The sequence below is a fragment of the Cupressus sempervirens genome, chromosome 3 (genome assembly GCF_028749045.1).
Source record: "Cupressus sempervirens isolate cs-2001-9-10 chromosome 3, ASM2874904v1, whole genome shotgun sequence".
Classification (NCBI taxonomy): Eukaryota; Viridiplantae; Streptophyta; class Pinopsida; order Cupressales; family Cupressaceae; genus Cupressus; species Cupressus sempervirens.
The window spans coordinates 179,944,598-180,016,686 of record NC_143120.1 but is presented as its reverse complement, the minus strand read 5'-3'; the positions used below and the strand labels follow the sequence as shown (position 1 = coordinate 180,016,686).

At 35.9% G+C, this 72,089-nt stretch overlaps 1 protein-coding gene across 1 annotated transcript; it reads left to right on the top strand.

Moving 5' to 3' along the window:
- The first annotated feature begins 38,307 nt into the window (after positions 1-38,307).
- Positions 38,308-64,760, top strand: LOC149565368 (uncharacterized protein At5g01610-like). Its single transcript, XM_089818884.1, has 4 exons — positions 38,308-38,632; positions 38,740-38,885; positions 55,211-55,265; positions 64,230-64,760. The coding sequence occupies exons 2-4, from the start codon at positions 38,799-38,801 to the stop codon at positions 64,607-64,609; spliced, it is 522 nt and encodes a 173-aa protein (XP_089675010.1). The 5' UTR covers positions 38,308-38,632; positions 38,740-38,798; the 3' UTR covers positions 64,610-64,760.
- The last annotated feature ends 7,329 nt before the right edge of the window (positions 64,761-72,089 follow it).

The following is a 72,089-nucleotide window of genomic DNA, read 5'->3' as shown; positions in this document are numbered from 1 at the left end:
TATGGATTTATGTGTTTAGGAGAGGTTGTCTAGGTACATGACTATGGGAGTGGCTTGCATAGGGGTCCGGGGCCCAAAGTGGTCAGTACCAGGGTAACCTAATGCAAGTTATGTAATAAGTGATAATCTAGTAATTAAAATTTATGGGGGGAAACACACTAAAAATATAAGTTAGAGATATTTAAACCACCCATGCCTTGAGTGCTTGTATAGACTAAGGATGGGAGAAATGCCTCGTCTTCTTGAGAGGGCTTCTTGGTTTCCACATGTGCCACGTTGAGGGTTCGGGGTTCAGATTAACTAGTCCAGGGTAACTCAACGCTTGAGGGTTCGGGGTCTAATGAGAGACCAGTCCAGGGTAACTCAAGCAGCCATGTGATGACACTCCCTAGTATGTAGCCTGAGTCTCCTCTATAGATTTTGTGTACCTTTGGTGGTGTACTTTATTGTTGTGCCTCTAGGATTAGATGTCAGATTTTGTGATTGGAACCTTTGAGTTAGTATACTTTTAGGATTCCTGGAGTTATAGAGATTTGTGCTATGTGATTTTGATAGCCTTTTGGGACTTGAGATTATCTCCTCAGCATGGTGGGAGTTGACCACTTAGGTTCCACACGGTTGGGTGGTAGTGTATTTCCACTCTTATCATTTGAGATTCGTCCATAGACACCGTGGCTGGAGTATTCTTGGTTGGTATTTATCTTCATTCTGTTCTTGGAGCATTATGATTGATAATCTACCTTATGATGTATGTATTTACTGGTATGTTTCTTATATTGATGATTTGCATATGTTAGATGATGTTATCTTATGTTTTACTTTGCATGCTAGATTACTTTCTACATATAATGTAGGATGTTTTAGGAGTGACATTCCTACTATGTTAATATCGATGATCTCTTCGGTGCTTTGGAATGTTACGCACAAAGGGATGGCTAGGATCCATGATGGTCTAATGATGCTATTTACGGTTGGGAGGAACTGTGCACTTAGTTATTTATGTTTGTGATATATGGTTTCATTTACTTTAATTGCATCATGGATTAATATTGGATGCTGATGTACCTCATTTATAGTGGATAATTGAGCTAAACTAAAATGTAATCACTTAAAGGACACTTGTATATTGTTTAAGAACATTGGATGTATCATTATTATTTTATAAGGATGTGATGTTAGATGAATAGTTAGTTTAGATGTAATTCAACGTTAAGGGATCTTTAAAGAACATAATCTATTATGTATGTTATGTTTACTTTCAGTTGGATTGTTTCTATTGCTTTCGCAAGTGTTGTGAATGGTTTATATTTCATGTTTAAAAAAAAAAAAAATTGTTTAGCAAATTTAGTGAAATTCTTTGGATCCCTTGGCGGGGCATTACATCTCAAGTCTCCAATGATTTACTAGAGAAGATAAAACCAAGATGGGATTTTGCTATGTAAACAGTCAAAGACATATATCCACAAACCCTGAGATAGTTACTATCGAGCATATTAGATACTGAGGTGAAAGATTCATTAAAGAAAAATGAAGAAAAACTAACTTTAAGGTTTAATACTTGTTTTGTTTTGATTAAAGACATAGAGCATGTTGTTAGAAATGCTACAAACACTTGGAAAAATATTTATCATCTTCATAAACCAAGTGAATTCCTAGTTGAAATAAAGGATGAAGAAGAAGAAGAAGAAGATAAGGAGAAAGATGAGAAAGAAAATGTTGAAGAAGTGACTCATTTTGATAATGAAGAAGATGAAGAGGATCAAGGTCCAAAAGCTATTGAGGAAGAAAAGTAATATGATGAGGAGACTGATCCTGTCAAAATAGTTGTTACAGTCATTGGCTCACTTCCTCACTCCCTAAGCAAACCATTGACTACATCAAGTGTGGAGATAGCTTCAAAAAGTTTGGTTGTGACTACTACTGGTACATCAAATGTCCAATCACTCCTTTCCCCAACTCAACTCAATATATCATTGACAGAAGTGACTTCCACTTCATCCACCGAGCTATAGACTCCTTCATCTACCGAGTTGATTTCATCAGTCTTCACTTCTCCAATTTTGAATTCTTCAGTTTTGAGTACATCCGTGGTAAGCTCTCCAATTTTGTCTACTTCAGTTTTGGATTCTACAATTTTGACATCATCAATTTTGGACTCTTCAAGTATTTCTATAAGTATTCCATTAGTCAGTACAATATCAGTTTTTACTGCAAGGCCACGTATGTCTACTATTGTTTCCATTCCAGGTACAAAAGCAATAAGTGCAAGGATAGTTGAGCCTAAGGCTCAATTGAGTACAAAATTTTTGGGAAAAGGAAAGGAGATAGAGGAAAACATAAATTGAAATGAGGAAATAGTAATTCCCAAATGGGATATCTACAATCTTTCTATAGACCAAATGGACATATTTGGTGAACTCCTCCAGAAAAAGGCCAAACAACAAAGATTAAGAGAGGAACGAGACAAAGAGTATAAGATAATAGATGATGCCAAGAATATCTTGACCAAGGAAATAGGAATTGAGGTTAATTCTTCTCAACCTATTTTGTATTAGCTAGGAGAGGCAGTCCAAAAATTCAACGAGGACACCAATGGTCAAGAAAAGCTGGTTGAAAAAGATGAAAAGAAATTTAACAATAAAGTGTTGGAGCACATTGCTCAGCAAATAACCATTTATCAAGTTGAGCTTTCAACAATCTTGGTCAATATTGAGGTGTCCTGTTCAAATGTGTCATCACTTTTTGGGAAACTATGTGATGTTCCAAAGTATCCTAGTTCAAGCTCTGCACATTTCAAGAAGATCACATTTTTGACAGACATGCAAGCTGAATTGTTAAGAGAAGAAGCAAGGATCCACTCAACATTGATTGACATACAAAATATGATCCTTCCAATCATGGATGCTATGCAGAAACATATTATATATTCAAAGACTCTGATCCATGATAACAAATTCTCTATTGCGGATCACATGATTAAACTATCAGCAGAGGTACAAATCACAATTCATACATGCAAGGTCTTGCAAGAAAATTGGGATAAAACCTTGGAAATCACCCTCAAGGTATACTCTGAATTCTTATCTCATTTTGGTGTCTCTATGTAAATATATTAGAATAAATCTTTGGTATTATTGTCAAAAAGGGGGAGAAAAATTACATTGGAGAAATGATAATGTATATGGGAGAAAAGTTATATTGAAGAAAAGCAAGACACGTACATAGAGAGACACATATTATGGGGGAAAAATATGCTATGGTGGAGAACTTGTATCAATAAGACATGGTGTATATAGCAAAAGATGTATAGTATATTGAATATACTGACAAAGATCAATTTTGAAAAATCTAAAAAATGTAGTATACTTTATCGAGCTAGTATCACGTGGTGATGAATACAAGGTATTCAATTTTGGGCTAATAAGTGTTTTTGTCACTAATGCCAAAGGGGGAGATTATTGACATATCAGTCAAGTTTGTTATTAGTGACACACACTTATTCAAATTTTGTATAGCTACGAAGCTCATCGAATAGTTTACTGTGTTTATCATGTAATTCAGTAGCCACCAAGTTCCTCAGTTGCTACCAAGTCTTTTAGACTAATCCCAGTGGTTATTGAGCAATTTCAGTCAATGTGAAGTCCAGTAGTTCAAACTGCGCATTTTAGTGTATACCAATTTTATCAATGGTTACCGAGTTCGTAGTTCATGTGATGTGAAGCCAGTGTTAATCGAGCTACTTTATGCTAACCAAGTGATTCAGTGTTTGCCGACTTGTACAATATCTGTCAAGTCACCAGTGTAGACCAAGTTCAAGACTACTTAAAAGTGATCAGTATGGACCAAGCTTCTACATTTACTGAGTGCATTACAATGCCAAGTATTAGAACCTCACTGAGTCAGTCTTCAAAATTGAAGTATCTTCATGTGGGCCAACTTTGTAATATTTGTGTTAACTTGTATCATGGTCGACTTTGTAATTTTGTAATTTGGATTGGTATATATATGTAATGTATTGTATCATATCAAAGGAAGAAGAATGTGAACGTGTGAGTATATGTATTGTAATGTGAGTGTGGATGCGAAATGTTCAAGTTATGAATGCAGTAGATAAAGAGTGAATTGTGAAGGCCATAACTATATAAGGAGTAACAGAGACATATCTATCACAGAAAGGTGATCAGTACACTAAGGAATCTCTATTAGCAAACTTAGTTGCAAATCAAATATATACTGCTTCATCCTAATAGGTGAACCAGTCAAAATCCTTTAACAAGGTAGACCTAACAATCTTTCGTAAATCTCTTTATCGAGTGCATACTTAATTGTATGTTTGTAAATCCTCTTACAAGGTGGACTTAGCAGTCCTATTTGCTCCTAATAGAGCAGATCATCAGAAGTGATCAATGTAAGCCTTAACAGGCCAACTTTATGCTACAGTACTAAAGTTTGTGGGTATCATCCCCGCCCTAGTTTTACTTTCTATTTGGAAGGTTTCTGGGTCACCAAATCTTTATGTTCAAGTGTTATGGATGCTTTCATGTTTTCAATTTCTCATGCATGCACCTAGATCAGATGTGATGAATTAAGTGCTAATTGATTTATTAGATTAAGAATTGAAATTGTTAAAGTTTTAGAAGTTATTGATTCACCCCTCCCCTGTCAATAACTTAGCATAGTCTTGAATATTTCCAACACCATGGACATTTTCTTTATGTGTGTTTGTGGGGTATACACACCAAGTTGTGGTGCCAAAAAAGTGAAAACTCTTTTCTTTTTTTTCTTTTTTCAATAACGCGTACGCGCTTTTAAAAAAGTGAATTTTTATCATCATTTTCATCTCTCTTTTTTCGCATTCCTACACCAGTAGCACGTACGTGGGTTCAAGAAACAAAGGTTTTCACCATCCTAGTTGCCAATATGCCTCCTCGCTGGCAAAATCCAAGATCACAAGCACACCAATGTTGACGTCGTATGTGATCTTAACTTTATTTTTCATTGTTTGATATGCTTTTCATATTGTTTTTTAGGTTTTTTATATTGTTTTGTAGGGTTTTTACAATTTTTATTTAAATTTGTTTATTTATTTGGATTTCAATTGATTTTTTATCAAGAAATGTCCATAATCAACTAGAAAATCCACAAGAACCTCAAAACCCTCAAAACCAAAACCCTCCCCAAGAAGAACAACAAATTCCACAACCTAAACCAATTGCAAGACCTCTTCCAGGCACACTAAAAATATAATAAATGAAATAGAGAGATGCAAAACTGAATTAGAAGGACTGATTGCTTGGTTGAAAGAATCTGGACAAACCAATCCAATGAGGGCTCAATTGACATCATCCCTCGAATCCATTAAAACCCAAATAGCCTCAGTTAGTGGTCAGTTAGATATTTGGTGGGTTAAGAGGGATGAACAAAAAAGGTTTTATGCAAATAAATTGTCATATAAAGATGTTAAAAAAAAAGAAATACCAAAAGGTAAGATGTGTGCATTATTTAGAAAACCCAATGAGCAAAATACTATTAGAGAGGGTACTAAATGATTCCCCATCCATTGGTGCATACACGATGCTATTAGAAATAATTTTTGGGATAGATGGTGGATGGTTTTTAATGTCCCTCCTTGCAACAATCACGAGGTCCCCATGTATTTTTTGAAGAAATTATATTGTGAGTTTGTCCTTGGGGAGATCCCCAATTATTTTGATATATTAGACTCCCAGGGAAAAGGTGGGGGGTCATCATTTGAGAGGTCGGGAGCACCTCATGACCCTAATGTAGTTAGGGCACCTGTGGTCAAGCCACAGTACAAGCATGTGACTATTCCTTCACTTGTGAAGGAACATGTAGAGGCCAGCGCTCTAGGGACCATTAATGCTTTGACGTAGACCCTCATCCATTCCACGAACCCATTAGTTGAGGGGGAGCCTTCTGTGCATCATGGTCACATGTGCACTTTATGTGGATCCCTATGCACATTTGGCACTCATGTTGGAGATGGTGCAGATGATGGGCTCATCACTGATCAGTTCCTGAATGACACATTTGGCATTGACACACAGGTAAATTATAATTATAATTTACTAATTTGACCACATTTCATATGTATAGTGAATGATTAATTAATTAGCATCTATTGACATTGTTCAAAATTCAGGGTCAAAGTGTTGTCGAGCCTAGCAGCAATCCTCCAGGCCCATTTTTTGTCCCCTCCACGAGTCTAGAGGTATGTATCGATTTAATCATTTTAATTAATACATATATTTATTAAGTAATCATATTAAGGATTGACAAAAAAAAGTATGCATGTGCATCAGTTCTCTATAGGACCCTCAACCTTTACTACGGACTTGGAGCATAGACATCATACGAGCTTCGTACAGGTACAGTTGTTTCACGTTGATTTAATTCATTTGATTATATGTGTTTCATGTTTCATATTACATGTAACGTGTATTGTATGACATGCAACTCATGACGTCGGACACCCCTCCTCATCTCCGACAATCTGTTGATCATGAAGTGGCCGCAGCTATGGCTAGCTCACAGCTATTGACTAAGGTATGAAAGAATTTTCTTCATTTTAGTTGTTGTTTATAATAGTTAGTCTCAAAATTTCTAATGTTATTTATAAGTGATTATATTTATTGAATTATTGTAGGGTCTCATCATGCCTAATCATCCACAAGCCTTCAAGGTGGACTTACAGAGTGACTATTTGATGGCAGTAAGAAAATAATTGATTTTGTGTGTACATATATTTGATTTCAATCTATAATAAATATTGATTCATATCTACTTTGTTTGTATTAGCTCGAGTTAGAGAAGAGCCTCAACAAGAGGACGAGCGAGCATGTCAAGAGGACCCCATCATCTCCACTGTCTCCCTCCACATGACAGCAGAAGACATCAAGAGATTTTTTTCCTTCCCCTTGTGGGAAGGAAAAGCTATTGTTGATCTAGACATGTATATATATAGGCATCAGTGGACATATTCGATACACATTTGATGTATATGACCTTTTATATTTGATGTATGACATTTATTTGATGTATGAAATTATTTGACTTATGACATTATTGGTTAATATATGATATGTTTGTTCATATACAACATTATTGGTTATCATAATATGTTATGTGTTTGTTAATGTACATGACATTATTGGTTATCATTTTATATTATATGTTTGTTCATGTATGACATTAAATTAGATATGTTCGTGTATGACATTAAATTAGATATGTGCATGTATGACATTAAATTAGAAATGTTTATGTATGACATTAAATTCAATACCTAATATGTTTGAAACTTTGATAGAATATTGATTAACAATAAACTTTATCACTGTTTCAGCATAAGTTAATCATTTGCAATATGTCATCATCATATGATTTATGATCTTGTTCATGTTTAAAGTTTTCCTTCTCTATCATTTGTTTATCAAGTTTAATTCAATACCTAATTAGTTTAAATTTTTTATAGAATATTGATTGGCAATAAACTTTATCAGTTAAGATCGATTAGGACCTCCTAGCAATAAACTTTATCAGGAAATATTTGTGGACCTCCTGTAAATTGGTCACCTAAATGAGAACCTTGAGATTTATTAGGAACTCCATGAAAGAAATCAATAGCTTGAGAAGCTCTCCATTTGTTAGCTGAATTAAAACCTTGGATTGTAGACGACTAGCCTTCATTGTACAAACCAATTTTATAGATATATAATCAAATAAATAATGTATTCATCTAAGCATAGAAATATTGTTACATAAGAAGAAGATCAAGTTTTGAAATTGCTAATAATCATTAATGTATGCACATACACTTAAACCTAAAAGGATGACCTAAAAAAGACAAATTAAGTATGAAGTCGATACAAAATCAATAAGAGAGTTCTAGCATGATATCTTCAATATTTTTTGAATTAGAGAAAACTAAGTATTAATATGATGATCTCTATGAATCTATATCACCATCTAGATGTCTCTCTGAGTCTCCCTAACTCTCTCTATTTTATCTCACATTCATCCTCTTCTTATATCTCTATTCATTTACCACTATGTTTTTATTTCTTTTAATCTTCATGTCTATCTACACCTTCTTTTGTTTCCCTCTATCTCTATGCATCTTCTTTATGTTCAACAAGCATTGGAGTTATAGGGATAGTGTTAAGAAACATGCTTATGTTGCAAAGAGAGGCGAGAAGGTGAAAATAAGGGTGTACTGTAAGTTGGAAGCTGAGGATGATTTAATGGTTGATAAGTGGGTGTTTTATTATGATGATCCTAATGATTAGCACATTTGCATGGAGGTTGTCCAAGGTAGAGCTCATTGTTGTCTTACGCTATATGACAATCCATATGCAGATGCTATTTTGAATAAGTCTATTTGTGTCCCTTGATTGCAATATTGGCTCCATGATGTTTTGATTTGGGAGGTGGTTAGATGGAACTATGAATATCTTTTAAGTAATAAATTGTATTGATTTTGAATTAATTTATTATTATAGATTTTAATAGATACAACTTTGCTCTAAATATTTCTTCATTATAGGCTTAGTTATAACATTTTTACAATATGAATCTTCATGGTCACTTGTGGCTCTTCTCTAGTACTTATTTTTATAATATTTATAAATAATAAATAATTTAGTTATAATAGAGTTTTAGTCTTTTATGAAAATAATTTTTTGATGGAAGATTTTTCATTTAAAATTTTGTCTTGCATTTAGTAAAATTGATATTTGCTGGACACTTAAAGAGATTTCAACTTCATCAATAGATCAATGGCCTATTGACAATTATATTTGTTTGAAATTACTCTATCCAAAAAAATTAGATCAAAAGTTCTCTAAACATTTATGTTTAAAATAAGATAAAAATTTGATCACAAGTGTCAAAAAGTTTGTGTAGAAGAAAAAATCATTGTTACAAAAAGAATATAGACAAGAAGAAAAAACACAATTAGCTTGTTGAGCTTCAATACATAACCACCATTCTTTATCATCAATTTAAAAATGTCAGAGATAGTAGAGAAAAGATGGATTATTTGCAAAAAAAGTCATTTTAAAAATCATAAATGTAACATAATCACTGATAGTTTTATGTGTTTTCATACATTAATGATTGTAACATAATCACTAGTTGATTGGAATGTGTTGTTATTATTCTATAGTAACTAGATTAAGGTAAAAATAAAAGTTTAATAAATAGTTGTGATGTATAGGAAAGAGAGATATCTCACATGAGAGGGGGGAGAATCTAAGATGACACATAAGATACTTGTAAAAGGGAGCTATACTTGTTAACAAATTTACAATGCATGTTATGGAAAATCATAGAGCACCTTTAAAAGGAAATAAAAGAGTATGACAAGTGGAAGGAACATGTTATTTTGTAGACTAGTATTCAAATTTGGGTGTCGATTTTCTAATGAAGGATTCAAGCACTACAATTTGGTAGTTTTGGCTCATGTTATCCTTGTATCTCACTCTATCCTTGTATCCCACTCTCTCTTATTCCCTCCCTCTTTATATTTCTATTTTTTCCATATCTATTTTTTTTCCATATCTATGTAGCCATCTATCATCTTTATCTCCCCCTCACTAATGTAGAGATGTTGAGCAAGAAGTGAGGTTTAAGCACTTTCTTCTTCCTAATGTACCAAACTAAACTTGTGGCCTTCCTAATATCTTACTCCTTTAGGATATCATTTTTGTGGCCTGTCTAAAGTGATAGAGTCATTTGTGAACTCCTCCAAGGTGAGTACTTCTCCAATCAAGATCTTGCACCTTTTTGTTTTAGGGACACTAGCCCTATTCCAAGCCAATAACTGTAACTCTTCACCAATGGCTTCACCAACCCCAAGTTTCTATTGGGACACCTTCCTTATGTTTAACTAATTGAGAATCAACTCTTGGTTTAACCCTCCAATTGTCATACAGTACAAAATGTTGACTATCATAGAATTCCTTGTAGGTCTCCTACTTTGATTTTCTGGACTTAAATTCCTCTTAGGTTGAAATCTAACTATTCTATGGGTAGATTTAGGCACCCTTTTGGAATTTACCTGACCACCTAGAGCTAACGGAGCAGACAGTTCGATCCCACGACGAAAGGTGAGAGAGATTTGGAAGTTGGCAACTTTGTACTGGCCAACACTACAAATTTTAGCATCATCCGAGATGGCATTATAAAATAAAAACGAAGTGTGATCTCCAAAAAGTGAAAGAGGTTATTGTAGACCTTCACAACATGGTCATGTAGGAACTAGAATCGCATCCATACCTCACACGAGCTCTGAGATATGCCCCATCAAAGATCGCAGCCTTATGGCATTTAGTGACCCTTAGGAACATTCCAATTCGGCGTGCCCAAGAACGTTTGATTGTTGAAGGGGACAGGACGAGGTTGGAGATACGGTTTACTTGGTCACTTAGAGCTAACAGAGCAGACAATTCGATCCCATGACTAAAGGTGAGAGAGATTTGGTAGTTGGCAACTTTGTACTGGCCAACACTGCAAGTTTCAGCATCACCCAAGATGGTATCGTAAAATGAAAATGGAGTATGATCTCCAAAAAATGAGAGAGTTTATTGTAGGCCTCCACAACACAATCCTATAGGAGCTAGAATCACATCCATACCTCACACAAGCTCCAAGATATGCCTCGTCAAAGATCACAACCCTATAGCATTTAATGACCCTTAGGGACATTTTGGTTCGGCATGCTCAAGAACATTTGAGCACTGAAGGGGATAGGACAAGGTTGGGGATAGGGTTTACCTGGCCACCCAGAGCTAACAGATTAGGCAGTTCAATCCCATGACGAAAGGTGAGAGAGATTTAGCAGTTGGCAACTTTGTACTGGCCAACACTACAAGTTTTAGCATCACCCGAGATGGCATCATAAAATAAAAATAGAGTGTGATCTCCAAAAAGAGAGAGAGGTTATTGTAGGTGTCTACAACACGGTCCTATAGGAACTAGAATAGCATCCATACCTCACATGAGCTCCAAGATATGCCACGTCAAAGATTGTAGCCCTATAACATTTAGTGACCCTTAGGGACATTCCAGTTCAGCATGCCCTAGAACGTTTGAGCGCTGAAGGGAACAGGATGAGGTTGGGGATAGGGTTTACTCAGCCACCTAGAGCTAACAGAGCAGACAGTTCGATCCCCTAATGAAAGGTGAGAGAGATTTGGCAATTGGCAACTTTGTATTGGCCAACACTGCAAGTTTCAACATCACCCAAGATGGCGTCCTAAAAATGAAAATGAAGTGTGATATCCAAAAAGTGAGAGAGGTTATTGTAGGTCTCTACAACATGGTCCTGTAGGAATTGGAATCACATCCATACCTCACACAAACTCTAAGATATGCCCCATCAAAGATCGCAGCTCTATGGCATTTAGTGACCCTTAGGGACATTTCGGTTCGGTGTGCCCGAGAATGTTTGAGTTTTGAAGGGGACAAGATGAGGTTGGGGAGAGGATTTACCCAGCCACTCAGAGCTAACAGTATAGACAATTCAATCCCACGATGAAAGGTGAGAGATATTTGATAGTTGGTAACTTTGTGCTGGAACAGAGTTGGAGTTTGATCTTTTGGAATCTCTAAGAAGTGAAAAAGCATCTTTTCTAATGAGTGACACTAGATTTGAGGTTGTTCTTGATCTATTACAAAGGGAATACCAGGGAAGGAATCAAAAGAGATTGAAATATTCCTTATAATATATAGTAGAATGGAGTTGTTGAGATTGAAATATTCCTTTTATATATATATATATATAAGGTAGAAAGTGTTATATGCTACATGGCCAGGACATGCCTTGTCACCTATGGGAAGAGACATGTAGTACAATAGTATACACATACAAAAAATCTCCACACAAGATGCTTGGGAAGATGACACCATAGGAAGCTTTCATAGGGAAGATGCTAGATGTTAATCGCTTCAATATATTTGGAAGTTTGATATATTTTCATATTCCAAGTGATACACATGTACTAAGTAAGATCTAACTATAGATATGGGGTACTTTGTTTGGTATAGATATTTTCGTTCAAGGCTGAATACCAACTACTTCCCCCTTGTACCAACCAAAATCTCATTCACTCAACCTTAACATAATGTGACATTAGCAACTGCAACCTCCCCTACATCAATAGAGACATAAAACCATCCAACACAATCCAAACTATAAAAAAATGGTTAGATTTACTATTATTATTCATAGACCAGTAATGCAACAATTGGAATTGTTCTTCACACAAAGTGACAAGAATGAGATTTTGGAACTTCAAGATTCCCCACACACTTAAAGATGGTTTAAAGCAACTTTAAAATGACCAAAACAAGGTGTATCAATGGTTGGAACCTTAGTATGCAGCATCTAATGAAAACTGACACCATAGATACCATAGTTTCAAAACTCCACTCCACTCCAGCATACACTAATCGTACCTTACACACATGCCTAATTAGCAAGTTTAGGCGTGGTTTACAAAGAAAAGACCAAGAAATGGGTGCATGGACTTCATTCTTCAACTCTAGAACATTCTTCTAGGTTAGATGAGGGTGTTTTCCCGATTTGACAAGTCCTCAACTCCTATTCTTTTCATTACTTAACCAAAACATCAAATCTAGGTCTAATACATGGGTCTTATTAGACCTAGGGCTTGCTCCCATTTATTCCCAATTCAACCCCATGTTCCAAAACCATAACAATATGAAAATGCATAGCCCTAGCCTACCCCATGCAACTTTCAAAGAAATTCCAACCGTGGGAACTCAAACTAGGGCCATTTCTTTGGCCAAACCCTAGGTTCAAGGGTTCCACAGGCAGTGAGGAAGGGAAAATGTATAACTTGCAAATGGAAACTGATCTCTCCTTCAAACCACCTCCAAAATTCTTCAAATTAGATACACTAACTGATCAATGCAAAAATCACCCTTTCAATATGAAAAATTTGTACTATACGGCCAAAAACAGTCATAAAATGCTCGAACAATGGGTTTTTTATTAGATTCTTGGAAGAAAAACATATCAAACTCCTTCTATGCCTCTCATTTGAGTGAAAAGGGCCTATAAAGGTATTTACAAATAGTTTCAACTGTCCAAAGACAGTTTTATGGTTATTTCCTAAAAGTTGCTAAATTGTTGCAAAAGTTGCTAATGCAACTTTGCACTTTTTGGAATTTCAACTAGCCACCAACCAAAATGAGTCCTAATCATTCTAAATGATTATTATAGGACTCAAAACCACTAAAACAACTTGAAAAAGTGAAAAAAATTGCAAAAAAGTGCAAAAAATTGCAAAATGCAAAAAGTTGCTAAAGAGCAATTTTTGCAAATAATAGTTGTCAAATTGAAAATGAGGTGGTATGGTGTTCCAACCATCCAAATGGAAGTTATAACTTTTTGAAGGCATGTACTTAAGATCCCCACACATGGGAAAGGTCATTGTACAGAGGGTGGACAACATTGGTGAATAAAAAACTCAGATTTTATGTCTTTGTTACTATTTTTCAATTCTGTATAGCCTGTATGGATTGGTAGTGGTACAAGTATTATATGGTTGGATAGAGGGTTGAGTCAGGATTCCATTTCAATTGGTTTGAGGTCTTTATCTTGTATACAACAAAAGTTATATAAATGTTAGTGCAAATAGGTTAGATTTACTCCAAATTTGAGAGTTTCAGCAAGATGGAATCCTAACTTGCAAACCCACCATGGGATTTCAATGCCACTTTGTGGAATATAAGTTAGGAGAGGGTTCTTTGAGATGGCAGAGATTTAGGGTTGTAGGAGCATGGCATCTATTTTTACCAGCAAGCCCTAGACTGAACATAATCTTATGTCTAGTCTAGATTTGAAGGAAAAAGAAGGATCAAGCTCCCAAACTAATTAATCTGACCCAAGTGAAGGGTGTAGAAGGAAAAGTTTGATGTATAGTAGAGATCCAAGGGGTTGAACCAAGTCTGTGAACCCATTTGTTTATGTTTTCCTTGTAACCTAGCCTAAACTGGCCATTTAGGACTGTGACACAAAGTGGGCATAACTTGATGCTGGAGCCGAGTTGGTGGTTAATCTTTTGGAATCTCTTAAGGGATGTTGAAGAGTGTTTAAAAATGAAAAAATAGTGGGGGGTCCTTTGTATGGTTTGGGAGTTTGACCGTTAAAACTAGAAATTGTCCTAGTAGGAAGTACTGGTAACAATTTTGAAATTTGATTGTTGAGTGTTGAGAAACTTCAAGTTTGGGATTTTTCTTGTTGGTTTGAGTCTATAATAACCATTTCCATTTGAAAAGTTGAGTGTTGAAACCATTTAAGAAGTATTTTCCTTTGTAGCCCTATTGGTGGTAGGGAGTTCCTAGGTGTTGATCCGAGTTTTTTGAGTACCCTAAGTTTGAGGGTTGGGCTTGTGAAGTGGAGTCCACTTGCAGGGTAGAGTCTCCTTGTATTAGAAGTTCATTAGATCCTTAGTCCTTGGTGTCTTCAATGAATGTATCTTAATAGAATGACCTTGGTGCCCCTACACCATTAAGCGATGATGATGAATATGAGTAAAATTATGAGATCTATGCGTACATGTTACAATGAAAAAGTTGTATCTATTTTGAAATTAAGAACTATAAAACAAGTTTCAAGAGAAGCTTAGATTGGAAGACTTTTTTTTTTATGAGATGACTACTCTTGGTAATAAGCTACCAAATATTGAAACTACACTCAAATCTAATATTTATAAGGATAAGGAAGAACTTTTGAAAGATAGTAGCTATGCTAAGTGTAAGAATTTTCTCAAGGCAAAAAATGAAAAATGACAAGATCTAGTAGCTCAATCGATAACACAAATTTTCCAATTGTTGGCCAACACTAGTGCAGGAGCACCAAGGTCACAAGCAGGAGGCAAGATGAGCAATTCTTAGGTGGATTGGAATACAAATGGCCTTCTAAGATCATTAAAACTTGTAATGAGTTTAATCATGGACATGTGATCTTGTTTTGATCATAGATTGATCATATTGTAATCAAAGCTTTAATGTAAGCCTTAATGGCATTATTGAGCCTACAAGGTACCTAGGGGTCACTCGGAATGGATTTGGATTGATCCTAGGTTAGGCGTGGATATAAAAGAACTATAAAGGTCTTGAATAATGTAATAAGGCTATCAAAGCCTCTAAAATATGTAAAAGGCACTAAAAGTGCAATATTTTGTAAAATTGTCAACATTGGTAATATAAGCCAAAATGGGCTTAATCGAGTCATGTAAGGGGTCCAAAGGGTATATATGATTTTTGTTTAATTTTATGTGTTTAATAAGGTCTCAAATGACCATATTAATGTAATGGGATAGTCATGTAGCAAGGAATATCAAAAACTTGTCAATTGAAAACTAAAAGTGTCAATTTGACAACAAAATAAGGTGATTAATGCACAAAGGTGGTTAGAGGGGTAGTTAGGGAGGTTTCATTTGGTTTTGAGAGTCAAAATGAGTTTAAAACCTCATTCCCATGTGTGGGAGACAAGTTTGGATGGTCGAAATTGATTGGTAATGTGAGAGTTTTGAAGTTTGAGCAATGAATGCATAGTTTTCCCTAAAATTTTGATCAAAAATCTAAACTTGTAATTGTTCTAATTTCATTTTCATAGTACCTTTTGATCTAATTCTTTTTGGAGGTGATAGGGAATTTTTTTAACTTTAATTTAGCATTGGTATAAAGGTTTATTCAATCATTTTGTATTTTTCATATTGACTGCCCTAAAATCTGTTGTAGGTGACAATTTAAGAGGGGTTTGAGAATCATTTTGTGAATCTAACCCATTCTACTTTATGTGGTTATTGGGGCTTGCAGAATGGGTCAAGAGTATTTTAAAATATGTTCTTTAATCATTCATGTGCATGGAAGAACCTGGAGTTGATTTTTTGATGCCCAAGGGTATGGGGTTGAGTGAGAAAGAGTGCACAAAAAGGGGTATGTGACTGCTCCAAAGGTGGATTTAGTGTTTTCTCCAAACAAGAGTTGCATTTTATGTTAGAAGTCATATAATATAACCAAATTGAAGGTTTTTGAACCATTTTTGGGTTCTAGAGATGTTGCAAAGTAAGATTTCTAGAAAGCCCTAGGGTAAAGGGGCTAGAAAGGAGGGTTTTGTAAAAAACCATTGTAAAGTTGATCATGAGACCAAAAAAATAGAAGAATCCTTGCATTTGAGTCATTTATTAAGACTTTTTTTGTTCATGGGAGTTCCAAGAGTCAAGGAATTGTGAGTTGCTTTGTAAATGGCCTCAAACTAGGCCTAGTTGACAGACTGAAATAGCCAATTTTGAGTGATATTTTACAAAAAAGGTGTAGTTGGTTTTGGATTATATTTTAGAGTGAGGAAAAGGGTATTTTAATCACCCAATAGTTTAGGAAGTTCTATGGGAAACTTTGGAGAAAACAACAAATTAATGATTGGCAAGGGCTAGTTAGAACAAGCCTAGAAGAGGCAAAATTGAGAAAGTGTAAGAGATGAGTTGCTAAGAGTGTGCAAGGAGTTGGAACATGTTAGATGGGATGTTTTGAGATTATCCAATTTTTTGGGGTTATGGTATGAAGCCAAGGATGAGTTTTGGTATGTTGGAGGCACTAGGGTACACTAGGTGCATGGTGAACAATGTGAGTGTTTAGAAGACAAACTGAAGATTTGGGTTATAACCTCTTAGACATGGTTGTAGGAAGATGTTACCAAGTTAGAGACCTCCTCTTGAACCCTATTAGAGTCTAACTCCTTGAGTAGATTCCAAGAATACAAGAGAATCCCTGAGTTGAGTTGTGGTTCCTAAGGGAATATAGGAGGGCGTTGCATCAAACACACACACTTGTTGTATAGTCATGGATATTGTGATCATTCATGAACTTGAACAACTAACACCATGTTAGAAATAGTGTTGTGAAAAAGGACTGCAAAATAGAGGGAATTGGCCATCAAATATGCATGATTTAAATAGCTACATTAAATAGCCCTTTACTTCATAAATCACTTCAACTCAATCATTACATTGTACAGAAAACCTCATCATATGTCACTTGAACAAACCTATCATGTAGAAAATGAGGGAAAAATCCACAAAATTAAATCTTAAAATGTTACAATAGTAAAAACCTCATGGAACACACATGGGATGAATATACATAATCAAGTATTAACCCTTTCCAACATTCCAACTTTATGATAATAATGAGTCAAAGTCCAACAAATTCGAATGCAATGATTGCAAGTATTCTTGGGTATCTATTACAAGCAACCATGGTTTGGAAGAAAATTAAGAGTATTAGTCTTGTAGCCAGGAAAATGAGCTCAATAAACACTTTTGAGATGGTCATCTTGTGATGATCATGGATAAATCATTCAAAGCATACGCTAAACCTACCCAATATATACCCACATCACGTAAATCACATTAAATGTTGGAACAAAATCAATAAATACATTAAAAATTGTTAATATAAGAACCATTTTATGGAAGACTAAATTGATTGTCTGTATACTTTTAATTCTTGTCAAATCCATCAATATACATTTTGTATCCTAAAATATCAAAAGTTTGATTTCTTTTTAGTAGACCTAAATAGTCTTTTCATTCTCTCAACCTATACATCAATTGATCAACACTATCCTTAGAGAGAACTATATTTGTAATTGCCCCATTATCATCAGATCGAGACCTATTTTCCTTCTTACTTTTTGATGATTGTGATCCTTTGCAATTCCAGGCATAAGATGATTAACACACAATGGTACTTGAACAAAGAACACTAATAAATATTGAGGATGTGAATTGATAATACCATTTCGTAGATGATTTTGGCATCTCACCCTTTATCACTGGTGCTTCGACTTTATTAGCCCTCTTCTTTGGTGACCTGCAAATGAAGACTTAGCATAGTAACAAATCTAAGATAAGATTAATCCACTAAAATTAGAGAATGACAAAAAATGAATTTGGCTTGTCATTAAGAATTATCCATTTGTAGAAATCCTTGCTTTCTGAGTTATATGGTAACCCTTGCTTGATGAGTATTGAAAACTTCTCCCATTGTATCCTTTCTTTCACCAGTTTGAAGTTTCTGGTTACATGCACACAATCATGACTTTACATCACAAAGCATTCACATTCTAACAATTTTCATGTTCTTTCATTACATTTTGATCTAAACAACAAATTCTAAACTTTCACTTATTCAAATGACTAATCTAAAAATGGGTCCTATTAAAGAATCTAATATAAATTCAAATAATGTATCTAGATTATAAACAAATCAAAACATAAAATCTATGATTTAAACTAAATCTCATCACTTGCACATCATAACAATACGGTCCACCTTAGTCATGTGGACAGTCTTGGGGAAGAGGTTGCAACATTTTATTTAGATCCAATTGATTACTCTTTCTCTCTCTCCCTTTCTCCCTATTCAATCTAATGAGCCAACTGGATCTGCTTGACATTTTAATGTCTCAAGTATTGCCTCACGGTCTCACTCGAAAACTTTCCAAAGAATCTTATTATGTGGTTTTCCACCATATTTTATCAAGTGGACATTTGATGTGACAACAAGGTTTGAATAATGAAGAATCTTCCTCTCTGTTTGCCAATCCTTGAATAACCATAAGTTAGGGTTCTTCATAGAATATCATCTAAGCCATGTGTCGGTTACAACCATTGCACCGACATGGTACTCTAAACCTTCACCATCTATAACCGAGTGATCCAATTTTTGTTTGGCTTCAACACAACAAAACAAAAACATGGCTTGCAGTGATAAATGTACAAAATGTGGTCATTAATTCAGAAAATACTTGGGTAAAAGTTATAAAGTTACATATTGAAATTACAAAGATATATAAATATATATATTACCAGGTTGCACTAGATTTGACAAGTGGTCAAAGTCAATAGACGAATCCATCTCTACCATTTTCAGTGCTTGTGGGGGACGATAGGTGTCAATTGGGTCCAAAACTCGTATATCCCATTTGTCCACCCATTCACTTGACTCACGGTCATCCCAATTTTCCTCTGCACATGATGGACAATAGCATGCCATTTTTCGTGTGTGGATACTCCATGAATCTGCATCAGAGCTTCTAAAAGAGTGTAACTCACTAGATCCTGTTAGTGTGCAACAATCCTGATATGGTGCAATATTAGTATTATCTATCAACCAAAAAAATCTACATACCATAGACTCACCTTCCTTACCTGGACCCATTGTAGCTTTACACCATTGGACAATGGATTTTGCATCTATCAATATTGCTTCATCTTTGTACTTTAGTTCTTTACGAGCGAAGGCTCTTTTAATGTATGCACCTACACCATTGTGCTCTCCCTTACCATGACTAGCCTCTATGAAATTCCACATATATTGAATTCTACACAACCTGTGCATCATGCTCAACCAATAGAACATTCATGCATTCTTGAATTGAGATGCGCAATTGTCTGACCAAATAATGTGCTGATGGTATGTTATGCCCCTGTTAGCCAAATCTCCATAAAATAGTTGAAAACAACCATGTATGAACTTTGTAGAATGTGATCGATCATCGCTGATGTAAAAATGGTACTCCCTCAAAATCTTCCTGTCATCCTCTATACTTGTAGGTGAATGCATGAATGTTATGTGAACAAATATGAAAACCTATTGAGAAGTATAATAATTTGCTTGCACCTCATTTTGTGGTTGTAGTGTGTAGTTCTCTGCAAAATCTACAACTGAAACAATGGTATCTAGTGGAAACATATCCTTACACAACTTGAATTACAAATCCAGCCATCTAGCTCTATGGGTATGCCTTGCATACTCATAAATAATCTTTTCACGAAAAATCTTCATGAACTCATACACTGGAATCTTTTCAATGACTAAATCACATCTTTTACCATATTTCCCATCTTTTAGAGCATATGTCACTATCTTAAATTTTTTTGTAATCTACTATTTCATTTCCAATTGCATGTGTACTATCCATACGTTGACAAGTTAATAAAAGTTGCAAAGAACCACAAAATAAGCACGTACCATCCAAGCATGATGTCTTGTAAAATTGTTGCTCATTCCCTATTTCACATAAAATGTCGGATATGAATTCCCTTGAAGATCTTCGTGGCTCATTCATGTCACAATCCTGCAAAACAAACTAAGAATGCAAAACTATGCATATATGCCTAAAAATATCAAAATGGTTAGAAAATTCAATATGTATCCTACAACAACAAGTTGTGCGTGTGTGATTTATCTTCACATAAAAAGGTTTACCCATCTCAAAAAATCTTTGACTTATTCGAATTTGAGGATACATACCAATAAATTTTGCAAAAAATTGTGTCTGAGTTGAGTCCAAAAAATATTTCGCATGTGGGTCGCGATTTTGGCTACCAATCCTCCTTACAACATTTTTTTGATTAAGGAAAACACGTGTGTTATTTTTCCAAAAATCTTCGATCAATGATTTCAAGGCTTCACTAATTTCTTTATCTTTTCATAGAAGTCTACCACTAAATGTCCATAACTCATTTTTTGTTGGATCTTCCAATCTCTCATGCCTTAGCATGGCTCTCCTTAGAATACCTCTACCAATTATTAATGTTTTGCTTGTCTTTCTCATGAGTCAAACTTTCTTCATTTGGCTACTTACTATTGTCGATGTAAGTACTCATCTTGTGATATTACTATCTTTGGTGCGTGATTTAGAACCCACTTTGTCATAAGCACTCATTAGATTCTTTACAATACTTTTTTCATTTGAATTGTCCATCATTCTTAGCCCAAGAATCTTCATGATAGGCCTAAATTTCAAATTCTTCATCATTTCAACAAATAATTGGCATTGACCTATAATATTTAATTCTTCAAAAAATAATCTCCACATATGATTAACTTTTCTTTGACATGTACGCTTGCTAATCTTGTCAGGCATTGATTTCAAAATGTTAGTATCAATATCAATCAAATATTTTGGTCTTCTAAAATGAATTCTAGAAGGTGTTCTAATCTCTTCAATTCTCTCAACATTTTCAACATCAATATAAGGTTGAGTGTATTGCGTACCTTGAATTGAAGATGATGTACCTTGGCAATAAGATGTAAAAGATGTAATATCACCTACTTGATGTGTTGATGTTGTGCTTTCAACATGACATGATGGAGTGTGTATATCGTTGGATCTACAAATCAATGTCTCTTCAACATGAGAGGACGATATGACTTCAACATTGGAAGATGGTGTAGCGGACGATATGACTTCAACATTGGAAGATGGTGTAGCTTCACAATTCAATTGTCTTCTTGAGCATAACAGTCTCATTTGTTCTCTTTTTCTTTCTAATTCTTCCTCTTTGTTTCTTTGTATTGGTGGTTCTTGATCCTCTTCGAAATTCAATTCTTCATTATTGCTTTGCAATTTTCTTTATTCACGTAGTAATTTCATTTTATCTCTTTTAATTGCCAAATCTCTCTCCCTATCTTCATTTGTTTGAGTTTTTGGTTTCTTCCTTGACATGATGATGATTTCTACATGTCAAATTATTCAAACATTTGAATTACTTAAAATGTGTAAATTACAAATTATTCAAATACATATAAAAATTATAATTATTTGAATGAATACACAATATATATCAAACGACTTGTCAAATTTCTAACCATTTCGAAATAACATTGCATTCAAACATACAATTTTCAATGAATTCACTATATATTAAACATGTCAAATTATAATCAAATTTGTATCTATATATCGACAAACAATATTTAAAATGGATTGCACTAACCTTTTCTATACAAAGAATATTCAAAAAGTCTTCAAATTGTGTATCCAATGATTGAATTTGGTGTTTGCTAGCTTGAAAAAGTGTTGAAATAGTGTTTGCTATGTTGAAACCCATGATTTCTATCGAAATAACAGAGTGCATAACAGACCAAAAGTAGAGAATGGATGAAATGGGCCCCGAAGTTGCTTTTTGACCATTTTTAGGTGATTTCATATAGTGCGTACGCACTATGTGAAAACACATCACTCCCCATCCTCCCTACTCTCTATCCTCCATATTCTCTCTCACTCCCCCTACTCTCTCCCCCCTCTCCTACCCCCTACTCTCTCTCCCCCCTCTCCCATCCCCTACTCTCTCTCTCACTCTTCCTCTCCCATCGCCTACTCTCTATACCTCTCTCACCCTCTCTCCTCTCCCATCCCCTACTCTTTAGATATCTCACACACACTCCCATCCTCCCTCTCCCACTTCCTCCTATCTCTCTCTCTCCCCCATCCCCCTACTCTCTCTCACACTCTCTCACATTTTCTACTCTCTCTCTCTCTCTCCCCCCTCTCCCATCCCCTAAACTCTCTCTTTTACAAATACACACTCCCATCCCCCCTCTCTCTCCCCCTCTCCCACTCCCTCTCCCACCACCTACTATCTCCCTCTCAAGTTCTCTCTCTCCCTCTCTACTCTCTCTCTCTCTCTCCCCCATCCCCTACTCTTACTCTCTCTCTCTCCAATCCCCAACTCTCTCTCACACTCTCTCCCATCCCCTGCTCTCTCTCATCCCATACTCTCTCTCTGCCACCTCCTACTTTCTCTCTCACTCTTTCCCATCCATTTACTCTATCTCTCCCATCCCATACTCTCTCTCTGCCACCCCCTACTCTCTCTCACTCTCACACTCTTTCCCATCCCCTACTCTCTCTCTTTCGCGCGCGCACACACACACACACTCCCATCCCCCCTCTCTCTTCTCTCCCATCCCCTACTCTCTAGATTTTTCACACACACTCCCATCCCCCCTCTCTCTCTCTCCCTCTCCCTACTCTCTCTCACACTCTCTTGCATCCCCTACTCTCTCTCACACTCTCTCCCATCCCCTACTCTCTCTTACATACACTCCCATCTGCCCTTCTCTCCCTCTCCCACCACCTAGTCTCTCTCTCCCATCTGCTACTCTCTCTCTCTCTTTCTCTCGCTACTCTATCTCTCCCCTCTCCCATCCCTTACATCTCTCACATGCACTCTCATCACTCTCTCTCCTCCTCTCCCACTCCCTCTCCCACTGTCTACTATCCATCTCTCTCGAGTTCTCTCTCTACCTCTCTACTCTCTCTCTCTTCCATCCCCTACTCTTTCTCTCTCTCTCCCATTCCCAACTCTCTCTCACACTCTCTCACATCCCCTACTCTCTCACGCTCTCTCTCCCATGCTTTCACTCTGTCTCTCTCATCTGTACGCTCTCTCTCTGCACCCCCTACTCTCTCTCACTCTCTCCTGTCTTTTCACTCTATCTCTCCCATTCTGTACTCTCTCTCTACCACCCCCTACTCTCTCTCACACTATCACACTCTCTCTCTTTCACAGACACACACACACACACACACACACTCATCACCCCCTCTCTCTCTTCTCTCCCATCCTCTACTCTCTATATTTGTCACACACACTCCCATCCCCCTCTCTCTATCTCCCTCTCCCTACTCTCTCTCACACTCTCTCCCATCCCCTAATCTCTCTCACACACTCTTCCATCCTTTACTCTCACTCTCTCCCTCTCCCACCGCCTACTCTCTATCCTCCATCCCCTACTCTCTCTCTCCCCTCTCCCATCCCCTACTCTCTCTCTTTCATAGACACACACACTCCCATCCCCCTATCTCTCCCCCTCTCCCTCTCCCACTCCCTATCCTACCGCCTACTATCTCTCTCTCCCTCTCTACTCTCTCTCTCTCTCTCTCTCTACTCTCTCTCTCTCTCTCTCTCTCCCCCATCCCTTACTCTCTCTCTCTCTCTCTCTCTCTCTCTCTCTCTCTCTCTCTCTCTCTCTCTCTCTCTCTCTCTCTCTCTCTCCCCATCCCCTACTCTCTCTCACACTCTCCCATCCCCTAATCTCACTCTCTCTCTCCCATCTCGTATGAGCTCTCTCTTCCACCACATACTCTCTCTCACACTCTAACACTCTCTCCCATCCCCTACTCTGTCTCTCTTACATACATTCCCATTCCCCCCTCTCTCTCGCTCTCCCACTCCCTACTCTCTCTCCCTCATCACCTACTCTCTCTCTCTCTCTCCCCTCTCACATCCCCTACTCTCTCTTTCTTTCATAGACACACACACTCCCATCCCCCCTCTCTCTATCCTCTCCCATCCCCTACTCTCTAGATTTGTCACACACACTCTCATCCCCCCTCTCTCTCCCTCCCTCACTCCCTCTTGCACCGCCTACTATCTCTCTCTCTCTCCCTCGCTATTTTCTCTCTCTCATCCCCTATTCTCACTCTCTCTCTTCCATCCCCTACTCTCTCTCACACTCTCTCCCATCCCCTTCTCTCTCTCTCTCTCTCTCCCCCATCCCGTATGAGCTCTCTCTGCCAACCCCTACTCTCTCTCAAACTCTCACACTCTCTCCCATCCCCTACTCTATCTCTCTTATACACATTCCCATTCCCCCCTCTCTCTCTCTCTCTCTCTCTCGCACTCCTCCTATTTCCTACTCTCTCCCATCCCCTACTCTATCTCTCTTACACACTTCCATTCCCCCTCTCTCTCCCTCCCACTCTCTCTCCCACTGCATACTCTCCCTCTCTCTCTCTCACACACACACACACTCCCTCTCTCTCTCCCATCCCCTACTCTCACTCTCTCTTTGCCACCCCTACTCTCTCTCACACTCTCTCCCATCCCCTACTTTCTCTCTTACACACACTCCCATCCCCCCTCTCTCTCCCTCTCCCACTCCCTCTGCCATTACCTACTCTCTTTCTCTCCCATCCCCTACTCTCTCTATCTCTCTCTCCCCTCTCTCATTCCCTACTCTCTCTCTTTCACACACACCCCCATCCCCCCTCTCTCCTCTCCCATCCCCTACTTTGTCTCTCACTCTCTCTCCCTCTCCCATTGCCTACTCTCTCTCTCTCTCTCTCTCTCTCCCTCCCTCTCTACTCTCTCTCTACTACCCCCTACTCTCTCTCACATTTTCACACTCTCTCCTATCCCCTACTCTCTCTCTCTTTCTCTCTTACACACATTTTTGTCCCCCCGCTCTCTCCCTCTCCCATCACCTACTCTCTCTTCCATCTCCTACTCTCTCTCAAGCTAATCTACCTTCCCCCTCTCCCATTCCTTACTCTCTCTCTTTCACACACATGCACTCCCATCCTCCTCTCTCTCGCTCTTCCTCTCCCACTCTATCTCCCACCGCCTACTCTCTCTCTCCCCCATCCCCTTCTCTCAATCTCTCTCTCACACTTCCTCTTTCTCTCTCTCTCTCATCCCCTACTTTCAATCTCTCTCCCCGATCCCGTACTCTCTCTTTGCCACCCCTACTCTCTCTCACACTTCCTCTCTCTCACATCTTGTACTCTCTTTGCCACCCCTATTCTTTATCACTTCCTCTCTTCCATCCTGTACTCTCTCCCCTCTCCCATCCCCTACTTTCTCACTTCCTCTCTCCCATCCTATACTCTCTCCCCTCTCCCATCCCCTACTTTCTCTCTCTCACACACACATAGTCATTCCCCCCCCACCTAGCTCTCTCTTGCTCTTGGGTTGCAATTTAAGTCTCAATAATGCGTGCGCACTATAGCGTGCACGTGCTATTGAGAATTTAAATGCTTTTAATAGCATGTGCGCGCTATAGGGTGCACGTGCTATTGAAAGCTTTGTATTAAAACCAAGCCTAAGGCTTGGTTTTGCCTTGGAGGTCCAACCCAAAGGTTTGAAGTTTATAAACAGGTCTGAGATGTGTTTTTCAGCAAACATACCAAAAATGATTGATTTTTCTTGTGTGCTCCCCTTCTAGATTCCTCGTGGTTGGGTATTGATAAGATCAGGTTACATAGCATTATAGGTCATTGTGTTAGCTATCTAACCATATAATTTATTTTTAATTTGAACTATTTCAAGCCTTTCATCTATAATTTCTTTTGAATGTATGTTCATTTTTTGTCAAAAACCACCATGTACTAATTGGGCTATAGATTTTAGCTCGTTCATTGAATTTTGCAACAACTTAGTATTTTAAAAACTAGACTCCATTCTATACACTTTGAAAAAAAAGAAGTTTTGATTTTAGATTAGTTTTCAATTATTTATAGTGGGAGCACACAGATATTTCACGTTTTTGGGATGTGTCTAGTTAAAAAATTCATTAAAAAAAAATACACATTATAAAATTACCCGAAAAAATCTAGGATAAACTACATAGTGTTAAGTAACTTTTGACTAGAGCGATTAAAGAATTTCAAAAAAAAAAAGTTAAAATTTTAGGGGGGCCACACTTTGTACTGTGTTATGTTTTTTTGGAATAAACAGTACCACTTTTTGTGGCCCACTTTTTTGAGGACCTAAAACTAAACCATTTTGAAAAAAAATTAGTAGTTTAGAAACTAGATTCAAAGGACTACGACTTTTATTTTTGTCATATCTTAAAATTTTGAGCGTAACTATCTTCAAATTCTTGTTGAAGTTCAAAATTTGCAGATTTCAAGAAAAAGGTGTCCACTTATACCCCCCTTTTGGCACCACAACTTGGTGCACTTACCCTGTGGTTGGATCATTATCTCCATCAGCATGGTGGGAGTGGACCTACGAGTTTCATGTAGTTGGGAGGCATAGCTACCTATACCACTGTTACGGACCGATGTACAGGGATGGTTTATTTCTAGTTATGACTGATGCTTGATGTTCACTTGGTATATTCGAGATTCTAGAGTATGCTTCATTGTAACTTATGCTTTTATTGGGATCCTTGGATATCATGTTTATATGATGTTAGTTTACCTGATGCATTCCTATATTATGATGTTAGCATATGATTAGATGATGTGATTTACTTAGTTGGAATATCTATTGCTTTATTGTTGTAGCATGATTAGATGTTCTTGTTCTTATGATGTTATCACGTTTAGTAGTGACACCCTCATAAAATAGCTCCAACTATCCAGTCGACAGTTTGGGATGTTACGCACGGGGGATGGCTAGGGCCTTTGAGGTCTCATGACATTATTATGGTTGGGAGGAACCACGCAAGAGTTTATTTATTTATTTACATTGTGATGTTGCTTTCTGTATGGTTTCTTATTGCTATGGTTTAGATGGTTAGTCGTATTTCTGTCTTGTTGCTCTTGTGTTCAAGTGTCCAAGCCTTGACTCGTGGATATGGTACTCCCTAGTGTGCAGGTTCTAACTCTTTATTTTATCCCTCTGAATGTTCTTGGGACATTTCTTGCATTTCTTGGGCAACTGTGTTCCAGCATGGGGCGATACTTATAAAGTATCGCAAACCCAAATAATAAGTATCATGTAATACTAGAAAGTATCACACACCCAAGGGAAGTTTATCGTGCAATACTAGAAAGTATCACACAACTTTTGAAGAATTGTCATACGATACTAGAAGAGTGTCGCACGAACTTTGTAACTTCATCGCCCGAACCATGAAAGTATCACACAACCATTGTAGAAATGTTGTACGATACTAGTAAAGTACCACCCATGGCTATTTGGAAATATTGCCTAGGTCTATGAGAAAACCTACTCGTGTGACCAGCAGACACTTGTCAACTTGATCGAAAGGTTTTGAGAGGTGATTGGGATACCCTTTAGAGAGTTCTTGAGCCGTAGTGTTTGACCTTTTGAATTTGGGATGTTTTAGATTCAAACATGTTTGTGACTTCTATAGTTTCACATTTTTGGTCAGTAGTGGCGTTTGGAGATTTATTGACTTATTGGATTTTTTTTAGTCTTCTGTTGTGATCTTGATGATCCTTGTATGTTGATTATCGTGTGCATCAATACTTGTTTAAATTTTTTATCTTGGCTTATATTTATCCTTGTTCCAAGGATCTCCAAGCAGGGTATTACAATATGTTTTGCATGCAATCAACCTTGACACATGAAGAAGGATTGCACAAGTAAGTATTTTAAACCCCTTTCTAGTTATTGTTATAATTTCTTTATTTATGGTCATGGATCAAATGAATGTAGGAATCCTACATTTGGTAATAGTATGCATGAAGGGACTAACAATACAACAAGTAGACCTTTTGGGAGTAATCAACATCATTACCAATGAAGTTATGTGTTATAAGTGCAACAATTTTGGACATATTGCTAGAGATTGTAGATTGCTGACTAATTAGATTGGACCAAGATATGGAACTAGAGTTATGGCATGTCAAATTTGCAATAACTTGGGGGACATACAACAAGATTTTATAGATTGGGACATAGAACAAGTGTGATCCAGATGAGAGAGAAGGACAAAAAAGAAAAAAAGATGATGGATCACATAGTGTGATCTAAAATGTTGATGCTTAAAAAGCACACACAATCTAATCTAAAAACAAAATTCAGTTCTAGAAATGGATTGTGGAAATCTAATATTATTAATTTGTAGAAGTTTTACATCAATGTTTTGAGTCACACAATGTGAAACACCATATTCTCTTTCAGTTACACTATTTGACTCAAATGAAATGTCAATGTAAAAACTTCTACATTGTACTAGTGTGATATGAAACAAAAATTCTACACAGTTCAATCCAAAAATTGAATTAAATATATTTTAGAGACTCACCAATGAAGTATATATTTAAATTAAAGTATTTTAAAAAATAAAGATATTTTAAAATAATATATTATGAATGCCTCTTTTAATTTAAATAGTAATTAAAAATGACCGCATCCTCAAATTTTAAAATAATAAATTAAAAACTTGTTATTAATTAAAAATATAATAATTGAAATTAAAAAAAAAAATTCTTCTAATTTATTTTCCATCCTTCTCTCTCACCCCGATGATGGATCACAGAGTGTGATATGAAACATTGATGCTAAGAAAACACACAATCTAATCAAGAAACAAAACTTGAAAATTCTACATAGTTTAATCTAGAAAGAAATTAGAACTAATAATTAATATATTAAATTTAGTGTTCACATTATCAATAAGGATTGATACACATTGCCCACCATGGTTGCCAATTAGGCTTGGTCTTCCAAAATCATCCCAAAATAACAATTTTGGAGGTATAATGTCCATTTCCACACAAGGAAAAGCTTCCTCTTTGAATGTCAAGTCTTTAGAAGTGAAATCTTATACCCCATCAACATTTTCCTATGATTCATCATCTAAATTATCATAACTACCTCTTCTGCACATTTTCTCATAATAATATGCCCTCTATGTTATTTTCTATGCGCCTTTCCTCTACACAATCTTCTCTTCACAGACAAGGAGTTTTAATGTAAGCATTTTAATATAATTATTATATTGAGCGATAGTGAACAAAAATTTGTGACTAAATAATTTTTGGGGAAATAATTACATTAGCATAACTAAAACAAGGATAATTGAAAAAGTTGTATTTTACCTTTACAAATTTTATATCATCTTTTAAAGAATAATTAAAATATCTAAGCTAAAAATTTAGAACGACTTCACATTTCTCAAGTAGAAAGTAGTAGCTTAAACATGAAGTATAGAAATTATGAAGCTTTCTCATGTTTAGAAAGGAAGTTGGAAAGAAATTACCATTTTACTTTTTATGTTAAGAGAGAGGGTTGTATAGTGGTACATCTTAACTTTATTTCTTTACATGACAAGTACAAAGACTAAATTTAATTTTCTCAAGTAGCCAGGGGAAGATATTCATTAGTAGATTTAACTAACTTCGTGCATTCAATTGAGGTACCAAAATCATGTCAAATATTTTTGATATTTTTTGATGTTGTTTTTTAATGTAACTAAATCACTTAAAGTTAAGGTTTCAACTTGTCACCAATAATGATATACTTTACTGAAGACATTATGCACGTAAGGGTCTAAAAGTGGTCCAAAAAAAATGTTCACCGATAGTTAGCCCCATTGAACCAATAATTATTCATTCATTCACCAATAGTACTTCACAAAATGTTCACCAATTCTTCCTAGATTTCCTCTAGTGGTTCACAAATCTCTAATAGAATCATGCTTTATTGGTATGTTAATATGCTTTGTTGGTACGCTAATGTGAAATTGATTGATTTTTTTTTTCTTTTTAAATTTATATTGACATGAAATTATAAGTTAATCCAATGACTTAACACTTTGATAGAAGGAGCCTTCCTTATAATGTCATAAGAAGTAGTTGTAATACCCCTCCTTCACTATCATTGTATACTTAGTTGTTAAAGTTTTATCAGATTCTTATGTGGACATGCTAACCCTTAACTGATATTTGAAAAAAATGATACTTTGATATATAGGGTAATTGATTATACCAGATAGTAATTGTTACTTACTTACAATGATGATACTTTCATGTGTCTATTCAATGATTATGATTACCTTCATAAATTACTCTTAGCAAATGTAATTATTTTCTTGATGATAGCATATGATATGTCTTTGAATGATGATTATTGTATCTTCATGATGATGATTTGTTATAGTGAAATTTGATGTTCTTTGTATTCATGATTTATGTATGGTACTTACCCCATACTTTCATGTGTATGGTGTGCATGTCTATTTTATATTTATGTTTGATGTGCTTGATGTGGTTAGAGGAGGGAGTCATACTAGTCACCTGCTAGTTGGGATCTACACAATGTACCACTCCCCGCCATTGCCTATTCAGCTTATATATATGCACATGTACATGCACTCATCTTTTATGCAAGTTACAAGTACCAGGCATTGACTTTCCTAAATTGCCAAGATGAGTGTTTTGTATCACAAAAAATCAATGGTAAGAATGGGGAGATAATGTTCAAGTCCAATCCCAACCAAATCTTAAATACTTGTCCTGCAAGGAGGACTTGTATCTGATTGTCTACCCTTTTTAAATCTATAAGTCTTTCTGTGTGTATGTTGTTTGATTTTCACTTGGGTTGATTTTCCTAATGCATTTAATGTAGATTGACATTGTGATTTGCTAGGTAGAATGCTTATTTATGATTTTGATTTAATCATCGATATTTGAATTATTAAATATTATTTATCTATTTTATAAAAAATATTAAATAAGATGAAATTTAATTCTTGATAAATATTTGAATATATGCTTAATTTAAAAGATTTAATTTAAAGTTCTAATTTAGAAAATAAAAATAAATGAATTTAAATATTAAATATTATTTAACCTCCAAGCAAGTAAGGATTGTAAGTGGGAACCACCTCCAATAGGTTGGACAAAACTCAACTTCGATGGAGCTTCAAAGGGAATCTAGGCATAGCAAGAATAAGATGTATCTTACATGCAGATAATGGTAACTGGATAGTAAAAAGATTGAAACCTATTGGAAAATCTTCTAATAACCTAGCAGAACTAGAAGCTCTTATAGAAGGGTTGAAGCTAAGTCTAGAATGAGATATACTAAAGCTCATAATCGAAGGGGACTGACAAATTGTTATCAATTCTTTAAGAAAGAGATCTACTCCAAATTGGTATATCAACTCTAAACTTGAAATCATCTTGCCTCTATTAGACTCATTCAAAGATATCAGACTCCAGCATATTTATCAAGAGGGAAACAAAGAAGCCGACCTAGTAGCCAACAATGGATTGAATGGTGTAGATTCTACTCTAGTTGCATGAAACCTCTAATTATCATGCTTTCTCCTATTGATCCTTAACACTAATTTAGAACACTTATTGCTCTTATCATTATCCATCTCTTAATTAACTAGTTTCCTTGCCCATTTCTTGCTAATTGTATCTGCACCAAAAGTTTACACATTTTTTGCCTATATCTAATCTTAAATGCGGCGAAGACTTTTCTTGTCATTCTCATTACATTAGTAGCCTCTGCTAACATTTAGCCCATATTTCTAGCCTATTTTTAGCCTAAGTATAACATTATTACCACTTTTATTAAAAGGATTTAGATTTGACACATAGCTATAATTAAACATTCAACCTTTGCACGAACAAAACTCGAAGATTTAAAGATTCGTACTAAATATGATGTAAGCCTTCTCTCCACTTGATGATATCAACAATTCTAGAGAATTCGATGATGATTTTATAAAATGAGTAAGTTGCACCTTTCTCTCAATTGGCATTTCATTTTCTAACAGTGATAGGTGTCACAAAGTTTAGAACAGTTAAGGATGGAGTCTATCATTACATTGTTTCACTCTTTTGAAGTTAACACTATGGCTTTTAGGGATTTTTTGAAGCCTGAACATTGGAATAGACTACTTACCCCTATCGACAATATGTCCAAGGTTTCCATATCTAGGGTTCTTGGGGAGAGGTCTTTAAAATATGACTTTACTTGGCACACTAACAACTCAATTATAGGCACCTGTATCTCCTATTTGGCCTATGTCTAGATCCCCTAGTGGGATATTATTTGAGTCTACTACAACCTGTTTGACCCAATAAGGCTAGAAGGATTGGAGCAAGTTGTTATGAGTATTAATAGGAACTTAAAAATCCCTTCTTTTGAAGATTATATGTCCCACCCTCTGGGAAGTTTTGACTATGCTATTGTGCCTAGTTGCCCTATTTTTCACATTAGAGACCATAATCTTTTCCATAAAGTATGGCCAAAGATGAAAGCAAGTGTTGAATTTTTGCTTAGATGGAGAGGCATTTTGGAGGATCATAGCGTAGACTAGCTTCTCAACTACCTCAGACACTTTGATTCCTACATTGAACCAGGGGTCGATTTCTCAGACTTGAACAATCTGGACTTCTCCTTTCCTAATTTTAACAAGTCTAGCCAAGAGAAACACCATTTGTCTTAGCACTTAGAGAATAACAAGTCGATATTGATGAGCTTGAAGACCTCATCACGATTTTTTGTAAAATCGCAGATCAATCTCATTAAGTCAGGGCTAGTCTTATCTCTCCTGCTCTGTTTCTCAACCCTTTGTCTAGTTATCTATTTCATTTTTTACTCCATTCTTTTCTTAGCCCTCCTAGGTAGGGCTTGCTTCTTTTTTGATCCCTTGTTGGTTTTTGAATCTAGTTGTCTTAGTTTTTTTGATAGCATTTTTTTTCCTATCTTATAGTCTGTAGGCCTCTTAGTAGTTTTCTAGGTTAGTTTAGAGGAGGTCTCTACTTCCTTTTGGCTCTTGTGATTTTTTATAAAATAGTTAATATAATATAAGCATCGTGGTTTTCTTAGCTTATATGGCATTACAATGTTTAGTACTTTCAATTTAATTTGGTAATGCTTGACATCGATGTATTCTCTATAAAAATTTAGGATTAAGTAGGAAGTAGTTACATAAAATACAAATATGGATATAAAACATATATATCGACCTGATTCTTAATTCCTAACATTCACTAACTACTTTGGGTCTTACACATATAAGCTTTCTATTCCAAATGATTAGCAAGATCTTTTATGTCCTAGAGCCGTCTTTTTAGCCATTTGTAGAGCACACTTAGATTGGTTTTTCTCATTAATGATTTATCTTTGGGATATTCCTCTAGGTATTTTATTCACAAAACTATGGTTTTTACCTTTTCCCTTAATCATTTCTACATCCATGATCAAAATGAATCATCAACTTTTATCTGAGGTACATAATCCCTTATATATATCATAATTTTCATGGTGATAAATCAACCATTCTCAAAATAATCAACAACAATAACAAACATCAAAGCAGGTCACTAATATGAATAATGAGAAGTTGATATGTTGGATGGTTAACCTTAGATAATATAATAAGCAATGGAAGGTTTATTATTGTTTGACATTTGAAGACTAATGGGAGGATTGTGTTTAGTTGCTTCAAGATGAATACCATTTTTAGATCATGGTTTATATTCTACTTCTAGATTCAGTTGATCCCTTTTTACCCTATTTTGATTATGTATTTTATATAGTACCAGATTTGCATCAAATCTAGATTGACGATTATAACATAAACTGAGCCTTATCATGATTGTTAATGGATTCATTATATCAAATGGATTTATAACAAATCATTTTTTCTGTAAAATTTTGTTAACATATTACTCTCAAGAAGTGTTTGTATATGAGTTTGCAGAAAGGAAAGGGAAGTCAAAGTTCAAAGAGAACCATTCCAGATTTCACCTTCTTATCATTAACTAGAAACACATAAGAGACAATGATACTCACATAGATCAATTCCTTATCGAAGTGTTGTCAAGTGTAACCTTCTATTAATATCATGCTATGCTCAAACTCATTTGTATTTAATGAAAAGGCATTCCTATGCTATGACATTGCAAACTGGGGTATGCCCCTTTTACTTATGTAATAATATAAGACTTCGATCCCAGGCAAGACTGGAGGTTTTCTTCTCCGTTCTTTCCTACTAATGCCTGTTTGAATGAAGATTTCTTATAATTTAATTCTATATATAAAATATAGGGTTTTTCCTTTTACCGATAAAAAAATATAAATATTATTTTAGTACAATTATTTAATTAATATTGATTAAAATTAGAGTTGCATTAAATATTGAACTCTAATTATTTTTATTGATTAAAATAATAAATAATTGCTTTTAACATGTTTGCATTAAATAATAAATTGAGAAAAAAATTATTTTAATTTAAAAAAAAGTTAAATATGCATGAAAAGATTAATTAAATAAAATAATATTTTAAAATTAAAAGAGCTTTGAGTGTGCATGAAAATATTTAATAAATTAAGTTATTTAATATCTAATTAAAAGTAAGTGGTTTTTATTGATGTAAAAATTAGAAACTCTAGTTAGGGTTAAGGCTCTTTATTAGAGGCCTTTTCGTCATTTTAGAGTTATACACAGGGTTTGAAATAGCAATTTAGAAATGAAAGTTAAAGAATTGTTGAAAGCTTAAGGGTATTTGGATTGCATGTATTTACCAGATTGTCTAGAATTTCAGCCATTAGATTGAAGTAGGGTCTAAGAACTCATTTGTTGAAATTATTTTGAAAGATTTGTCTACCTCGTGTCTATCATATTGCTTAAATTTATGGGATAAAATATGAAGGAAAATTTCTAATTTTCAATTAAGAAATAAAATTGATTCATGCATTTTTTGGAATCTACAACCAAATGTAAACTGTAGAATCATGCTACTGAAAATTGATTTAGAAAACTCAGATCAGAGCAACCAAATGTAAACTGTAGAATCATGCTACTGAAAATTGATTTAGAAAACTCAGATCAGAGCAACCAAAGAAAATTAAACAATAAAGTTTAGAGTACAATGATTATTATTAGTTGAGATTTGGAAGAAAATTATATGAAAAACCTCAATAAAAACCCTCACAAAGATTCATCAAGCAAAACATATATTTGCCTCAGATTTAAACAGAAATATTAGTTGAAAATCTTTCTGGAAATAAATGCATTCGAGATATAAAATTAATTAAAAAAATTATGATTGCACATTTAAGATCTTAGTTATGTGAAAACATAAAATTGCATACTTCTATTCTATCCATGAAATATACTTTTTGGAATTATTATTAAAAAAAAAATGATTACTTAATAATTCTAAAAATTTAATTTTTTTTTTCAAATTTATTATTTAAACAATTTTTTTGGATTATTTATTAATTTCAACTTTTAAAAAAAAAAATTATTTAAAAAAATTAATTATTTATTAATTTTGAAAATTAAATAAATACTACTCATTTATTTGAAATGTGGACATTAGTAGTAATGATTCCTTAAGTTCAGTTAAACTTATAGTTGCATACAAATGATTTTATATTTATTAATGCAAGTGGGAAGTTAATAAATAAATAATTGTAATTTTATTATATTTTAAGAGAAGTTATGGTGGAGTTCACTTTGTAATCGCCTAGTTAATAACTATTTGACTTTATGAGAGAAATTATAAATAACTCAATTAATTTTATAATTTTATCTCTAGTTGCATGATGAATTAAAAAAAAAGTAAAAATTAATATTGAACTTAAATAGAAGTCAAATTAATATTTTAGAAATGAAATTGTTATTAATATTTAATCTAATAATATTATTTAAGATTATTTAAATTAATAATAAGATTATAGTGCATGCCATTTTATATGCACAAAGGGATGAGACATTTAAATACTTGTCGATTTAAATAAGTATATTAGCATAACAATTCACATTAACATGTATATTCTTACCTTATTGCTCAACACATCCTTATGACTCAATCTAGACATAGAAAATGATGAAATCAAATCATATGGTTGAAAATGTGTTTTCTAATATTCTATTTATAGTCTTGTGATGTTTATTTTCGTTATGGTTTTCTTGGTGGATTGTTTAGTTGACCAAATTAGGATGTGCACCAAAGGCTTTTGAGATTTCTTTATGATGTTTATTTGACAGAATGTATTTTGTGATTCAAAATTGAGACTTATGTTTATAATATTTATTTCATGAGCACTTATGATGGCTTGAGTTTTGAGAACCAACTATATTTCCAAGTTGCCTGTTATGGAACCAAATTCGATCATTATGATTTTTGTGGTATGTGACACAATTATGATTTGTGAGCTTTCGAAAGGTGGTCTAGGTGCATCCTTGGGGAGTGGCTTGCAATCGGGGCCAAGGCCCAAAGTGGCTGCCACGATAATTCATTGCAAGTTGTGTAATAAGTGATGACATAGTAATTAAAATATTAGGCACACATTAAAAAGATAAGTTAAAGATTTTGCCATGCCCATGCCTTGAGTGCTTGTATAGGCTAAGGATGGGATTGGGATGATATTTAGTGAGAAGTATGACTAGTTTTCCTCGTCTTCACAAGAGGGTATTCTGGTTCTGCATGGGTGACATTGAGGGTCTGGGGTCCAGAGTGACAAGTCCAGGGTAACTCAATACTTGAGGGTCCAGGGTCTAGTGAGAGACTGGTCTAGGGTAACTTGAGTAGTTTGACCATGTGATGACACTCCTTAGTATGTAGCATAAGTCTCCTCCATGTTTTAAAAAAAAATTAATTTATTTTGTCTCTAGTGGTGCAATTGTTGAATGTTTTTATTACATATTGATTGGAGGTCTTATATCATTGATAGTTTCCTTTTATTGACGAGTTTCAATTAATCATTGGTGGTGTACTTGTGGATGTTACTTTTGGTGGTTAATTTATTGTGAGTTGTTCTTATCATGACAATTGTTATTGGTGATTTACTCTCATTTATGATAGTTGTTTATCCATTGGTTATTATACTTTTGCCATTTGACATTGATTCAAAAGTTAGTATTCCTTCATTGATTGTATCTCTTTAGTTTTGATTCTTTATGGTATCTGGTACCTGCATGCTGACTTGGTATGTGTTTTTGGTATTGAATGAGTGATCTTTCAACTTGGTATATTTTCTTCTTGAGTAGTTGTGTTACCCTTGAGGGAGAATTGACCATCAGGACTCCTTCCCTAGGATTGATTTTATGATTTGATATCTGTACGTGGATCACACATTATCTCCCCTACACAGTGGGAGTGAAAGTTTGATTAGGTGACCATGCGGTTGAGAGGTAGTGACTTCTTACCATTTGAGTCTCCCTTAGTTTGACAGATGTTGGATGTACACTGATGCAATTATATCATTATCATTCTTATTCTTGCCTTAGAGACTTCTATTCTAATGTTGCATCTATGTATTTATGTATCTTGTATTTTGAGATCCTATGGGATTGATGTATTGTGTTTTATGTACTTGAATTTATTATTACATACCCTACGACATGTGTAGTGAATGTTGTTATCTGGATGTTCTTTATCATATCATTTGTATTTATGTATTTGTTATTCATTTATGATCATGGAACATTGTGCTTAAGATTAAAACTACTTAATTAAAATATTCTTAAACATGCCTTAACATGAAGAAATCCTTGAGGAATGCAATTGTGCTTATATTGTTTTTGTGTAAATGATGTGCATGTGCATATTGATTCTGCATTGTTATCTTGATGTTATATAAACTTGGAAAAAAATAGTTTAGTAAATGTTGTAACATGTTGGATTAATTTCTCCTGAATTCCTGAGCAGAGCGTTACACTAATAGTAACACCCATTCAAATAATCAATACTAATCTTCTCAAATTGTTGAATTGAGAACTTGAACCCATGACATAAATTACCTAAAATTACAATAGAGCTCAAATAAAGTAACAATTAAGATTGATCACATACACATTTGATTCAATTATTAGCATTTAATCCTCAATATTTAAATCAACGTAATATTCAACTTTTTTTCTTAGCTGTAACGTACAATTCAAAATATTGTACTTATTATAGGTTACATGACCCTCAGACTGCCGTACACCCACAGTATGCTTAAGCATGCTTAGTATGTATATTGGTTTTCTTCAGAAATTACTGATGTGCATGTTTTAGACGCTGGAGGTTGCATCCAGCTAACATACCTTCTTTTCCCACAAAAGCCAGCAAGCCCGACAAGCAACTTGGTAAAGTATTTGCTTACTGTTGGTCTGAAGAGAAGCCTCAAAGTCAATTATTGGCCCCCCCACATGGACCATTCCAGCTAGATTAATGAGCAGGGAATCTCATAGCTGAACTTTTGCCCTTTAATAATTATTGTGTCCGCTTGTATTGGGGAGACTCACACTCTGCTTCTCCCCTAAGAACCTCCAACATTGCTATGTATATCTCTCTGCATATACCCAACTGAATATGTATAGTACGCATTGTATTTATTCATCCTGCTGTGCTGCTTTTCTTATCATGTGCAATACCTTAATGTAATGCAGGCCTCTTGTGGCGAGCTGAGCTTGGGAGGCTGGTGCATCTCGGCAGTTGTGGGATAACAATGGAGAAGGCCTTGATCAAAGTCAGTTCCTTTCGGTTGTCTCAGAGGGCCAAGAAGGAGCTATCTTCAATAGGAGATGATTTCAATGTAGGTACATTCTTTATGCAGATGATGTTTTAGCCCTGCATCTGGTCTTGAAATTTGCTAGGTCCAAAACAATGTGGTTTGACCGGGTCCTTGAAATGCAATATAGATATTTCTTTTTTCAAGAACCCATTACCAGTTGTGAGGTTACAGGTGTACAATCCCAGTCTCATAATTGCTTGTCTAAATTAACTCAATCTAAGACAATGATGTTGCTTCTGGTACTTGAAATGCAATGTAATGCTTAGTTTTCAAGATCCCAATTTGATTTCTGAGAACACAAGTTTATAATCCTATCGCTACATTTGTTTATTTATATTTACTTAACCTAAAATAGCTGTTTGTTCTGGCGTCTGAAACGCTGTATATTTCTTAGTTTTCATTTCTATTTCCGTCGATATAGTCCTACAATCATGTTTCTCATGTGTAATAGAATGTATTTAGGTATTGGGCTCTTGCCACTAACATTAATGAACTCAGGTTTCCTGTTTACCTGAAACGCTTTAAATACTTTTGGTACTTTTCTAGGCTGCTTCAGTAATTCAGTCCGTACAAATCGAGACATTTTTTTTTCCCTTTTTTCTGAAGAACTGTATGTTGCATTATTTCAAGTAACTGAGATGTTAAATCAATTTACAGAACGGTTGTGTGGGAGGTCTTGTAAAAAATATCCAGCACGGCTAGCCATGAGCATATGACTCTTTGCCTTTAGAGGCATTGCCTTGACATCTCTGTTCATACTGCTGATTAGCTTTCAGCCTTTCACTAAACAATGCCAATTCTTGCTTGAGCGTCATCAACACCCCTAGGCTAAATGGCGAGGGGCCTTTTTGAGACATTTTTTGATCTCTTGATTTCCTCAAAAATATTATTGCTGTTAACATCCTATGCATAGATCTGTTCTTTTGGGGTTGAAATGAATTGAAATGAAAGGTTTTAATGATGTTCATGAAACCGCCGATCTTAGGGACCAAAAGCTCAGTTAAGCAGCCTGCTGTAATTTCTCCAGATTGTTCCTTTTTTTGTGGATCTGAATTAGGATGCTAGCTGTCTTGTGTAATCTTGTCTCTTCAAAAAATTCCTTCAGGCTGTTCACCTGTAGGCTATCCTTGTACTTGCTGCAAATATCTTCATATGCAACATACTCTTTGATAAAGTGCTATTCTGTTTCCACCACTCCTTTGTTGCAAAAATTACAGATTCTCTCTTCTCACTCTTCTTTAGGGGCCTTCCATCTACCAGTTTCACATCGTAATGATGAGAGATGGTCCTTAAATGAGTAATTAAAATTTTGGCTTTTCCTTTAACTGTGGATTCTTAATATTCTTTATCTCCGTGTTCACATGCGTGATTAAATTCTTTGACGTAATAGGCTTTTTCCCTACCTATCAGATTTGTCCACATGACAGTTCTGAATTTCTCTAATACCTTTTTCTTTATTTCTATATTTGTGTTTGGACAATCCCGAGGGTTAATGTTCTATTTGTTCAACCACTTGCTATTTTGTTTCTTCCACGTTTCGGATGTTCTAGACCCTCTTCAGCTACCAATTTAGGCCAGTGATGTTTATCCACCAATTTAGGTTAAATACTAAAGTCTTACACACTTCTGATCTGTTACTATAGTGCTCAACTCCAAAATTGCATTTTGTGGACTGATCACTCTCTGTTTAAATGCAAACCTGGCAACTAAATGTTCAAGTTCTTGTTAGCCATGTAAACTTGCCACAATTCATGTACGTAGATCTGATTTTTTGATTTAGCTTTCAGTAAGGGTAAGTTAAAACAAAATGCACTAGTGCTTGAAAGCAGTGTAACATCAGTACTGGGGTGTGGTGGGACGTTAGAATGAGTTTCTGGGATGCGGGGAAAATGTGCCTCATTTTCGGGACGGCTGGGGGATGGCGGCAAGAGGAGGATGGGGCAGGAAGGGGTGTCGTATAGTATACATATAGAATTTGAAATGCTAGTTATGAAATGATGTTTCAGTAAAAAATACCAAATTAAAATATTTGAACATAGAAAAATTGCAACATGAACTAGAACCATTGAACATTCAACATAGTAACATATTACATATCCAACATTCAAAAATCAAAATTCAGATAGAAAGTTAAGTACCCATTCCAGCAGCGGCATGGTTGCGGAATGGCGGAGGTGGGGAGCACTTTGATACTCAAGATCTGGTGCCGGTATGTCTTGGGGATGGGTACTTCAAGGTTGGGGAGGGGGGTGCGAGTCCGCATGTTACACTGCTTGAAAGTGCACTTATAAATTACCTGAGTGCATGACAGAGGTATAATTGAAAAACGCTACTTACTTCTTGATCTGGTTCTCAATTATCTGTACTCAGAAATTACCAAATGGATCAAATGTCCAGGCATTCCTTGGCTAGTTTGCTTTACAGCAGCTTGGAAATGAACACAAAAGCCCAAATCTAGCCTGCAAAGTGTATTTCAAAATGTTCGCTACATACAGGCTCACAAGAAACATAAGAATCATCACCTCTCTGAGTTTGATATCTCCATTAAGGGATTATATGCTATTTCCAATCTCAACGTCAATTGCTTCTTGATATGATGACGAGCTTACACAGCCTACCCACAGGCTCTGTAGTTAAAGTTAAAATGCTTGTCAAATATCAAAGCGAAGCACCATTCTTTTGGATGTTAGACATATGATAACATAAACAGTTGTTCTGTCAATAGAAACTGAAGATTACAGTTCACTTTGAAGTTTATCGGTTTCAATGCTACATTGCAGGCAAGCCTGGGGGCAAACCTCTCATGTCACCTTTTCAAATTTTAGAGATCCGAACCCCTCAAAACTGCCTAGAATCTCATTATCTAGAATTATCACACCTGTAGGCTTTGTGTGAATATTTCATTGTAATTTACTTTACCTTTCATGCATTCAAAGTTCATCAATGCCCTTCCTAACCGGATGTAAGATAAACTAATAAAGATGCTTTTTGGCTTTATCCTTGTGCTTGACCCTCAAAGTTCCTCAGCTTTGCTCATCAATTTATCTATAAACCATTCAGTTTATGGCATGATTTTCGGTGTTGATCGTGTGTAATTCTTAGCTCTTGTAAGTGAGAACGGAGATGCCAAATCAGTTGGTATTAAATGTGGGCACAATCAAGCCTCTTCTGCATTTTGGAATTTCGGTTCCTTTATGGTTAAAAATTAATCAATCAAGAAATTCAGTTTGGCCCTGATCTTAACTTTGTTTCGTCTTCCATCTTTTATCTGCATTTCTTTTACGATGACCATTCTCCAATTTGGGTTATACGCCACCACTCCTGCTCATTGTATTTAGCCCATTTGTAGAGATTGCGTGAGATAAGTCCTTGACAAGCACTGCAGGTTTTTAAATTCTGTATATTTTCTTCTTCTTCCTTGCAGGCTCCCTGGTTTCAACAAAGCAACCCACCATGGATAGTTAGAAGTTGTCATAAAACTACTAGGAATTGCTTATATCTCTCCGCTAGACAGAGGAGCTGGCACATTGATTCTATCCTCGCCAGCCATCTCGACACTATATCTGCCAGTAATTTATCAATTCAATCACCCAAATGTTAACTCGGAGGTGCAATAAGCTTATGAAGTCCACTGTATCAAGTTGGTGGCCACCATTTTCTCATCTTCAAAAAGAGTTATATGATATCTGATCATCATCGATTACTTAGAGCATGCTTTCCACTTTAATTTGAAGGCGAAGGAACCTCTGAAGCTTCACTAGTTGTTGCTTTCAATTTTAGAAAAGAGTATTTCTACAGCCAACTCCTCCAATTCTGTTAACCGATCACCATATTGTGAAAATTCTTCATAATGGCTTCATTTAGGTTTTGGCTCATCCTAAAAAAAGCACACTAGACACTCAATTAAAGAATGCCGCGTCCTTCATTTAGACAAATTAAAAGCCCTTCCAGGTGGATGGAAGTCACTACTTGAAGATTCCAAGCCAATACTTCTCGTGAGTTTATTCTCATGGCCCACGAACAGTTCTCCAGCAGCGAGGAAACTTTGTTGAATCATAGAATCTGTCATACCGTTCACTATATTTAATCATAGAACATTTAAAAACCTGTAAAGTCTGTTTAAAATCGCCATTTTTCCACCCATACACGATCGTACATTTTGCCAGTGGAAAATACTACTGTCCTAGGCATAGCAAACATTTTTTATGTTATTTCACCAGGAAAGAAAGGTCTGTAATACTGATGCCTGACGCCCAAAGCTCGTTTTGAACAATAAAACCTTCAGCTTTTTATTCTTTAATATTTATGGATTAGTTTTAAGCCTTTAAGTTCCTTTAACTTTTATTAATATTTAAATTGATAACTACGATCAATATTTAATATATTTACAACAGGCTAGATTGGAAAGTCAAAACTTTTTATTAGACTTTTGATATTTTTAGATTTATATAACTTTTAATATTTTAAAAATTAATTAATTAAATATAGGGTTCCAATGAAAATAAATTTTGCAAAATTTAATAGTGGGATTTTTCTCCATTACTTAATTTTGTTTTCCTTTGCATATTACCAATTTTGGTCGACAATTTTCAGTTACTCCCTATATCGCTTGTACACCCTTATCGCTTGAACTGGTTCAGAGAAAGGCATTTCACACTCGTGTCTCCAAGGTTTTGAATGACAACTGCGATGGAGCTATTACAGGCCCCAATTGATTTGATTGATTGTATAAACCTGCCAATTGTAATAGATATAACTAATGGAGATAGAAATAAAGATAGGACCTGGCTTATGGAGGTAGAGATAGGACATGGCTCCCTGCGGCATCACAGAGAAAGAATAAAGGAATGGAAATAGGGAAATAACATCAAGTAAATTGCTCATGTTTTTGCAAGAAATTGAGAAAGACTTGGAATACCTAGAGGTATAATAAATTGTAATGTTGGGCAATGGAGTTGACCCAAATCATGGGGGTTGAGATTGAAATCAATGAAATGTTGATACTGGAGAGGCTGGAAGGCACTCTAAAATCATGGAGACAGGCAGCCAAACAACAGGCAACTCTTTTTTGGAAGAGGAGAAACTGCTTGTTGGAGGATAGAAGAAATTGAATGCCTTGCTGGCTCAGGTTGCCAAAAAGAAATTAAAAAACGAAATGCTAGGTGAATTATACATCTCTCTTTTTCTGGTTTGCTCTTTTGGTATTTATCCTGTCAAATTGTTTACCTTTATCAGAACTATTTGTAAATGGTTTGGAGTCTGGACTATTAATAGTATTATACATTACTAGATCCTCTTGGTATGCTAGGGCTTCCAATTCTCAAGTGTGGTTTACACCTTTGCATCTAAATCCTAGTTATGTTTTAAAATTTTTCTACAAACAGATGTAACTATGTCTACTCCAATTTCCTGAATCCTGAAATTTGGACCCTGTGCCCCTTGGTCTCAAAATAATTCACATTCATAACCACTCCTAGGCTCACACTTTGTTTAACTTCTGTGAAGTTATTTGTAATCTGTACACGTGACAATTTGAATGGGCTGTTACTGGCGAAGTTGGTTTTCTTTTTTGAAATAAGGGCTACATAAGGTTGTCATGTTGAGAGCTTCTTCAATTATGAAGTTAAGGAGCAGCTTGGAAATTTTTCATGTTCCTTTTTATAGCTTACAAGCTAAAAAATCTAGACATTGTAAGTTCAGCCAATATCCACATTAAAAGAGTGAAGCTTTTGTAACCATAAAGGAGATTGATTTTCTAGGGAAGTAGATACTGCAGAGAGGAGTTCTCAACAAGAAATTTTTTTCATCAGGTTGCATGTTTTTTGATTTTGCTGCATGTCCCCCAAAAATCCTCGTATCTTACAGAAGAGTTTTGTTAGAATGCAAAGGACCTATTAAAGATATTGCCATAATTAAACTCTATGATGCAGGGCATACACGTGGAGGGAGCCCTGCGGAATTTCTAAATCCATTTACTTCTCTGTTACATTCTTCCTGGTTTGACTCTTAGCAAATTGTTAATAGTTTGGAAAGTAGCATATGAGAATAAACAGATTTGCATTTAAGTTTTTTGTGTGGGGGCTTCTTTAAGGAGACTGAACAGAGTTTTTGGGTGCTGTCTTGGAGGCTGCTCTTAATATTTTTAAGGAAGAGGTTTTTGGAGTTTCTTTTTGATTCTAGGGATGAAAAGAAAAGAAAGTCCCAGATTGTAGAGGAAAAGACAGAGAGCTGGGTGTGGGTGTAGTTTTGGTATCGAAACTTGAAGAACTTTTTTGTTGCAGGTGAAATTTTAGATTAAATCTAGAAGTAAAGCTTTTGATAAGTCATTTGCTATCGGTCAGTCATTTGCTACTGGCCAAACATTTAGTTGGAGGTCTATATTTAGACTTAAATCAGATTGGTAAAGTGGAATGTGAAGTCAATAAGCTTGGATTGATGTAATAAAATGTTGCTTAAATCTTCAATAGAAAGTCTTTAGTTTTGTTTTGCTCAAATCATATTTGCATTAGTTTTTGAAGTGTGTTTCAGGTTGTTATTGAAGTTTGTTTCAGCTTATGCGTTAGTGGTATCAGAGCTAGAAGGTTCTGAATGTGCAGGCAGATTTGGCAGAGGAGGTAGTTTGCACTAGGATTGAGCTTGAGTGTATTGTGAAAATGCATGCAAGAGGAGCCCTGCATGGTTGGAGTAGCGGCGGAGTTAGAAGTTGACGAAGAAATCCTCCAATTGCTTGTGGTGATGATTTTAGAGCTTTGTGAAGGCAAGTTGAAGCATTTCTAGACAAAATTAGAAGCTGGTTTTGCATAAAGGAGAGAATGAGAGTCAAGAAGACAAAGTTACAGAATATGAAAATAAGTGGTGAAACTCCATAGTTGAGTGCACTTGAGCTGGAGTTGTTCTGGGATGGTTGATCTCCTAGGCGAAGGCCTGTTTCTTCACCTTTGTGAGCATCATCTAGATACAACGAGTGCTAAATGATCCATTCATTCTCAGGAGAGATGTGTTCTTGCGATCCACTACTCTGAACTCATGAAACATGGATCAATGAGCTTGACTAAAAGTCTACGCAGTAGAATCCTGATAGTAATGTATGGAATGCCATTATATATGGTGGAAGTATATACAATTTTGTTTCAGAAGAAATGGTAAGCGAATTGCAGTTAGAAAGAAGAAGATATTCACATCCATGTCAGATTGCTTCGTTGCAAGATGATCAAAAAGTTTTGCCGAGTGAACAATGTCTAGCCAAGTTTAAGATAGGAGATCACCATGATGAGGTCTTATGTGATATTATGTCAATAAATGTCTGTCATATGTATTGGGAAGACCATGGCAGTTTGGTGGGAAGGCAATGCACAATGGTTATGCAAACACATACACGTTGTTGAAGGATGGAGTTCAACACAAATTGAAACTCTTAAGTATGAGTGATGGAAAGGTATATAAGAACATTGTTGAAAGGATGGAGTTCAAACACATACATTCTTGAAGGATGGAGTTCAACACAAATTGAAACTCTTTAGTATGAGTGATGAAAAGGTATATAAGAACAGTGTGAATCTTTGACTAATAGAGTTGAAGAATCAGTCAAAGAGGACAAAGATGAAGACTATGATAGGCTCGTGCAAGTTGCAATAGTGTTGATACCATTTTGGAAGGGAAAAATGACAGTTCTAGTGGAGAAGGAAAAAGAGGTAAAAATCTGATTTTTGTTAGAACATTGTTGGATTTGATTTGTTTAAGTATGATAATATTGGTATAGGAGAGACCGTTGCAGAAAATAATCCATTGAAAGATTGAAGTTATAAATGAGGACAAAGATGGACAAGTGAAGCGTGGATTGATGGACGAATGATCTACTTGAAAAAGAGATTGTTGTACTTTTGAAGGTTTTGAAACTAAAGATTATTGCAGGATGGGAAAGAATAACTCCTTGGTTGTTTTTCTAACATTGATGTGCATGCAGAAGAGGAAATTTTTGCAGCAAAACAGTGTCTGTTGGAAGGCATGAACAAAGAGGAACACAATGTTAAAGAAGAGAGGGATAATGGACAAATTGTTGCAGCAGTTTCAAGGAAATAGGTAATGCATAGATTTAGTTATTGTATTGAAGAGGATGACATTGCAGCTTATGATTTTCCAGAGTTCCCCAGTGCATATTGGTGGGAGTTGTAGTATGTGAAAAGAGGGAGAAAGAGAGGAAAAATGAAGCATGGAAGAGACTTTGAATTGTAGAGAAGACTGATAAAGCATATCCAGACAAATAAGCCAGAGAACTGGAATCAGAATAAGCATAGACTTGTTTTTTTGCTTCACTCAAGAAACATTTCTTTCTACCATAGGTGTCTGATGTAGGGGCATCCACATGGAGGGAGCCTTGCAGAGTTTTCAAAATTATTTACTTCTCTGTTACTTTATTCGTGGTTTGATTCTAATCTTAGCAAATTGTTAGTGTTGTGGAAAGTAATGTATGAGAATAAACAGATTTGCAGCTAAGGTTTTTGTGTGGGTGCTCCTTTAAGGAGGCTGAACGTAGCTTTTGGGGTGGTGTATTGGCGGCTTGGGTAGCAGTTTTGAGGAAGAGATTTTTGGAGTTGTCTTTTAGTTCAGGGGCATGGTTTCTGAAAATAAAAAGACGTCCCAAATTGTAGAGGAAAATAAATAGAGTTGGGTGTAGTTTTGTTTGGAAAGTTGAATAGCTTGTTTGTTGCAGGTGAAACGTTGGAGTAAATCTAGAGGCAAGGCTTTTGAGAAGCCATTTTTGCTACTAGTAAAACATATTTTTGTAGGTCTATATTCAGACTTAAATCAGATTGGTATAGTGGAATGTGAAGTCTGTAAGCTTGGATTGATGTAATTAAAAGTTGTTTAAATTTTCTGTAGAAAGTCTCTAGTTTTGTTTTGATCAAATCAGATTTGCATTAGTTTTAGAAGTATGTTTCAGGTGGTTGTTGAAAGTTGTTCCAGCCTACGCATCACTATAACTAATGGCTCTAAGATATGGAGAATTGCTTGACCTCGTAACATCTAATTTAAGCATTGCCAGTGAATTCTTCAATCTGGCCTTGCCTGCTAGACCTTGGGGAAGAAGTAAAAAACCCAAACCTCTCTGTTTGGATGTGTTACACTTGGAATCATTGAGCTGCCACTCTTTGGATTTTTTACCCATTGCAATCTTTTCTTCTTCACCAGTTTTCTAGTTGAGAAGAACAATGGAGTCTATGCCCAACTTTTTAATGGAAATATTTTCCTTGTAGCAGACTCATTTAGTCATAATGACAAATGGGCTTGTAACCAATCTAATATTTTTTGCCTTCCGCACTGTGCATTTCTCCATCTTTTGTCTCTCCAAAGATGTCACAAGACCTCTGTGCATTTTAAAAAGTAACTCTTGAGGGTTAGCCTTGCACAACACAAAGTAAATAGGTTAATTTTCTCCATCGAATCTCTAAGTGCAGTTCATAGATGTTTTTTTTGAGTTTTGCTTTGTTCCCTAAGCCCTTCTATTGGAAACTACCCTTTTCTTAATAGCTGGTTTTGTGCCAAATATGCAATCATACCTACATTTTCGACAGGTGAGGTAAATGCCTATATTGTACTTGACGCATAGATTCTGAGTGTCGTGGGTATCAGCATTCCCAGTGTAATGTATCAATCATAAACAAATGCCATGCTTACCAAATTGGCAGAGGAAGAGCCTTTGATATTTGTAAATTGAACTATGAAGTATCACCCCCTCGTTGATTAGGAAAGAAACCAGGACTTTGCCAGGAGAAGTGTCAAAAGGCATGAGTCAAAAGATGAAACTTTCATTGCAAGCTTTGATTTAAGAAAAAAGCTTGCCTATGTAGGAGCTTATGGATCCACAACCAGATATGCTTAATATGCTCTGGTTTCCTAGCCTTTGTGTGTTCCCTAGTTCTGCTAGATACTGTGATTAAGACAAGCATATGCTCACATTGGTTTTCCTAGTCAATAGTGGTTTGCAATGCCATTCATGTTACTAATTTAGTGATTAGTGCAATTCAAACAGTAACATGTTTCATAGCTATTACATGGTCTAGAAGCATGCCACATGAACTAGTAAATGGCTGCATGCTTTAAGTGTCAGAAGTGGTCATGAATTGTATATGCGTGCACCCTTGCTGGCAAAGTACAGGTCTCTCAGGGAATAAGCTGCCTTAAGGTGAAGAAGACATGAATTTGTATTTTAGAAGAGGCTGGTGATTGTCTAAAATCATAAAACCATTCAATGAGAAAGGACCAAATTACATAGCAGTTAGGTTTGATGGACTGAATGAGGGTGTTAAAGGGGCCTCTCCCAAATAAGAATAACAGTATATATAAAACCAGAAAGCTGCTAAATATCAAAACAGAACAAGATAAACCTGATTAGGTTGTTCTACTAAATACAACTTTGATGCTGTGCTAAAAACTATGGAGATTTTTCTCAATACGCCCTTCCAAGGACTGTCTATAGACATTTGAGAATTTGAAATGATCTTAGCCAGGCCCGAAGGCAGCATATAGGAAGACATCAATAGCACACAAACTCCTATCATATGCGTAACTTCAAATGAGTAGAACAAATTCAAACAAGATCTGCATTGTATACATGGCCTTCTTCATCTGGCATTGGATGCTTCAAAGTCATCTATTATTAATTCTGGAATGCATAATTCCTACCAAAACCATCCACCACCTCCTACTTTACAGTACTCGCTAGAGGTTCTACCAACTTGCTGGACAAGTCCGACGAAGACTGGTTTGAAACAGCATAAGAAAGGTCTTATGGCCAAAGGGAATAGTCATACAGTCAATCTGTTGAAAGTGTGTTATTTTGGCCAAGCAGTTTGTCCTGGTGATCTGTAAACAGAGCCTGAAACATCATTGCTTGATAGAAACTAACCTTAAGTTGCCCAGGAGTTTCCAAACCTGCTCCATATCCCCCATGATGGCAATTATAACAAACAAATTTATCTCCAACAGAATGACTAAACAAAATACCAACTCTCATAAATTGATAAGACCACAGGTCCTGTCCAATCATGCAGGAACAGCTTGAGCTTCATACTCATTGATGATGCAAGGACATCTCCCTCTAAGAAATGTGACAAATTGAAATTACCGTTGTTGCTGAACTTAAAAGAAAATGGGATCTGATCCACCCCAGTGTTAGCTAGGAAATCAGCAACCGTGTTTTCCTTTCTGTATCACTGTTTAATCATTATCTTGTGAAAATATTTACAGAAAAGCCTAGTTTCATATAATAATAAATACCAATCAATCTTAAATCCTGAATATGATTCTTAGTCAAACTGTTGAACAGTAGACGGGAGTCCTCTTCCAGACACTTGAAAGCAGAAGATATTGCTGATTTAAGCCCGTTTAAAACTGCTGCAGCTTCAGCTTTACTATTTGTCTTGAATCCTAAGGAGGAGGCCTCTTCTACAAACAAACTGCATGAAGAATCGAACATGACTCCAGCTTCCGCTGCCACTGGGTTCCCTTTAGCAGTCCATCAAAATTCATTTTGAGAGACTCACTTGCAATTGGGGACTATTAGGAGAGTTTCTGCATAGAGACTTTATAAATATCAGTTATCACCAATGAATTATTAGTGATGGTGGGAAATGGCAAGCCCCAAGACAGCAGAATCTTAATTTCTTGCTGAGAAAGCTTAACCTCTTCCATTGCCAAAGATTGATTTTCATAGGAAGATGTGCCTGTAAAATTTTTGTTGTGGCATCTTTCCTATGAAACATTTTTATCTCTGAAAATCCATTGGGTTTGGTCCAGTGAATTTTCCACAATGTGCAGCCAAGGCCAATCTTCCACAAAAATATTAAGTGTGGTGTACTATCAGGTCACTGTCAGAGATGCTTCTACAAGCTACCTGGAATGACCAAAACCATGTTAAGATTCTCCAACACCAAGTATCAAATCTTCCGAGGGAAGGGGTATTGCAGTGGTAAATGGTTACCAGATTCTCCATCTCTCTGGCAAAGAATGCATCCATAAGGATTGTTGAAATCCTCCATTTTCTGCAACTTCTTGAAGGATAGAATCATGTTTGATCCCACTAGCCAGATAAAAAAATTGCATTCCAGAGGGGCTGCACTATGCCTGATAAGACCAACCAGCCAGTGATGGAGAGGAGAGAAATCTCTGTTCTGCTATAGAGAATCTCAGAATAGTGTGAGCAAGCTTCATATATGCTATGAATTACCATTCCAAAACAAAAAAATCTTCATGTTACAAAATAGGTATTCTGATCTGCTGAAGCTTCTCTCTCAGCAAATGTTCTTGATTCTCTTAAAAAGGGAGATCATCAAACTTCTTCCTTGTGCAAAACAGAATCCCGTGGATTTCTTCTTCCACCCAATAATCTTCTTGTAAGATTCCCATTGAGATTTTAAAGAGCTCTGGGCATTATTTAGTACCAAGTAGTTCTTAAGAAGAGGGAGACCAGGGGTGATTCCTCCCAGAACAGAGCTTTGCCTCCATTCCTAGTATTCCATGAAAGATGAGCTCAAAGCAACCTTTTAAAAGAGAGAATAAATTCCAGATTGCGTAACCTTAAGGGAGGATCTCTCTCTATAAATTTGATCACCATTTTATAAGCTCAATCCACTTTCTACGTCTATAAAATGTCCAATTTGATCACCATACGCAACTCCTAATCAAATCTATAAGCTGGAAATTTTTGTGAGCCAAAATAACACCATCAATAGTTTGTTGTCCTTGAACAGAGCACCTTGGACTGGAGGTATAAGGGCCAGCAGAAGGGGTTTCAATATCTCAACTATTAGTTTAGAAAATAACTTTTGCACTGTTATCTACAAAACAATTGGTCTAAAGTCACCAAGCAAAGAGGGATTTTTTTCGTTTTATTGAAATGAGAGCCAAAAAGGTACACTTGCAGTTCTTCAAGACTTCCCTAGATATTCTTGATCTTTTCACACGTATAATATCACTGCCAATTATATCCCACAAGGCCTGACAAAACGATACCTGGAAATTTTCAGGCCAAGGAGCCTAGTCCTTCTATAGCAAGAAAATCATCTGAATTTCTTCCACCTTAAAGGGAGTGCAAAACTACATATTCTGATCATTGTTGATCACGTGAGGGATTTCCTGTGTAGAGGATGAGAAATTCATTTCTCACGAGTCAGCTGGAGAAGACAAAAATTGGCAAAATACTGTGGACATTATGAATTGCTGAGGGCCCCCTTATGAAGGTTTCAGAGAAGTTCTTGATAAAATGAACTATATTAACAGTCCTAATCATCAGAGTCTGATGAATGTACTAAGAATTTCTGTTTCCATCATTGATCCACCTCAGTTAACATTTTTACCTCCTCTAGTTTGGCACAACATTCTTCTAGATGAAGAGAAGTAGTAGATTCTTTGGCTGTAAAATCATTGGAAAGACCTTCTCATTGGTTAAAGAAGGTGAAATCCTCTATTTCCCTTCCTGGCCATGTCTTCTCCACAAAAATATTTTGAAAAATTTCCTTGTTTTAGATTTTAAGATACAATTATATATGCCTCAACTTGCTTGTCACAATGTAGAGCAAACAAATTGTAGAACTGGCTATAACAGGGCAATTGCTTCACCATTTCTCCATCAAAGCACGGAGATCAGGACTGCAAGCTTCATTGATTCAGATTGGAAGGGGTAGAAACAATAAGAATTGAAAAGCAGAAACTAACTAATTAACAAGCCACACTGGATAAACAAGAAAATCTATCCACTCGCTCTGCAACAATGCAAAGTCCGATTCTCCTATTGTTCTAAGAAAATTTGCGCAACTTAGAAACAAGATTACAAATCACATTTGAATCAATAGAAGCCTTGAATTTGATTCTGTCTTGGTTTCTCTTTTATGAGCAACTATTTTATCCTCAAGACCAGAAATAGCATTAAAATTCCCTTGATTAGGAAAGCCCACTGAGATCCTGAGACCATAAGGGATTAAAATCCTCCCAAAAATGTGATCTCCTTATGGGAATGGTTGAACCATACACATCCAAAAAAAACCTCTGAAATACCCTCCTAAAAGGAATTAATCTTACAAGCCATCCAATTTGAAGAAGCAATTAGGTGAATAAATAAGTGAAGGAGGTCTTCAAGAATACAAAGAATCCCTGAAGGTCTAGGTAGAGATATCTACCACTAGCCCCTTTCAAATCAACCAGGACTGGAAAATGAAAGATAACAGTTACAATGGAAGTAAGTTTGTTATCCTAAACAAAGAGCAGTTTTGGTTTGAACAACAGCAGTTGGCATTTCAACAAACGCCTCCTATCAGTGGCACAAAAACCCCTAATCTTCTGCAATGACATCATCATTAGCCAGGAACTCCTCCTTCACTGTGTCACGAAGCCATCAATAGTTTACTGAGAACCTGCATCAATCTCTGCTTTGAAAGACTCCTGTAACCTTTTCTGCTGTCTCTATTTTACCTTTTTTTGATTGTTTGACATTGTTGCTCCAGAGGGTTACCTCCTGAACTCTTCAGATCTTCTCTGTGTCATCTGAGCCCAGCTTCTTCCTTCATTTTGCTTAAACAAACCTTCTCACAAGCCTTTAAATAAATTGCCGTTGTCATCAAATCATCTGATTACTTGTGCAGATCTGTGGGAGATTGCACACTCAGCAGGAACTAAGTCCTCACTAGCTATCTCTCCAGGAGTCTGAAACCTTCCATTCACAAAAGAAAACTTTCCCTGAGTTAAAGCAGAGACGGGATCTGGACACGTCAATGCACTTGGCCCAGCTCCAGGTATTGGGAGAGAGGAGAATGCAGATTTACACTTCACAAAAGCAGCATTGTTAAAAGCTTTCCAGTTGGGGGATAAACATCCTCCGAAGAGTACCATTATGGCGCAGGTAATGGAATACTTACCTATTTTGAGATCAACTTCTTCAACACAAAAATTGGTTGCGGAACTGGCAATGGTCTGATAATCAGTCATGCCTTCGAAGCAGAACTGAGCAGGGTTTCTATGTTATGACAAGAATGGTATCAGAAGGGGATGCTCCTGTAATCTAGTTTTTGATATAAGGAACCAAAGGAAGGGGACAAATGGACTTTTTGGCAAACTATAAATCCACATCTATCTCTATCTCAATTCTAGCAAAGACAATATGATCCATATGCAGCTACGAAGGATCAACTTCAACTAACTGCCACAAGCTTCTGCTGATATCCCAAGATGCTCTGAATACTAACACTCTAAGGGACGTCCTATAGTCAGATTCAAATTTCAGAGTGACAAGTTAGAGAAGGCTCAAATGCAAAATTCGGCTTCAGCATTTCAAATCAATTAATAGGCCATTGTGATAATAAGGAGATGATTGTAAGAGCCTTATGCCTAACCAAGGGAGAAGATAACTAACTTTACCATCCCAAACCCTTTGGAGTGATAAGTGATCTTGAATTTCTCCTGGCGAACATCCATATCCCAGGACAGAATCTTTCCCATTGATAATCTCTGTGATGGGTAGGTTCTGACAACTGTAAGCCAGGAGAGATGCTTGCTCTCTGTCAAGCTAGGAACTGGATAAACAAACAACAGAACAACTATGGGAACCATTAAAAAAATGAAGAACGGCACAGCTCTCACATGATTTTGAGCCATGATTCTAGACTCCTCTATGCTCAAGTAGAAGACTGTTTTCCCTTTGTCATGGATCAATAAAAATGATTGGAGGGCCTTGCATTGCCGCAAAAAGCTCTGCTGAACTCAGATCCTCTGTCTAGAGTTTCATAATTTTCTCCCCCTAAAAATCTGCAAGCCCTTAGCTTACCCTGAAGACGACAAGGCAGATCTTTGCCAGGAACCTGCTAGATTCCACCTTGAATGTTGCAGCTTTGGAAAAGTTCTGGTTGATAGCAAGACTCTGAACAAAAGATCTATTTTGCAGACTGGGGTAAGATAGTCATGTGTGATGTCTGACTGCAAAATTTCCTGTCATAGCAGTGGGTGTTGTTTGGGAATTAATTTGTAGCTGAATAGCACTGTGAATCTATATAACCAGTTATTCTTATATTAGTACTATTACATAGAAGATTTCTTGATAGACAGAAGGAGCATAAATGTAGTAAAGGTTCTCAACTAAAATGGACCATCAGTAGTACACTATCTACACCTAAATTCTGTGTACAATGTTTAATAAGTCTTTTATTTCTTTCCAGGGCAAAATTTCAATTTCTCTGACCAAGCCTTTAATATACTTTATGGTTTTAAATGGGGTGAAGGTTTATATTTTTCATATGTTTGACATACTTTTCTGTTCAAGCTATGATGGCTAATGTATTGATTTTGTATTGTTCTTCTAGTCTTTCACAAATACTGTTGAAGGAGGAGCAAAATGGATATTCAATAAACTGAAAGGTAACTTTTCTTGTTCGTCTATTGTGATGCAATTCTGATAGTAAGTGCAAATACATTATATCATGCCTTGCTTTAGATTCTAAAAGCTTGCATTCCTTCTCAAATTATCAATTTTTGGTGCATGTTATAGGTAGCTAAAAGATATTTTTGTATAACAAGAGCTAATGCTCGATATATTCAAATGTGACCCTTCATTTTTCTTTAAGTGCTGCTGCCGTACAAAGAATTATGTTTAAATCAATGTGGAAGATTTAGTCTTTCCTAATATATAAGCTTTAGATTAAGCCATATATAGATGTGATTCAAGCAAGTGAAACTTCATTTTAAATCTAGAAATTTTAATATATTATTGTATATGTATGTTTTTTTATGTCAGCATAGCTGCATATGGATGTGTATATACTATGTATAGACTTAATTAGACAGTCAAATGTATGCATGTATTTCCCTTATTAGCTAGGGTTGAATGGTGAGTGAATATGGTGTCCAGAGGGAGGATTTAATGTCATGTAGTCATCTCTAGTTCATATAATTTGAAGGCCACGTGTACATATCTATTGTAGATCAAATGCGTGAAATATTTTAAAATTTTAGCTCTCGCACATGCTTTATTTAGTTTGGAGAGGCAACAATTGTATGGAGATTTGCTGTTTCAATTTTTGGGCATGTTTTTATTGGACTTTCCCTTGTATATCTGTGTTAATTGCAAATAGTTAGCATCCTAGGCAATACAGGAGCATACCAGGAAAATAACACAACTTTGTATATTTATGACCATCCAATGTTCTTGTGTAGGTGACATTTTCCCACAACCACGTTGTGTTTTGACAGAAGGATCATTATTGGAATCATCTTAATATGACCATATTAGATGTCAGTTAATTCTGCCAAATGCCCAAGACTAGCAGAGTTGTAACTTCTCACATGAACTCATAATTGAATGCTGAATTTATTAAATTTAGAACCAGAATAGCATAAAACACATAGAAGGTATCTTAAAACACAAGAACACCAGAGATACCCTGGGAAAATCCTCCTTCTCAAGGGAAAAACCCAGCCACACCAAGAAATATCACTTTATTTAATAATGAATGAACCTGAGTACAATTCTCACAAAAGACTTAGATTGCTCACCTTAATGAACACGGTACACTTTTCTTCTTTATAATAATATTGACTCAGATATACTTTATTTACAAAGTGATAAATATCTTCAAACAAACTGATAGCCCATCGCACTATACTTATCTACAGTAAAACTCACAATGAGCCACACAATACTTATCTACAGAACACTGACTACCATCTAAATCAAACACATAGGGTAAGGATCAAATAGCCTCTGCAATGATCATACAAAAAAATCGATCCACTGCTAATAGTATTCACAATCTTAACTCCAGCATTGATGATAGCAACCGGTCCTTCCAAAAAACATAGCACCAAAATTACATAGATCAGGGAACCAAAATACTGATGCTACAACAAGACCCTCAAGCTCCAAAAACAATTTCATAGAATGAATGATTCTAACAGTCACGCTATGTTTTTCGGTATGCAATGTGTTGACTCTCTGATGATCAGCAGTTATGCATGGATGAGACTCTTTGTTTACCAAACAGCTACACAAGAAAGGTCTCTTTGGTGCCTAGCAGCACACACATGACCTTTCATTTGCCGATGCTGAAGACTCTTCATTCATCTGAACATACAAGTCTCCATAAAATGATGGGACCGATAGATAGATGGCTTTCAGTCAACAAGCATAGAAAAAATCATGGCAGGTAAAGAAACAACCATCACAGGTAAAGAAGATAGCTCCTACAACTGCCAATCTTCAACGCTCCTTCACAAAGGAGATATCTTTTCCAGATTCTAATGTCATGGAGTCTCTCAACATGACAGTCACAATGGCTACACCCATTGTGAAGGAAACCATGTCTGCTCTACTGCGTTAATTAAATGTAAACACAAGCTCTCATCATGGTTTCATTGAATGTGATGTTGTCATGGAGTTTCTCAACATTAAGTCCATGGCTACTCCCACAAGTGGAAAGAGCAATACCTCCGTTTTAGAGCCAAACAAGGGCTCTCACCTCAAATTTCTCTGTCATACAGAAAAATGTATTACAAGTGCTTTCACCTCACTGTTCTCCGTCTTAGAGAAAAATGCATTACAAGGGCTTTCATCTCACATTTCTTTGTCACAGACAAATATGCATTATTAGCAAGTAGCAAGAACTATTGACGCCAAGACTCTCTCAACAAGAGCATCATTATCCACAATACCAAACTTATTTTGAAAATATGAAAACTTAATCTTGGAAAGTGGCTTGGTGAGAATGTCAGTTGTTTGCTCATCTGTACCAATGTACTTGAGTTGAATTGCTTTCCTTGGAACCATATGTCTTGAATAATGATATTCACTCTCCACATGTTTTCTTCTATCATGAAAGATTGGATTAAAAGAAAGCTTCATACAACTTTGATTATCTCAATGAATCAGAGTCGCTTCCAAGGTCTGCCCAAACAGTCCCGCGAGAAGCTTTTGAAGCCACACTGCTTCTCGAGCTGCCACACAAGCTATGATATATTCATCTTTTGCAGTACATTGTGCCACACTAGAAAGTTTCCTACTGCACCAAGAAATCATGGCTGATCCTAAGCTGAAACAACCACCAAAAGTACTCTTCCCGTCGGTTACACTCCCAACCCATTTAGAATCAAAGTAAACTTGCAATTTCACATCTTCGCTAGAAGAATATTTTAGGTCATATCCCATTGTATCACTAACATTTCAAAATATGCTTTGCTGCAATAAAATGAATTTGTCTAGGCTCACACATGAACTGACTGAGTGTAACAACATAACATATATCTGGTCTAGTTTTGACTAGATACATCAATGATCCAATCAGTTGTTTGTACATGGTTGGATCTACTAAATCTGAACTGGCTGCACATTCATTCGACATTTGCAAATTTGTTTTCATAGGTGTTGATATGGAGTTGCAATTCAGCATACCAAATCTCTTCAAAATGTCTATAGAGTATTTCCCTTGACTCAGAATAAACTCATTAGGCCTTTGCCGCACTTCTAGTCCTAGGAAGTAAGGCATAAGATTGAGATCATTCATCTCAACCTTAGAAGCTAAATCGTTCTTACATTTGACAATGTGATTATTTGCCCTAGTAAGAAATAAATCATCAAATATAGAACTAAAGTTAAAGCTTTATCATCAACTACCTTGAAGTAAAGATTTGGATCTGCATCATTCTTGGAAAATCCAAGGCTCATTATGTATGGATCATTCCTTTCATACCATGCATGTGGTGCTTGCTTAAGGCGATACAAGGCCTTTTTTAATATGCTCACATGAGATTCCTTTCCATGAATCACAAAACCATTTGGCTATTCAATAAACACCTCTTCAATCACACCATCAAGAAATGCAATCTTTACATCCATTTGATGTAATTTCCAGCCTTTAATTGTTGCAATAGGAATGATAGTTCTGATAGAAGTATACCAAACTATAGGAGCAAATGTTTACGCATAATCAATACCTTCCTTTTGAGAGAAACCTTTGCCACAAATATTGCTTTATACCTTTCAGTACTCCCATCAGTTGCTTGCTTAATTTTGAACAGCCACTTGGAAGATAAAGCTGATTATTTTTGGGCTTAGGAGCAACATCCCATACCGTGAGTTTGTGGTGACTAATCAGGCAAGTACTATACAATTACCATTTATTGTGAATTTGTTTTTTGTGTACTCGTAAAACATTTCCGAGTTGACTTGTCAAACATTTCTGACTTGACTCATCAAATATTTTTAGGATTTACTTGCTAACCAACATTGGCAAACCGCCCAGTGAGCTATAAATAAGTTGTAGTATAATGTAAAATGCTAAGTCACAAGGTTCAAATTCAAATTTGAGTTCAGAAACTATAAAATTTGAATGAAGTTCAAGAAGAGTAAAAATTCAGAATTAAAAAAAAATTAAATTTGCCTTATATAATTTTAATAATTTTTAAATATATGTAGTATATCCCCTAAATTATCAAAATAATTAAAATTGCTGAAGTAGATTTGAAATTTTATAAACATGGTGACACATTTATAAAGTATAAAACATAAGAAACTTGTGAAATCACAATTGCAAAGTTTTGTTTTTGTCGTGAAGGTACAATCAAAAGTTAAGACTTCATAACTTTAGAAAAGCTCCAAGTCATCAAGAGTACTTTGCTACTACCCACTTCCTCAAAAAAAAAAGTTTGGCTCATCTAAGCTTGGTATTGTTATATCTTCTTAAGTTCATTTTTGTGAAGAAGATGAGTTATTTGCTGATTTGTTTATGAGCAATTTTAAATTACTGCGAACATAGGCAAGATCTCTCAACTTTCTAGACAACAACTTGTTCTTTTTTTAGGAATGGATGTGGTCAAAGCAACTCCAATTTCTCTCACAAGCTGATGAACTTGCTTCTTGACTCAATATTCAAATGGCAAATCGCTGAAATCTAGGAGTTTCTGCCCCATAGCTCATCCACCACCTATAACCAGGTACCTTATCTTGTGCCATATCATATTTGGCTACTCTTATTCCAAGCATCCCTTCCACTTTTTGTGCATTTTCATCATTCTTCTCTAATTAAAGAGACAATTGTTGGATTTGGTTTAAATCCACTAATGACTTAATAAAACCCTGTCATAGCTTCCGCATCACCTTGTCTATCAATGTGAAATAGTTTAGGCTCCAAATAACAAGATGCTGCATGTAAAGGAGTGTGCAACATTTCCCATCTTGAATCAACAATCTCCCATATCTCTATGTACTCCACTTATTTAGTGCTTTATGAATAGTTTCCTTGCAATAGTCAATACTTTTATAAAGCATTCCAAGGCAAGGATTGTCACCATCAACCATACTGAGTACATCAACAATTGACTCGCATATACTTAGGACCTTTGCTCTTCTTTCCCAAAAGCTACTATTTAAAAACATTTTTCTCTATGATCTTCCCCTTAACACTTTTAGAGTGTGTTGAATTTTTCCATTCATTGAAACAAATTACACATTTCAAAGTTGCTTTCTCAACCACTCTTTTCAAATTGATATAAAATGAAAGAAATCTTGTACCACAGGGCCTCAACAACTCCCTAGATGCATGTTGCCTGTAAAGGCTCAATGTGAGATAATCTGGCCTTCTTTATCTTTTCAGCAATAGAAGATGAATGCTCTTTCTCTAAAATAAATCTGATCTCTTGGGTCACACTTGAACATAATAACACCTCCACTAATACTGTTATAAAGCATTCCAAGGCAAGGAGTGTCACCATCAACCATACTGAGTACATCAACAATTGACTCGCATATACTTAGGACCTTTGCTCTTCTTTCCCAAAAGCTACTATTTAAAAACATTTTTCTCTATGATCTTCCCCTTAACACTTTTAGAGTGTGTTGAATTTTTCCATTCATTGAAACAAATTACACATTTCAAAGTTGCTTTCTCAACTACTCTTTTCAAAGTGATATAAAATGAAAGAAATCTTGTATCACAGGGCTTCAACAACTCCCTAGATGCATGTTGCTTGTAAAGGCTCAATGTGAGATAATCTGGCCTTCTTCATCTTTTCAGCAATAGAAGATGAATGCTCTTTTTCTAAAATAAATCTGATCTCTTGGATCACACTTGAACATAATAACACCTCCATTAATACTTTTATAAAGCATTCCAAGGCAAGGAGTGTCACCATCAACCATACTGAGTACATCAACAATTGACTCACATATACTTAGGACCTTTGCTCTTCTTTCCCAAAAGCTACTATTTAAAAACATTTTTCTCTATGATCTTCCGCTTAACACTTTTTTAGAGTGTGTTGAATTTTTCCATTCATTGAAACAAATTACACATTTCAAAGTTGCTTTCTCAACTACTCTTTTCAAAGTGATATAAAATGAAAGAAATCTTGTATCACAAGGCCTCAACAACTCCCTAGATGCATGTTGCCTGTAAAGGCTCAATGTGAGATAATCTGGCCTTCTTCATCTTTTCAACAATAGAAGATGAATGCTCTTTCTCTAAAATAAATTTGATCTCTTGTGTCACACTTGAACATAATAACACCTCCACTTTTACCCCCCATAACACCAAGCAAGTGGTTTATGACCTTTGTTAAATTTCTAGTAAGAACTTTCACACACAAGTTACAATGAACTTTAACACCATTACGAGTCACATGTTGCCATGCCTGCGAAGTTGATTTGTTGGGAGCCATATTACAATTTGTAGAATTAAAAACAAAATGTCTAGAGTATTAACTAAACTTTTTGAAATAAAAAATACAATAATTATTTTAAACTTTAATACATAATAATTCAATAAGTTAAAACTTAATTTAAGTATGTTAATGTAAAATAAACCAATGTCATAGTACATATTAATATTAAATTAAAATTAGGCAAAAGTCTATGACACAATGGTAAAATTGTGAGCCTCTTATGTTGGAGGTCTTGGGTTTGGATTGAGCTTAATAATTAATAATTAATAACCACACAATAGTAAATAATCCTGGCATCGACCTCTTACCAATAAAATATTAAATTAAAGTTCAACATTTAACACTTTTTATAGTTATTATTTGAATTTTGAAATATACATTTATAAAACATAACTGTTTTTATTTATTAATTTTAATAAAAACTTATAAAGCCAAACAAATTAAAAATATTAATATTAATCTAATTAACTATAAGCTCTAATATTCTAAAATTTAAAGAACCTTGATAAAAAAAAATAAAAATCAATACTTAAAATTTTAAATTATAGATTTAGTAAAACAAATATTACATAACTATTACAAACCATAAAGTATATGAAAGTCATCTGGGTGACATTGGACAAAATATTATAAACTATATAAAATTCTTAAACTAAACATAGAAAAAATTGTGGCGGCATTGGACACAATGAAAGTCTGCGACACCTAAAACGGCGCGAGTGCGGGCAAATGGGGCAAATGGCGAAAGTGCAGACGCAGAGAGACTGAGAGTGATCATTGCAGCTCTCCAGCTTTCCTCAAAATAACCATCACAGGTAAAGAAACAACCGTCGCAGGTGAAGAAGATAGCTCATGCAGCTGCTAATCTTCAACATAATTCTCTATAATACCTGAGATTGAGAGAGGCATCTTCTAGGTGATAGTGACAACACTCATACCCATGGGGAGATGCACAATATGTTTGATGAGAAAGATGGAAATAAATGTAACCCAAATTATACGTTATACAATCAAGTTTAATGGCATATTGCTTTCTAAACTGATTAGCACATGTTAATATGTTCAACAGATCAATTTGGTGTAAAAGATGTTAAAAGTTATTATCATCATCATCATTGAATATGTTGCAGCAAAGATTGGAAACAAGCAGTTGGAAGCTTTTAGATGGCGATTACTGGAATTAGGGCTAGGTTAGAAGAAACAAAAACTTGGGGTACTCTCAAGGAAATTTGAAGTATGGAAGGGAAAAAAAACTTATAAAAACTCCGAAGACTCGTGGAAACTCACTTAAACGAGATTTGGAATTCTAGCAATTTTCCAAAAACATGGTTTTAGTGCTAGAAGCTATGTAAAACTCTTGGAGAACAGATGGGATAAATGAGAAATGTTTCTGTATCAGACAAATGCGGTATTGGAAACTTTTGGTCTTTATTAGGAGTATCAAGAAGTTTCTCAGATGGAAATATTTCAGAATCTGACTGAGTTTTCAGCCTACTAAGAATGGTTTATTGGATTTGGGCATTTTGTACTATATTTTGGGGAAGTTTATGGCTGTTGCATTGGATTTCACGAAACTCCACAGAGAAGGTAAAAGGTCATTTGAGAATATTTACATGGGAATAAGATGTGAGCTGTGAATCTGGGGAAAGTTGAAAGTTCAATTTCATGTAAAGTTGATTTGATGGATGCCCTTGTGTGGACTAGATTTTAAAGGAGGTTTATGGTACATTTCTCTCACACAAGCATCCTTATTGATTTGGAATTAAGAAGATTCCTGATTGTATGATTCAGTGAGTGGTAAGTTAGTTCTACTCATTGTGTTACACCAAATCCATTTTAGGATGCAACCATTTAGTTGGTTTCCATCTAATTGCTGTTTGATTAATTGCGTGTCTGTGCTCTAATAGAGGAACCGTATGTGCATGGATTCCTGGGGTAGTTCATTCTCAACATTATGGTTAAGCATGCTGCAATCTCATACTAGTATTAAGATTCATCTACCTAGAGGAGGCAACACACATGTTTGATGCCATGATTTCTCATAAGCCATTTCAGGGCAATATTTTGTGGCTATAAAACTATGCATAAAGCACAACTCAGTATATTTTACATTGTTATTTTTTGACTAGGAAAAGCCCAATCTTCTATTGTGGAGTAGGACTCTGCAGAGGAGTAGCTGCAACAATAGAGACTAGCAATCTCAAGCACCCGAATAAAACTAGATATGTAATATATTCCATACGGACGCATGACGACAACAAAAAATTTAGTTCAGTTAAATATCCTCAGTTCAGTGCAGTAAGCTCGGGATAGTAATTTAATCAAGCCAAAGCCAAACCCTTAGATAGTTTGCCACTTGTCTTGCGTCACAACAAGTTCAGACTAAAAAAGATATGACATCCCATCATGCCCTTGAGTCTTTGCAGCCAAATCTGCGAATATAAGCGAGTTTAGTAGAAGCTTTCATGAATCTTAATTGCTTAACAATACGACAGTGTTAAAGCTCTATTATTTGCTTCCACATTTCTCTTTCTTCGTTGAAAATATTTGAAGTGCATCACTAGTAAGTATATCATCCAATGCAGTTGTGTTTCAATATTTTGTAACATACTTTTGTATTTGTATGTTGGTATAACTCTGGGCAGAAATATTAATTCAATCTATGTTTTGCAGGCAAAACGCAAAAACCATTGGCGGAGTTATTACAGGATTATAATCTTCCCCCAGGACTATTCCCCAAAAATGCTACCAATTACGATTTTGATGAAGTGAGGGCAAAAATTACTGTCTATATGCCTTCCGTTTGCGAGGTGGGCTTCAAAGATTCTTCTGTTGTGAGATATGCTACAAGAGTGTCGGGCTTTCTGCTGAGAGGAAAATTAACGGGAATTGAAGGAATGAAAACCAAAGTAGTCTTATGGGTCAAAGTTACCACGATTTCAGTGGATGGACCGCGATCAAATAAGGTGCATTTCACTGCAGGCGTGAAAAAGTCCAGGCCAAGAGATGCATATGAGGTGCTTCGAGATGGGGTAGCTGTTGATGAGTTTTAAGCTAGACCTAATGTTTCTAGGGAAGTAGGTAGATATCTATTAATATATTTGTCAATATGCTGTACTCGGTTGACTGTAACTTACAGATTCCGGGTAGGAAAATTGGATGGAATGCATCAATTGGCCTCGTTGACAAGTTTTTGGTTAGAAAGATATCTTATCATCATGTGTTTGTTTCTCTGTATTCCTCAACTTTTGCATTGTCCTGTTCACACAGCATTTGATATCTCATCTTGTTTAACAGAATACCCACCTGCCATTACATAAAACTTAAACACAGCTACAGAATAGATTTAGGAAATGAAAAAAAAGGTAATAATTTAAAAAACAAAATGAACTAAACATGCTGATGAATATTATAATGTCACCAAGCCGAGGAGGCTATGTTTACATTGGTCGAGAAATAGCTAGTAAATTTCATTGGACTAGGCAGCAAAGGACATTATCCGTACTCCTTTGAAACCAGCCGGAAGCCTACATGGAATCGAACAGAGAAGGGAAAATATAGATTTTCTAAACCCAACTGATTCCGTTCAGACCAGAGAGGAGGTTGAATAGGCAAAAGCAGATCTTTGATATTTGTCTGTATGACGGGTCACTGATCAATTGGAAGAAGGGATACAAAATGCAGAGTTAATACATGCATCTGAAAAATCAAAGCTGACTAATCCCAATCACATTCCGTTGGGGAATAGAAAACAACTTTTGCTTCGAGTGATTTCAGAAATAGGGATGGTAAGTGTTTTCTGACATTCCCAATCATATCCCTTTGTAAGCTCCCTTGAAACCAAATAATCTTTCTTCTGTCTATGAATGTCTTGGATTGATTGCATGCAAATCGATCTGGTCATGATCCGGGGAAAATAAGTGGTCCAAATTGGGGAGGAAGGAATCAGATCCTCAGGTACTATCTCAGAGGCCGGGAGCTGTTAATAATGTGGGCAGAGGTCAAGATGACGGGAATTCCAAAACTATTTTGACGGAATCACAATTTTCACACCTCCGTGGAAGAGCGATGTTTGGTGAGTTTTGGGACTGCTAACTTTAATCTTCTCACAAATTTCAGTTTTCATTGCAATTTTTGCATCCAAAAATTGTAGAGATAGGGTGCATAAATATTGAGGATGGATTTATTCAGGCTATGGACTCTTCACAATGATCTGATCACCGAACTTTAGGGATGCTTGTGTTAAATACACACCTTTTTGGATTTCTTTTCCTTGATGTCCTCCATCTTGGGTTCATTAGCAATCTTGAATCAACCAAAAAAATAATTTGCTTTTGCTTGTTCCGTGTCTATGTTGTTGATTGTGTGAATAGTCTTGCTGTTCTTTCTTTGTTTCATTTGTGAGCATGAGTTCTTAAGAGTGGACCTATGGTGGATCTTATTTCTTTCCTCGTGATTCTCAATGTGTTCTCATTAATATATTCTCATTCGTCCTTGCTCGATCTCTTCATATGCTTTATTGTGAGGTCGCTCACATCTCCTTGAGCGATGAGACTTTTATGTTGTAATACGCTTCATTATTTTCAAAATTGTGATCTTTGAGCCAACTTGTGTGTCATGATGGCTATATTATGTAATGAATGAGGTATGTAGAGGCAACAAGGTTAGAAGAGAAGATCTAGAGGTTTAGCTCTTAAGTAATTGAGCTCACAAATGGAATATACTATTGTGGTAGAAGATTGCAACTAGGTAGGCATTATGTCCAACATATTGTAAGCAAATTTTGTTCAATTTGCACTGAATCAATTGAACTCTCTTATCTCATCTCTATTTGGGTTGTGCTTCCCTGTGTTTACTCTTGTTGCTTGGTTTGGACATTTTCCTTGAAGACGATCCTTACCTTGCCTATGTTACCTTGGAGTAGAGGGGCTTGGATCTTATTGAGCTTTTTACAAATTAGATGGGCATATTTGTTAGGCATGATCTTATCCCTTTTGAGGCCACTAATCTTCCATTGAGAGTTTGTATTTTATTTGATGTCTCCAAACCTTTTTACACAATTTTTAGTAGTTTTGAAACTTGGAGTGTGGCATCAGTTTGTAGTAATATAATTTCCTAGAAGGCCTTACAACCGGGCATGTTGAATGAAAATATGATGATTTTGTTATGAGAACTGACATTCTTGTGGATCTAAATATCTGTGTTATTGTTTTTGATTAAGTAAAACAGGTTTTGAAGGGTGCTTGAAACCCTTTACACTTCAAAATATTTTCGATGGAGCCCAAACAAAACATACAATAGACCAGAGGTGAAATAGGTCACCAACCAAAATAATGTGATCATGATAGCCTCACAGATAACACAGTTTACTTCTGCCACCAAAATACAACTTAATTAAAACCATTAGGACCCGTTAGTCCCAAAAGAGTGAGATCTAAGAAGCTGATCAAAGGATGGTTGAGATTGTTTGTATTTTTTTTTTCCTTGACCTTTGTCCAACCTTCCTCCACCAAAGAAGCCTCCTTCTCCCAAACCAAAGCTTTGACATCAGACACCCAACTAGAGAAATAGACAAAATCATACTAGAATGATTACCCACAGAATCTCGACCCATAGAGGGAGGGGAAACCACTATATCCATGTTCGACAACGGACTTGAAGCCTGATCAGATGAGGAAGAGCTACAGGGACCCAAAGCAACCACAGACGCGGGGGAAACCAAAGGAGCAGAGTCTTCATGGACAAAGTAATGCTGAACCAAAGCCCCAACCCACTAGGAAGGTCTTTTCTTTGATTACCTCAGCTTCGCAGGGCAGCGTGCAGCCACATGTCTAATTCTAGAGTAGACCTTACAGCGGAAAGGAATTCCTTCATAGTCTAGAGTCTGAATCCAGGAACCATTAGGGACCTCAAGTTTGATAATCTTAGGGAGGCCCTTCGAAATATCAACCACCACAAGAATGAAAGCATAAGTAGTATGAAGAAATCTGAAGATTTAGAATCCACCATTTGAAATTCTCCAATAGCATCTCCCACAGCCTCAAGAATCAAATCTAGCCACAGGTGAAGGGGAAGATTCGAGAGCCTAATTTTCAAAGAGGCATATGAGAAAAAGATTCAGATAGGGTCGAAACCCTCATGCCATGGTTTGACAAACAAAAGGTAATGGTCCTCCCAGCTAAAGCGACTACACAAAATAGCCCTCCTATCTCTAGCAGCATCAAATTTTAACTATGAAAAAGACCCTAGCCATAGGGTAAATCTGGACAGATTCAGAAATCAACGAGTCCTAGTGCTTAGAAATCCAAGCATGAAGAGCCGGAAGGGAAGGCCAAAAGCCTTGAAATCTAAAAATAACTGCCTTCTCGGAGAAGTTCTCAATCTTTTGAGCATTTTCTCTTGCAACTTCATCCTCCAACTCCAATCGGATTGGATTGCAGACTGTTACAGGTGTCACACCCGAGGAGAAAACCAGACGGTCTACAGTCGGAACCCCCAAATCATGGACCTCCACTTCAAAAGTGGCCACATGCGCAAAGGAAGCAGTGCAATTGTCAGTGGCCAAGGCAGGAACTCTATCCCTCGACCGACTGCCAGAGATAGGCCAAGAAGATGCGGCCCGAACTACCATCCACGGACCACATAGGGGAATAATGAGCGGGAGCAGCGAGCGGGAATTATAATTTTGGGTAAAACTTTTGGGGAGAAGTCCAGTACTATACCCTAGGCTAGCGGAGCAGGTACTTGGCACGAAAGTCCCATAAGGGAAATTGGCCTACAATCATTCTCCACTACAAAGGGGAGTCGAACCTGTGACCTCAAAGAAGTAAACCTCAAGGCACAGACAAACTCACCTACGAGTGATAGCTTAAACTTTTGGGGAAAAGTCCAGTCCTATACCCCAGGCCAGCGAAGCAGGTACTTGGTACAAAAGTCTCGTAAGGGAAACTGGCCTACAACCATTCTCCACTATGAAGGGGAGTCGAACTTGTGACCTCAAGGAAGTAAACCTCAAGGCACAGACCAACTCGCCTACAAGTGGTGGCTAATATCTGTGTTATTGTTATTATTCCACTGTGTGGTTATTTGCTAGGGGCTAGGACATCTCCTTTGAGGATTTTCTTGTCTTGCATTACATTTGGAATATGATAAGTTAGATGTGAAAGAACCATTTGAGCATAAATGCATCAATGGACCATAAAATCACTTAAGGGCATGAGCTAAAAAGTCTTAAATGATGAGTGCTTCCATTTTAAGATGACACATTTAGCCCACACTTTAGCAAGAGTATGAGCCTACCTCATACTCATAATAAAGTAGATCAAAAGCAAAAGCTTATCTTATCATAATTAAGGACACAAACAAACTACCAAGACCCTAATAGAATTGCATCTTTTCCATACCCAAAATCATAACAAGAGAGTTGTCACTAATAAGAGAAAGAGAAAAAAAAGAAAGTGTGGTCATCTTTCCCAATAAGGTTTGTGTTCCTTATTGTGAATCACACAAAAAGGCATGCTGCAACAAGAGATGACATTGGATGGTCTAGAAAGTATGTGTAGCATGCTAATCAACCCATCACAGCTGAATTGAATGACATAGAAAGTGTGTATGGCATGCTAATCAATCCATCAAAGATTTATCCTCAAGGGAGCCTATGTCTCAAAAGGTGAACCGACAAAAAATGGTCCAAGCATAAGGATGTGTGTCCTTAAAGGATTAGAAAAAGTGCAAGAGCCAAGATCAAGCTTCCTAGATTATTTGAAAAGCCAAGGAAGGATTAGAAAGAAAAGGATTTAGCCTAATGGATTGTTTGGTGATCCAAAAGTTACGAGGATCGGGCTTCCTAGGTCATTTGGTGACCCAAGGAAGGATGCATACAGATGCAAAAGAAAAATCATTATAATGCACGGTGCACAAGTGAGTAGAGTGTATGCCCCCACGTTAAAGTGATTGTACAATGCCTCAATGGGAGGAATGACTTTAACAAAAGTGTACATGCATCCACTAGAGACGTTTCCACTACACAATTCCTACAGGAGGAAACAATTAAAGGAAAATAAACACATGACAAAAGAGAGTGCAAGAGGGATGTACTAACTATGGAATTGATATGATCATATGATAATATATATGAATATTATGGCAAATATGAAATGTCATCATACCTCAAAGGAAGTAGAACTACAATAAAATGGAGGAAAACAACATAAGAGTTATGAAGAAGAGCCTTTTTTGGCTGACATCATGGAGACCAAAATGAATCATTATTACCATATTGCACGCATCCAAGTGAATGACAAAAGGGCTCATTTGTGAATAATAGAACATATGCAACACAACACGTAACAACAAATAGAAGAAGATATGTACAAGTAGAGGAGTGTGTACAACATGTTTGATTACTTTATTACCTTAAACAAATGGAGCGACATCGATTATCTAAAGCAATCTAGACAAAACATAAAACAAATAACACATCATAGGGGAAACATAATACAACATGCAAATACAAAAATACTACCATACTAGAGAAGTCACTCAAGCATGTCCCCCCTCCATCTTGGTCTGTATTATTAGGGAAAGGTGGGCAACTCACAAGAGAAAGAACATCCAACATAGTAGGAACAACAACCACATCCAAACAAGAAGTCAATTAGGGCTCATTGTGTTTGATACGAGGAGTAATCATTAACTGTTTGGGAAGCATGTCAGACAAATCATGATCAACGTCAATAATATCATATTCATCATCACCGACATGTGTATTAACATTAATAACTTTATCATTAAGAGTATCTTGCTGATCAAGATTAATCATAATAGAATCTAAGATACAAGTAAAATCATCATGTGTATCATTTGCATGTTATTATTATGATTTACTTCTTCCAAAGGCTCAAGCATGGGTTGGTCGAAGGAAGACATCAATTGAGAAGATGACATAGTTTAAGAAGCATGCATGTGTGCTTTATCTTTAGCTCAATGTCTTACAACACTTATAAGCATGTTGATTATGAATGATTTTATGAGACAACATAGAAGGATTGGGATCAAGAGCTATAAGTTCCAAGGAAGAAATAATGACAGGTTGAGAGATATTAGAGGTTTGAGAAATAAGATAGCTTGAAGGAGGAATAGGTAGGGTAGGTAAAATAGCTGTGGAAGGATCAATATTAGGTTGACTAAATTCAAGAATATTTTAAATTGTGAATTTCTAATAGGATCGATAAAGATGATCACAATGAGTTAGCAGTTTTTGAGGCAAAGAAGACCAAAAAAAAGTCCATGTTAGCACAATCTTGAGAGTGAGAAGGTTGATAAAGAGAATGATTAATATTGATGATCTCTCTATTTTGGAGAAATTTAGGACATCTACGAATGAGAGAAGCGACAACTTGCATGGAGGAAAGCCATGTGATACCAAACCAAACTTGACATTGATTAGAAGTAAGGATGACACTGATGGTAGTATCCACAACTTTACCATAAAGGGTTACATGAAGAGATATAGCACCCAGAAGATGATAAAGAAAACCATTACAACTTTGAATTTAAACTTTAGATGTATCGTATGAATCTTTATGCAATTGTTTTTTGAAAAGATGTTCTTTAGTGACAAGGTTAACCATGGAAGAAGAACCAAATAAAACACCATGAGAAGGGATATAAGAAACTCTAGCAGTAATGTAAAGAGGACTATCAGGTACTTCAATCAAATCTGAGAGAAAGTGAAGATCTGAGTTCCAATGGAGGAAAATTCAAAGGTTGAGATAGAGATTCAACATAATTAACATTATGATTAGCTTCTTCTACCTTCTCATCATAAGTAATATTAGTAACAAAGGAATAACATTTTTTGAACGAGAGGGTAAAGGATTGGTGTAAATTCACAAGTTCTAATTAGAAGGCACAACACATTTATTCACATTATTAACCTCAACATCAATGAATATAACATTATAATCAATCAGATCTTGGATAGCATTTTTCACAAAATAACACTTTTTAGTATCATGGTTGATTTGACGATGATATTGAAAAAATGCATTTGAATTAAATGATTTAAGTATTTGTTTTCTAGTATCCATAAATTAGATGGGAGGAAGTTTAATAATATTACCATTTATTAACTTTGACATCACAAGATGTAGCAGTTTAGATAAAGAAGAATACTTACAATAAGGATGACACATAGAGGAAAATGTAGTAATATCTTGAGATGCGATAAAACTTGACTATCTACTATGCTTGTTGTCTTGTTGATTTTGATGTAGTTGTTGGGCTTGAAGAACTTTGTTTGATGAACGACAACATCACTCTCATCAAAACTCACAAGAGCCATTGGAGTGGTGCTCTCAATCTGGCTCACATATTATTGATATTGGTAATGGTACTGCATAAAGTTGTGAGAAGGAAGTACACTTAGTGAGGAAAATCTTATCTCTAATGTCTTTTTGAAAATTATAAATAAAAATACATTGAATATCATGATTGGGCATAAGATAAGTGTTGGTGTAAATAAGTATTTAC

Bases quoted from the DNA above. Each gene is read 5' to 3' on its own strand.
- LOC149565368 (XM_089818884.1), top strand. From the start codon at position 38,799: ATGGAGAAGGCCTTGATCAAAGTCAGTTCCTTTCGGTTGTCTCAGAGG. The intron at 38,886-55,210 runs GTAGGTACATTC...TTGTTCTTCTAG, and splicing joins CAATAGGAGATGATTTCAAT to TCTTTCACAAATACTGTTGA. The intron at 55,266-64,229 runs GTAACTTTTCTT...TATGTTTTGCAG, and splicing joins GATATTCAATAAACTGAAAG to GCAAAACGCAAAAACCATTG.